The sequence below is a fragment of the Rutidosis leptorrhynchoides genome, chromosome 8 (assembly GCF_046630445.1).
Source record: "Rutidosis leptorrhynchoides isolate AG116_Rl617_1_P2 chromosome 8, CSIRO_AGI_Rlap_v1, whole genome shotgun sequence".
In the NCBI taxonomy this organism is placed as follows: domain Eukaryota; kingdom Viridiplantae; phylum Streptophyta; class Magnoliopsida; order Asterales; family Asteraceae; genus Rutidosis; species Rutidosis leptorrhynchoides.
Window position 1 is genome coordinate 51,602,948 of NC_092340.1, and position 72,089 is coordinate 51,675,036.

General features: G+C 31.2%; 2 protein-coding genes across 2 annotated transcripts; one reads left to right on the plus strand and one right to left on the minus strand.

Moving 5' to 3' along the window:
• Nucleotides 1-33,014: 33,014 nt before the first annotated feature.
• Nucleotides 33,015-34,681, minus strand: LOC139863400 (GDSL esterase/lipase At5g33370-like). Its single transcript, XM_071852035.1, has 5 exons — nucleotides 34,447-34,681; nucleotides 34,237-34,364; nucleotides 33,901-34,143; nucleotides 33,437-33,689; nucleotides 33,015-33,358 (listed from the first exon to the last, which is right to left on the minus strand). Exons 1-5 carry the CDS (start codon nucleotides 34,679-34,681, stop codon nucleotides 33,126-33,128), a joined length of 1,092 nt encoding a protein of 363 aa, XP_071708136.1. The 3' UTR covers nucleotides 33,015-33,125.
• Nucleotides 34,682-37,105: 2,424 nt separating this feature from the next.
• On the plus strand, nucleotides 37,106-39,038 carry LOC139863402 (uncharacterized). Its single transcript, XM_071852036.1, has 4 exons — nucleotides 37,106-37,472; nucleotides 37,545-37,764; nucleotides 37,954-38,062; nucleotides 38,960-39,038. The coding sequence occupies exons 1-4, from the start codon at nucleotides 37,152-37,154 to the stop codon at nucleotides 39,036-39,038; spliced, it is 729 nt and encodes a 242-aa protein (XP_071708137.1). The 5' UTR covers nucleotides 37,106-37,151.
• The last annotated feature ends 33,051 nt before the right edge of the window (nucleotides 39,039-72,089 follow it).

Sequence of the window (72,089 nt, forward strand, 5' to 3'; positions counted from 1 at the left end):
ACACAACAGGGTAAAACAGCGAACTTTCAAAGACTGGAATTAAGTTCAGCAAAAGCTACTAATTTTGACGACAAAACGAAAAACAAATATGATATAACAACAAGACGGAATGAACAAATGATGTGCACCATTTATCATTCAACAAACAAACGCCAATATGTTTGAAAAATTTGGTAAAATTTAATCATTTTTCTACGCTAATCACCTTCAATAATTTAAATTGTACTGATTTCTTGCAAATAACGGCATTGCAAGATCTTAAGTGTAGGAAGGGGTAAAATTCTTTCAGATTTTTAAAAATTTTAAATTTAAACACTTGGTTACCATTAAAAATACTAGTAACGCGGTAGTTGTATTAGAATCTAGTGCTATCTGATAATAAAGAACAACCCTAGTCTTATAAACTGACTACCCAATTCTAGTAAAATTTTTAAAAATTTTCAAATAAATGAATTCAAAATCATGCTTATACATATTTTTGAACGATAAAACTAGGTGTTAACACCGAAATTATTGTTACCTCGGAAAGGACATAAATTGAGAAACAACTCAAAACGCTTGAATTCATTTAAAATGGAATAGAGGAAAATAAAAAGGCAAAAAAAGGAAAATAAAAGCCAAGTGTGAGAAAATTTTAGCAAGTTATTTTGAACATATATCACATATTTTTGTACAAATAATTGAAGATACTTTTGTTTTGGACAATTTTATCAGTTTTACCCAATTTCTTATAATATATCTAAAAGAAATGTGCCACTTGATTTAAAAGGAAGTAAAGTCTTCCGAGAGGAAAAGAAATGCGCTTCTTAATTTAGGTCAGGAAGTTATCGTCCAGACCAGTTGTAGAGTCTACGAAAAACCTTGAAAAGTTTTCTCAAAAATCAGCTGGAAATTCACGGACCTCAGCATCAAACAAGGTCGTCAAGTGGTCAGACTTATCCTAACCATGAGAGGATCTGTCTCGTACAATGGGGGGACACCATACAAATTAGCTTATAAGACTAATGAATCAGATCCCCAGAAAGGATAATCTCCTTAAAGATCAGAAATCAGCTTTTAAGACTGATATTACTCAATCCTTGAGATTGACCTTAAAGATTGAGAATTCAAACTCATGGAATTCAATGATATCTAAACTCGAGCTTGAACGAGAAAATATTTTGATCAAATTACAAACCGATTTGTTTTCTGAAAACCCATTTTCAATGCGTTCATTACCATTGAACGTAAAATCCTAGGAATTCACCTGGAATTCATTAGGTCACCTGAACCAAATCGGGTGTCAACTGTAAGAACGGTGGTTGCATAGCATGGTCGAAGACAGGGCCTTGTGCCAGACCGAAAAACTATAGGGTGATCTTTACTATTGCTCCTATAAAGGATAGTAATTGCATACGACACGATATAGACCATAATCAAAAGCATGTCACGGGACATTGCCTCAACAGTTGCTTGTTCAACGCTTTCCTTTACAATTGGACGGTAGTTTATCGAAAGGTAATATACGGAGCAAGTATACTGGACGTGTTGCTTTCCTAATACAAGGTTAGCAAGTGGGTGACACAAAACCGCAAGTTTTGAGCTAAAATTTTCAAATCTGAAACCCACGAAACCCACAAAAACATTTTGCAAACACCGGTAAAGGGTTATTCCGGAAAACTTGTCTAGGTTAAAATCTAGATTGAATTTTCAAAAAGATCAAATGTTTTCATAAAGATCCAATTTCCTTAAGGATCTAAATTTTCATAGTCATGTGAGACTGTAAACCACAATGTTACTATCATTGTTCATACCGCCGTATTAAAATCACTGATGTACAAAGTGTGAAGAATAAAGAAGTGATTCAAGTATGTTTATATTCAAGTTCTATATTGCTTGAGGACAAGCAACACTCAAGTGTGGGAGTATTTGATAATGCTAAAAACGAACATATATTTCATAGCATTATCCCTCAAGAAAGACAAGCTTTTAGTTGCAATTGTTCTATTTACAAGTGATATTCGTTTAAATAATAAAAGGTGAAGACAAAAGATAGATTCGACGAATTGAAGATGCAAACGACCAAAAAGCTAAAAAGTACAAAGTACAATCAAAGTAGTTCAAATTATTGATGAAAAACGTCTAAAAGTTACAAGAGTACGAGCCGTGAAACACAAAGTACAAGATATTAAATTGTACGCAAGGACGTTCAAAAATCCGGAACCGGGACCAGAGTCAAATCTCAACGTGCGACGCAACGGAGCTAAAATTACAAGTCAACTATGCACATAAATATAATATAATATAATATATAAATAATTCTTAAAATTATATATATATATATTATATATATTTATTAAAACCGTTGGCAAACTAGCAAACAAAAGCATTTGGGCTGGATCCAGCTGTCCATGCGATCGCATGGCCTGGAAGAACAAAGCTCATGCGATCGCATGGCTCCCAAACTCTGGCCACATCTATAAATTTCGCGTGTTTTGGCCGAATTTATATACTCCTTTTTCAATCTCTCTCTCACGATATATATATATATATATATATATATATATATATATATATATATATATATATATATATATATATTAATTTTAATTTAATTTAAGATTAATAATAATAAGGTTATGTTAGCGAATGTTGTAAGTGTGTAAGTCGAAATTCTGTCTGTGTAACGCTACGCTATTATTAATCATTGTAAGTTATGTTTAACCTTTTTAAATTAATGTCTCGTAGCTAAGTTATTATTATGCTTATTTAAATTGAAGTAATCATGATGTTGGACTAAAAATTAAAGACGGGGTAATTGGGCTTCGGACCATAATTGGGGTTTGGACAAAAGAACGACACTTGTAGAAATTGGACTATGGACTATTAATGGGCTTTATATTTGTTTAACTGAATGATAGTTCGTTAATTTAATATAAAGATTTACAATTGGACGTAATTATAAATAACCACATACACTCGATCGGACACGATGGGCGGGATATTTATAAGTACTAATAATCGTTCATTTTACCGGACACGGGAATGGATAAATATTCAATGGACTCATTAAAACAGGAGTGGATTACATGCAAGGACACTTGGTGTAATTGATAATAAAGTATTAAAATCTTATTACAGTTTAAGTCCCCAATTAGTTGAAATATTTGACTTCGGATATAAGAATAATTTGACGAGGACACTCGCACTTTATATTTATGACTGATGAACTGTTATGGACAAAAACTAGATGGACATATCAAATAATCTAGGACAAAGGACAATTAACCCATGGTAATAAATTAAAATCAACACGTCAAACATCATGATTACGAAAGTTTAAATAAGCATAATTCCTTTATTTTATATCTCATCGCATTTTTATTTACTGTCATTTTATTATTCACACTTTTAATTATCACAATTTTATTATCGTCATTTACTTTACGCTTTAAATTAAGTTATATTTATTTTTAATATTTTACATTAGGTTTTAATTGCAATTTAAAACATAAAATCGACAAACGGGTCATTAAACGGTAAAAACCCCCTTTATAATAATATTAATAATAATAATACTATATATATATATATATATATATATATATATATATATATATACAAATATAGTTTAAAAATATAGCGTTAAACTTGGCTAGCTCCCTGTAGAATGAACCGGACTTACTAAAAACTACACTACTGTACGATTAGGTACACTGCCTATAAAGTGTTGTAGCAAGGTTTAGGTATATCCACTCTATAAATAAATAAATAACTTGTGTAAAATTATATCGTATTTAATAGTATTTCACAACAAAAATATAACTATTTTGTACCCCTCTACTTTAACATTACTCGGTAACATTTAGTCATTGGTTTTTGAACCGGTGAATGCGAATCTTAGATATGGATCCATAGGGTTTGACATCCCCACTCGGGCTAGTCGCGCTAGCATTTAACGGGTGTTTAATACTTCGTAAACATACGCACTCGCCAAGTGTACTTTTAGGGGGTTATAAACGTTAAGTTAGTTACCAAGTGCCCATGGTTAAACATATACTTTTCATACTATTTTGAAACACTAAAATCTCGTGGCCTACCTTACATTACTGTTACAACTTAAACTATAGCTCACCAACATTATTGTTGACGTTTTAAGCATGTTTTCTCAGGTGTTTAGAGGTTTGTTGTTTCCGCTGTTTAGACTTGTTGTCTTGGTGTTTAAACTTGCTGTTAAGGACCTGCTGTGCTAGAATTCCGCTGCATTACTTAGAGATGTCTCAATCATGGAACTTTTCTTTTGCATTCGTAAATTATGTTATTTTCAAATAATGACTTTGTAACGACCTTTGTGTCATGTTATCTTTTGTAAACGCTATCTTTTTATGAATGTAAAAACTGGTTTTCAAACAGCATATAGTGTTTGACCTTGTAATGATCCTGTTGTTGATGATCCGTACACGATGGTTTTATATGGGACGTCACAAAACAACACAACACAACCAAACAATCAAATAAATCAAACACCAAACTTGTCGTAACCCGTCCTAATCCATAAGAACGAATACAATAACATATGATTAAATCGCGAGTGTGACAACCCGGAAATTTCCGACCAAATTTAAACTTTAATCTTTATATGTTTTCGACACGATAAGCAAAGTTTGTTAAGTTGAATCTCAAGAATTTTAAACTGTGTCCATACATTCATTTAAACCTCGACCAAGTTCCAATGATTCACGAACCATTATATGATCGAATATGATTATATATGTATATGTGTATATATTATAACTTGAAAACATTAACAAAGTATTAGACGTATAATACTTTACATAAACGTAATTGTTTCTTAATATATTCAAATAGTTATCGATGGAATTAAAAGATATATCAAATGATTGATTCATCAATTATGATTACGAGTCTCTGTTAAGAGGTCCACTTTGATTTAGAAAACCTTTCCTTTTTAACGGCATTCGAAATATTTGGTAAAAGTGATTTACAAAAATGTCATTTACGAGAGTTAGTCAAAAGTTAGTAATCATTTCTGTATAAATTTCAAAAGTGTACTTACTTTGATTAACTTGTGTCCCTCGATAAACTGACTATTTAGTTTTCATATTAAAAACGTTATTGGTAAAATAACTACTTTTATATAAAACAAGTGAAATTATATAAAACGAACTTTGAAATATATTTGGTTTTGAAAGACTAAATATTATATCATTAGTTAAAATAATTCAAATATATTTATGTACAAATTTACGATTCTAAATAAAAATATATATATTTTAACTTAGTCATAAAACGTCCCAAATTAAAATAATATATTTTGGTAAACAACGAGTCATTGATTTATAGAAGCAAATGACCACGATGCTCAAATTTCATAAGATACATTTTCATAAAGTAAATTTTTGATAAATAAGTCAAATTATTATTAAAGGTACACGTCGCGTAACGTAAAAGGCTAGTTTTCTAAACGTACGAAAGTGCGCTCGAAAAATCGAAAGTGGTACATGAATCGAGTGACAACGTACGAGTCATTTGAACAAAAATTACATTTTTACTACGCACGTAAATATAATATAATATTTAATTAATTCTAAAGATTAAATATATTATATATTAAATAATATATAAATTTATATTTACGTATGAATTTAGTGTCGGCAGATTATGAGAAACGAATATGGCACTTTTCTTTTAGCCATGTGATCGCATGGCTATACCACTCAAATTCCATGCAATCGCATGGTGTGGTTAGGTGGGATACATCTCTTTAAATATCGAATTCTGGTTCGATGTAGTTCATAATTCACTCACCTCTCTATCTATCTACTCCGTAAATATTTATTATTTATATTATTATTATTATTAAACTTTTATTATTAAGATTAATATTATTATTAGTAGTATTAATATTATTATTAGTTTATACATAAAATACTACGACGGAGTCATGAGCGGGTTATTTCAAAAACGGATTTTATGAGCGGGATAGAGCTAAGAAAATTATGGGTTATAGCTATGGAGATTATGGGTATGGTTCAGGGGTATGCTCGCGAGGCCAAACTATTGTTTATCATCTCTGTTGCGTCTACGTACCTTTTCTGCAATATTGAATCTCAATATTGATACGTGAGCACTCATAACTTAACTTTTATATATTATTAGTGTATCCCTGACTAGTGCTCGAGTATTTAGGATTATGCATACTTGTACTTTTGATATTGTCGTTAGATAGGTTAGGTTGAATCCTGAATTAAATACATATGCGATTGAGATAAGGTATAAGATATGCATGTCGTTGGAAAGCTAGCGAAAAATTAAGAACTTTTCATTTAGATATCGAATGGTTTCGATGAACAGATTAGAAGTTATAGTCAATTGAATCTTTGTATTATTATTAAAAAATGATTATTATTATCGTCGTTATTATCGTCGTTATAATTTTTTATCTAATTATTATTATTATTATTATTATTATTGTTATTATTATTGTTATTATTATTATTATTATTATTATTATTATTATTATTATATTATTATTATTATCATTATCAATAAAAAGTATTATCATTAAAAATTGTTATTTTTATTATTATTACTATCGTTATTATCGTTGATGTTATAATTAAGTATTATCATTAATATTATCATAATATTTATTATCATTAGTATTATTATAATTAAAGACTAATATTAGTAACACCTAATTATTATGATTACTATTATTATCATTAACATGAACGCGATATAAAAGACGATTAAAAGATATTAAACGAATTGATTAGGAAATAATGAGTATGAGTATCATGATGAAATTAAAATAATGTAAGATATCGATTTAGATAAAATTATAGTTCTTATTTTTATTATTACTATTATTATTAAAAGTATCGTTAGTATTAAACTATCATTTTAACAAAAATTATCATTTTAATAGAAATGTCATTGTTAATATAAAATATCATTATTATTATCATTTTAAATAGAGTTATTATTTTAAAGTTAATATTAAAAAGTATCGTAAATATTAAAGTTATCATAATCAGAATTATCGTTTTATCTTAATATCACTTTTAGTAAATATAAATATTGATATTTTTATTAATAGAATAATAATAATTATTATTACAAAATAATTCAACTTTTACTTATTATTTTTATCAATGTTATTTTATCAAATAAATATGTAATACAAAGATATTTTACTACGTGTAATATAATTAGGTTAATACTACCTATCATATTATTTTTATGATATTAAATGAACTTTATAAATTTTATTACTTAAGATATATAAAAGTATATTATTATTTTTTTATAAAGTTTTATTTATTAATAAATGAATTATATTATTTACTTTATTAAATCTTTTAAAAAAATTTTAAAAATATAAAACGACGATATTTAAACTATATAATAATCATGTATAAATTTTGGAAAATTTTTTTGAGTCAAATTGACTTTTGTTGACTTTTGCGTATTAGTCTCGAGCATTAGGATTGTGGTACACTATGACTTGAACAAGTTTATTAAACAAATATTGACCAACACCTAAATATATATATAATTAATATAGGTTCGTGAATCCGAGGCCAAACTTGCACTTGTTCAATGACGTTATATGTATTTTTACTACGAAATACAGTATGGTGAGTTTCATTTGCTCCCTTTTTAAATGCTTTTGCAATATATATTTTTGGGACTGAGAATACATGCGCTATTTTTATAAATGTTTTACGAAATAGACACAAGTAATCGAAACTACATTATATGGTTGAATGATCGAAGCCGAATATGCCCCTTTTTGCTTGGTAACCTAAGAATTAGTAAACCGATCTACTAATTGACGCGAATCCTAAAGATAGATCTATTGGGCCTAACAAACCCCATCCAAAGTACCGGATGCTTTAGTACTTCGAATTTGTTTTTATCATGTCCGATGGATGTCCCGGAATGATAGGGGATATTCTTATATGCATCTTGTTAATGTCGGTTACCAGGTGTCCAATCCATATGAATGATTTTTGTCTCTATGCATGCGACGTATATTTATGAGAACTGAAAATGAAATTCTTGTGGTCTATTAAAATGATGGAAATGAATGATTATGATAAACTAATGAACTCACCAACCTTTTAGTTGACACTTTAAAGCATGTTTATTCTCAGGTATGAAAGAAATCTTCCGCTGTGCATTTGCTCATTTTATAGATATTACTTGGAGTCATTCATGACATATTTCGAAAGACGTTGCATTCGAGTCGTTGAGTTCATCAAGATTATTATTAAGTCAATTATAGTTGGATGTATTATGAAATGGTATGCATGCCGTCAACTTTCGTTGTAAAGAAAGTTTGTCTTTTAAAAACGAATGCAATGTTTGTAAAATGTATCATATAGAGGTCAAATACCTAGCGATGTAATCAACTATTGTGAATCGTTTATAATGTATATGAACTGGTCCTTTCAGTTGGTATCAGAGCGGTGGTCTTAGCGAACCAGGTCTGCATTAGTGTGTCTAACTGATAAGTCGTTAAGAGGCATTAGTGAGTCTGGACTTCGACCGTGTCTGCATGTCAAAAGTTTTGCTTATCATTTCTAGTCGGAAATCATCTGCTTATCATCCTTAGGAAATTATTTGTTTATCATTATTAGTCTAAACATGTCTTGCTACATTAATTGAATGAGTAGTATATAGACAAAATTCATATCTTAGCGTGTCTGCTAAATCATATTTTATCGTATCTGTTACTTTAAACTTTGCCTGACATATTCCGTAAATTCCTCCGTAATCTACGAAATCTTTTGCTCTATATATATATAGATATTCTATGTAATTAGAATACCATTCGATAGCCGGAAAATCATTTCATATCAAAAAATCCTTTATTCAGTCGTACGAAATGGAATTCGTCATTAGTTCAAGTTCCTCAGATTATGAAATGGAATCCCACTCAAGCTCCGAAAGCAGTGTGACCGGAATGGATCAACCAATCAGTCATCACCTATTCTGGATGAATTGGGGATGGGTTCGTAGCCTCCTCAATCATTGGAGACAAGAAGAAGGTGATCCCTTCCATCCACCACATTGTCCTCTTGACGAAGAACCTGAAGCACTTACCGGCGAACCTGTTCGAAACACCATTTTCTCTCTCATTTCCAGAGTATCTCGTCACGATTATATACTACATGAAATTCTAGATTTTATTTATCCAATTGTCCGAACCGACAATCGTCCCGGTGTAATAGAAGAAGTCAACGAGCTTCGCGCTAGGGTAGTGGCTTTGGAGAATATGGTGCAAAGGTTACAAACACCAGCAGCAGCACCAGCAGCATAATCAGTACCACCAACATCAACGTCAACAGTACCATTACCACCCCCAACCACAACCTCGTCGTAAACCTCAACTTCACAATCTGTCTCACGAGCATCAACGTCATACGTCCTATAGATAACAAGGAAGACCAACAACAACAAACGATGAAATATTAATTCATAACTTCATCGGAGAAATATTTTACGGTGATTATGCAATCTCTAAAATTTTAGAGATTACTTATTCTAGATCTAACCATGAATCAGATGAGTGGACCGAAATGATAAAAGAAACCCTGACCAGAATGGTGCACGATTTACAAGCTAGACTTGTTTTACCAACAGCATCAACAGTACCGCCATCATCACCAACATCGTCAGTGTAGTCAGCAGCAGCATTAGCAGCACCTATAACATCACAAGCTCCGTCAGTTCAAGAATCACCGCGGACATCATTATGAATCAACAACGAGTATATTGTATCAACGAGTTATGAAGAATTAACTCATTTCCACTGAAGGATTTATATGTATATCTTATATATATAAATCTTTAAACCATAATAAATCTTTCCGTACTAAGCTATTATGTGTGAATCTTAACTACTCGATTAATTCATATTACTAATATGCAATAATGCACGTCCTTCGTCCGCAACTTAACTATCGTTAACTACAACCTCTGTCTCAATTCAATAAATTCCAATTCATAATAAATCAAGTGTATTATTCAAATATGTGTTGATTTTACACTTTGGTCATCACTGTACTCGAAACTTTTCAAATAACATCATTCGTACTTTGCGAAGTTCACAAGAATTTAATGAAAACCAACATCATGCCCCAACAAATAACGAAGTATTGATTCATAATTTCAATATTATTGAAGAAATACTTATGTAATCTCTAAAGCCTTTAAAGGATTATTCAATTCTAGTTTCAACCGTAAATTAAATGAGTTTAATTTAATATTAACTCATTAAATCGATGTTACCTCTGAAGAAAATAAACATATATATATATATATATATATATATATATATATATATATATATATATATATATATATATATATATATATATATATATATATATATATATATATATATATATATATATATTCAAAAAGACTGTAATAAAAATTCTTTTGTACAAAATATTAATTGTGAAATATTTTTTTTTACGGGTAGGTAATACCCGAGAGATATATAAATTCACAATTAATATGTTACATTCTTCGAATCTGATTCAGCAATCATCAACTATACTCACTATTTTCTCAAACAATATATATTCTTTTATAGAAATCAAAACAACCATCCTCATTCAAATTTCATTACGTATTCTGATTTTGACAAATCAAAATCTAAGTCGAGATATAACCGGTACCATCACTTTTAGATTCCTACATCTTTCAAAGCTATACTTTGACTTCAAAACTATGCTAGAACATCATATGTATATCAACGATTACAACTTGTATTCAAACCCTCTGAAATTCCTGAAGACACTTCAAACAATGAAAAATCGAGCTGATGATCCAACCACATGTTAATCACAGTTATACACCTGAAAAACTTTCGAAACCAAAGTCATAGTTTAACACGTATCCGTGTCAGACCCATTGGCATTTATTAGCTAAAATGACTTTTCAATTTCTTTTCAAAGTAGCCAGTTTTGTCACAGCTCCAGCAAGTCAACTTCGACTTTTCAGTCGGACTAGTCTTATTATAACCTCGATAGATACGTTGCCCTTTCGCTATTGATACTGGGGAACCTTTCATATCTCGCCACATTAGCAGTAAACTTATCAGCAACCGTAATGATCTAGGATTTTTTGAAAAATCATTATATTTATCAAAACCCCATCACTTACTCATCTGCTTCTTGTAACGAGAATTGCCATACGAATCATTGGGAATTAGCAATCAGTATTTTGAAATCTCGTAGCATGTCGACATCAACAGTTATACATATAACGTCTATCTCCAAGGCTTACATACTTGGAATGTGAAGTTTCTGAAAAACACTCTGAACCGCGAACTAGTTCTCGAAATGCTGATGAAGCAACAAAAACTGTAAACGACCTTAACAGTAAAAAGTTTGATGATAAAAATTAGTGTATTGGCAAAGCTCAGAAAAAGAGAAGTTTTGGAACTGGAAAATGGATTGAGTAAAGTATGAAGGAGGCTGTGGACAAATCACAAAGACTGAACCTGCCTTCGAAGAATCCAAATGATTCAATGTCTGCTGAAGTCATTAACGAATACCTTGCTCCTAACACTAAACCTCTATAGACAATATTCTTCATCATCCTCTGATATTAGAAATCCTAAGATACCATCATATCTTTCATTATAAATATCCTCCATATTTCTGAAGATATTTTCATAATTATTCTTATCTGAAATCATTTATCTCTTCGCGCTATCTGTATTACATCGTAAAAGAAACTATTTTAGTTTCTAAATTCTGAAACATTCGAGTTTAAAATAGGAACATTTTTGAAGTAGTGTTGGGAGCTGAAGCATGAGTTAGTATAATATAATGACACTTGATCAACGTGATTATATTACAGTAAGTCATGCTGAGTTTCTAAATGGAACGTGATGATTCACAGATCATAATATCATCATGTGCCACGTTATACGACTCTTGTATTCTATTTAAGCTCTAAAATATCAAGAAAATATTTCTTGATGATTCGGCTTTTTCGAGGTATTCTGGTAATTTGACAAGTCAAGATCGTGCCATTACAATTTCCTTCCTAGAACATTAACAATGTTCATTCCGAAATTTATATCTTCGAATTTTGTACCATTACAAGCGGTGCTTAATCACAAGAAGAAGAAACGAAAGGACAATGTTCCGAAACAGAAATTGGGGTATAAATCGCAGCAAATAAAAGAAAGCATTAACTGGAGATGACAATAATTATGGAAGACAGAAGAAGGGACATCGAAATATAAGGGAAGATATAAAACCCAACAACCACTCAGAAATTATAAACCGTATATGTCGATGCATATAGCAATATAAAGACATGGGAGAACTAGAAACATTATAAACCCAAGAGTATAGTAGAAGTAAATAGATTCTTCCGGAGGTAGATGAAAAAGAAGAATGACCGATATGAAAGTTAGAAGTATATCGAGAATCAGAACTGGATGGAGCATATTGATGAATACTTTAAAATATGAGTTGAGGGGGAAAGAATAGAAGGTGTGAGTTGTAAGGAAACAAAGGAGGTGGATTTATAGGAAAATCTCCGACGGAGCAAATCAAAATGGACGATCGCATTTAAAGCGGATCCAAATTCCCTTGGTTACCGGAGAATCAAATCTTATTACGAAGATTTTCTCCAAATCTCTTGAACTTGAAAATCAATCCTATCTACGTCAAACGATATAACGAATCTATACCTACTCAATTCACTCTTTTGGTGATAGCTTCACTCGTACTCTTCACAAAAATCAAATTGTTTTATCCATATTACTCAATAAAGATAAAACTCTATTTATCGACCCATATTCATCATGAAAACATTTTTATGGTTAGTCATGACGACCACGATCAAATTTCGGGACGAAATTTCTTTAACGGGTAGGTACTGTGACAACCCGAAAATTTCCGACCAAATTTAAACTTTAATCTTTATATGTTTCCGACACGATAAGCAAAGTTTGTTAAGTTGAATCTCAAGAATTTTAAACTGTGTCCATACATTCATTTAAACCTCGACCAAGTTCCAATGATTCACGAACCATTATATGAACAAATATGATTATATATGTATATGTGTATATATTATAACTTGAAAACATTAACAAAGTATTAGACATATAATACTTTACATAAACGTAATTGTTTCTTAATATATTCAAATATTTATCGATGGAATTAAAAGATATATCAAATGATTGATTCATCAATTATGATTACGAGTCTCTGTTAAGAGGTCCACTTTGATTTAGAAAACCTTTCCTTTTTAACGGCATTCGGAATATTTGGTAAAAATGATTTACAAAAATGTCATTTACGAGAGTTAGTCAAAAGTTAGTTATCATTTCTGTATAAATTTCAAAAGTGTACTTACTTTGATTAACTTGTGTCCCTCGATAAACCGACTATTTAGTTTTCATATTAAAAACGTTATTGGTAAAATAACTACTTTTATATAAAACAAGTGAAATTATATAAAACGAACTTTGAAATATATTTGGTTTTGAAAGACTAAATATTATATCATTAGTTAAAATAATTCAAATATATTTATGTACAAATTTATGATTCTAAATAAAAATATATATATTTTAACTAAGTCATAAAACGTCCCAAATTAAAATAATATATTTTGGTAAACAACGAGTCATTGATTTATAGAAACAAATGACCACGACGCTCAAATTTCATAAGATACATTTTCATAAAGTAAATTTTTGATAAATAAGTCAAATTATTATTAAAGGTACACGTCGCGTAACGTAAAAGGCTAGTTTTCTAAACGTACGAAAGTGCGCTCGAAAAACCGAAAGTGGTACATGAGTCGAGTGACAACGTACGAGTCATTTGAACAAAAATTACATTTTTTACTACGCACGTAAATATAATATAATATTTAATTAATTCTAAAGATTAAATATATTATATATTAAATAATATATAAATTTATGTTTACGTATGAATTTAGTGTCGGTAGGTTATGAGAAACGAATATGGCACTTTTCTTTTAGCCATGCGATCGCATGGCTATACCACTCAAATTCCATGCGATCACATGGTGTGGTTAGGTGGGATACATCTCTTTAAATATCGAATTCTGGTTCGATGTAGTTCATAATTCACTCACCTCTCTATCTATCTACTCCGTAAATATTTATTATTTATATTATTATTATTATTATTAAACTTTTATTATTAAGATTAATATTATTATTAGTAGTATTAATATTATTATTAGTTTATACATAAAATACTACGACGGAGTCATGAGCGAGTTATTTCAAAAACGGATTTTATGAGCGGGATAGAGCTAAGGAAATTATGGGTTATAGCTATGGAGGTTATGGGTATGGTTCAGGGGTATGCTCGCGAGGCCAAACTAGTGTTTATCATCTCTGTTGTGTCTTCGTACCTTTTCCTGCAATATTGAATCTCAATATTGATACGTGAGCACTCATAGCTTAACTTTTATATATTATTAGTGTATCCCTGACTAGTGCTCGAGTATTTAGGATTATGCATACTTGTACTTTTGATCTTGTCGTTAGATAGGTTAGGTTGAATCCTGAATTAAATACATATGCGATTGAGATAAGGTATAAGATATGCATGTCGTTGGAAAGCTAGCGAAAAATTAAGAACTTTTCATTTAGATATCGAATGGTTTCGATGAACAGATTAGAAGTTATAGTCAATTGAATCTTTGTATTATTATTAAAAAATGATTATTATTATCATCGTTATTATCGTCGTTATAATTTTTTATCTAATTATTATTATTATTATTATTATTATTATTATTATTATTATTATTATTATTATTATTATTATTATTATTATTATTATTATTATTATCATTATCATTATCAATAAAAAGTATTATCATTAAAAATTGTTATTTTTATTATTATTACTATCGTTATTATCGTTAATGTTATAATTAAGTATTATCATTAATATTATCATAATATTTATTATCATTAGTATTATTATAATTAAAGACTAATATTAGTAACACCTAATTATTATGATTACTATTATTATCATTAACATGAACGCGATATAAAAGACGATTAAAAGATATTAAACGAATTGATTAGGAAATAATGAGTATGAGTATCATGATGAAATTAAAATAATGTAAGATATCGATTTAGATAAAATTATCGTTCTTATTTTTATTATTACTATTATTATTAAAAGTATCGTTAGTATTAAACTATCATTTTAACAAAAATTATCATTTTAATAGAAATGTCATTGTTAATATAAAATATCATTATTATTATCATTTTAAATAGAGTTATTATTTTAAAGTTAATATTAAAAAGTATCGTAAATATTAAAGTTATCATAATCAGAATTATCGTTTTATCTTAATATCACTTTTAGTAAATATAAATATTGATATTTTTATTAATAGAATAATAATAATTATTATTACAAAATAATACAACTTTTACTTATTATTATTATCAATGTTATTTTATCAAATAAATATGTAATACAAAGATATTTTACTACGTGTAATATAATTACGTTAATACTACCTATCATATTATTTTTATGATATTAAATGAACTTTATAAATTTTATTACTTAAGATATATAAAAGTATATTATTATTTTTTTATAAAGTTTTATTTATTAATAAATGAATTATATTATTTACTTTATTAAATCTTTTAAAAAAATTTTAAAAATATAAAACGACGATATTTAAACTATATAATAATCATGTATAAATTTTGGAAATTTTTTTTGAGTCAAATTGACTTTTGTGGAATTTTGCGTATTAGTCTCGAGCATTAGGATTGTGGTACACTATGACTTGAACAAGTTTATTAAACAAATATTGACCAACACATAAATATATATATAATTAATATAGGTTCGTGAATCTGAGGCCAAACTTGCACTTGTTCAATGACGTTATATGTATTTTTACTACGAAATACAGTATGGTGAGTTTCATTTGCTCCCTTTTTAAATGCTTTTGCAATATATATTTTTGGGACTGAGAATACATGCGCTATTTTTATAAATGTTTTACGAAATAGACACAAGTAATCGAAACTACATTATATGGTTGAATGATCGAAGCCGAATATGCCCCTTTTTGCTTGGTAACCTAAGAATTAGTAAATCGATCTACTAATTGACGCGAATCCTAAAGATAGATCTATTGGGCCTAACAAACCCCATTCAAAGTATTTTATACCCCTTAGCTTTGACATCAACCGACATTAACAAGATGCATATAAGAATATCCCCTATCATTTCGGGACATCCATCGGACATGATAATTCTTTAGGATTCGCGTCAATTAGTAGATCGGTTTACTAATTCTTAGGTTACCAAGCAAAAGGGGCATATTCGGCTTCGATCATTCACCCATATAATGTAGTTTCAATTACTTGTGTCTATTTCGTAAAACATTTATAAAAATTGCGCATGTATTATCAGCCCAAAAATATAAAGGGTAAAAAGGCAAATGAAACTCACCTATTGTATTTCGTAGTAAAAATACATATAACATCATTGAACAAGTGCAAAGTTGGCCTCGAATTCACGAACCTATATTAATTATATATTTATATATATGTTGGTCAAAATTTGTCTAACAATTTAGTTTAGGTCATAGTGTATCACAATCCTAATGCTCGAGACTAATATGCAAAGGTCAACAAAAGTCAATTTGACTCATAATGATTTCCAAAATTTATACATGATTATCATATAACCTGAATATCGATGTTTTATATTTTTAAATATTTTTTAAAGATTTATTATAGTAAATAATATAATTCATTTATTATTAAATAATACTTTAAAAAATATACTTATATATATATATATATATATATATTAAGTAATAAAATTTATAAAGTTCATTTAATATCATAAAAATATTATGATAGGTTTTAATAAGGTAAATATATTATTTGTATTACATATTTATTTTATAAAATTAACATTGATAATAATAATAATAAGTACAAGTTGTATTATATTGTAATAATAATAATTATTATTCTATTAATAAAAATATCAATATTTATATTTACTAGAAATGATATTATGATAAAATGATAATTCTAATTATAATATCATTAATATTTACGATACTTTTTAATATTACTTTAAAATAATAATTTTATTTAAAATGATAATAATAATGATCTTTTATAATAACAATGACATTTTTATTAAAATGATAATTTTTGTTAAAATGATAGTTTTAATATTATCAATACTTTTAATAATAACAGTAATGATAAAATAATAAGTACCATAATTTTATCTAAATTCATATCTTACAATATTTTAATTTCATCATGATACTCATACCCATTATTTCCTAATTGATTCATTTGATAGTTTTTAATTATCTTTTATATCGCGTTCATTTTAATAATAACAATAGTAATCATAATAATTAAGTGTTACTAATATTAGTTTTAATTATAGTAATACTAATAATAATAAATATTATGATAATATTAATACTAATAACTATTTTAATGATAATAATAATAATAATATTAATTATAACTTTAACGATAATAACGGTAGTAATAATAATAAAATAACAATTTTTAATGATAATATTTTCTATGGATAATGATAATAGTAATGATCATAATAATAATGATATTAGTAATAATGATAATAATAATAATAATAATAATAATAATAATAACAATAATTAGATAAAAACTAGAACGACGATAATAACGACGATAATAATAATCATTTTTACAAAAAATTCAATTGACTATAACTTCTAATCCGTTCGTCGAAACCATTCGATATCTAAATGAAAAGTTCTTAATTTTTCGCTAACTTTCCAACGACATGCATATCTTATACCTTATCTCAATCGCATAAGTAACTAATTCAAGATTCAATATAACCTATCTAAGGGCGATATCAAAAGTACAAACATGCATAATCCTATATACTCGAGCACTAGTCAGGGATACACTATTAGTATGTAAAAGTTAAATTATGAGTACTCACGTATCAATATTGAGATTCAATATTGCAGGAAAGGTACGTAGATACAACGGAGACGATAAACACTAGATTGACCTTACGAGCATACCCATGAACCATACCCAATCACCTCCATAGCTATAACAATAATTTCCTTAATCCTATCCCACTCATAAAACCAGTTTTGAAAACTCATTTTGGATCACTCGAGCAGCACTCCGTCGTAGTATTTTATGTATAATACTAATAATAATACTACTAATAATAACACTAATACTCATAATAATATTTTTGGATTTATAATAATAATTTATAATAAAATAAATAAATTACATATGGAGTAATATGAAAAATCAGAGAAAGAGTGTGCACACTGAAACAATTCATCGAACTTTAAACACTTGCGCCACCAAACCTAGCCATGCGATCGTATGGATTTGGTGTGGCTACACCATGCGATCGCATGGAGCCATCTTACAGCTCATATCCACTAGTTAAGGGCTGCCGACACATTTAAGTATTATAATTAATTAATTAATTAATCTATATAATTATTTATATATTATATTATATTTACGAGCATGGTAAAAATGTAATTTTTATTCCAATGTCTCGTTCGTTGTCACTCGACTCATGTTCCACTTTCGGTTTATCGAACGCATTTTCGTACGTTTAGAAAACTAGCTTTTTACGTTATGCGACGTGTACCCTTATCAAAATATAGTCTTAAATCATTAACAAACAATATTACACAAAGTGTAACTTATGCATTTGAGTGTTGTGGTTATTTGCTTCTATAAATCAAAGTCTCGTTTGTTTATTAAAATACGTTTAATAATATTGAAACGTTTAAAATTATACATTAACGCGTTTGTAAAATATATATATATTTTCACTTAAGAATATAATTTTTTATACCTTATTTATAATTGAAATATCTATCTAATTATAATTCAAAGTTCAAAACATTTAAGTAATAGAAAATATTATATCGTATCACGTTTTACGTTTTTGAAACAATATATATATATATATATATATATATATATATATATATATATATATATATATATATATATATATATATATATATATATATATATATATGTATGTATGTATGTATGTATGTAATTTATGATACAAAGCTTTAATTAAGTTTCTTAAAACTTATGAACAATTTATCTTATAAAACGTTTCACTAATAAAGTTCTTTAAAAATTGTTTTTGTACGTTTGAAACAATATTAAATAAATATGAAAACTTTGTTTTCCAAACTAAGTATATTTAAGAATCATTTTACTAAAAAAAAAGGTTATATTAGTAGAAGTTGTTATATCGTAAAACATTTTAGAGAAGTAAGATTAAATATACATTTCATAGGTTTCAACTTTTTAACATTTGTTGGTGCAACGTGATACAAAGTCTAAAGGTTAGGTATGTGACGACCCGGAAATTTCCGATCAAATTTAAACTTAATCTTTATATGGTTTCGACATGATAAGCAAAGTCTGTAATGTTGAGTCTCGAAAACTTTGAACTATGTTCATATATTCATTTGACCTTGACCAATTCCGACGATTCACGAACAACTGATTGTAAATAGATATGTAATTATATATATATATATATCATAATCTGAAATATATTAATAAAATATCATGCGATTTAGTTGTTGAAATTATAAATGTAAATAGTTTATGATTTAAAAAAAAAACTTGTTACGTAATAAATATATACATAAAAATTTAAATTTATATTAAAACCTTTGAACATAGTATTTAGAAATACTAGCTTTATTTTCTCAACAAATTTAATAACGAATAAATATATTAACAATGGTGGATTGATATATGTAATATATATACATGGTTTTTATACATAACTATTATTATGTGTATATTGTAATATATATAAAATGTATAAATATTAAATATTCAGTATATATAATATATAGTCATTACATAATGTATGATATTAAATACAAGTTACAATATAGTGACTATAGTAATATTATTATTACTTTCATTATTAATATTAACATTAATATCGAATTTGATACATGTAATATGTTATTATTAGTATTATTATTTTTATCATTATTGTTATTAATAATACTAACATATTATCATTATTATTAATATTATTTCTAACAATAGTATTATGATCATTGAAATTAACATTTATTATTAATCTTATAATAATAAAATTTATAATAACTTTATTTAAATTCTGATTTAAATAAATTATTCGTTATTATTATAGTTTTCAAAATTATCATTTTATTTTTTTTAAATCATTAATATTCATATCATTCTTATTCTTAGTATTATTTGGATTATTAATATTATTGTTATTTCAATTATTATTATTATTATTATTATTATTATTATTATTATTATTATTATTATTATTATTATTATTATTATTATTATTATTATTATCAAAATCATTCGTACAAAAATTGGAATCAAATTCAGATTACTATCCTAATCAAACTGTAACTGATTGGTACTTTTTATATTTGATTATTGAAGTTAATCAACAATTGGTACGCATCTGGTAACAATCCCTTTCTCCTTTTAATTTTTTTTCTTTATTTTTTTGGTTCCTGCTTGATCTTCTATCGACACCCATCTGCACTACAATACAACGTTCGATCAATTTCTGTTTTTATATCAATCATTCATTGTACATTAAAATTATACACTGCCATTCGAAAAATCAAAGAGAAAAAAGTAAGAAAACAAACTTGTTCCTCTGCTCGTCATATTTTTTTTTCAAAACTCAAATTCGAATACAATTCCAAAAAAGTAATATTGCAGTTTCGTTAGGATTATGTTACTCAAATTTTATGCAAAAATCTCAAATTTTAATTCAACATATTCATCACGAATTTTTGAGTCAAAGTTTTTGAAATAAAAAGTCAACTTATGTTCTTTGATCAAATTAGCGTTATCTGTTATGATTCAAGATAAATTGAAGATTGAGAATGATTTTAGGAACGATTTAAATTTAGATTTGTGTTATAACAATTGTCTAAAACACACTCAAAATCAAAATCGAAAATCAATATTTTTTTTTTAGAACCGTAACCCAGCAGCGGTTTTTTTGTTTTTGTTTTTTTTCGTTTTTTTTAAAACACAACTATGTATATATATTAGTGGTTGTTTATATGTATTTAAGGGAAACTGAAATTGTTAGTTTGATTTCCAAAACCCTCTGATCGATGCTTTAGAGTTGGATAATGAAGAAGATGGTGAAAACTAGAAAACGATGTCGGGTTAAATATGTTTTGGTTCTACAATATTTCGGAAAAAGGCGCAACAGCCCAATGGTTAAGAGTGTTGGCGGTGAGCGGGAGGTCGTGGGTTTGATCCCGAGGGGAGGCAAATTTTTTTTTTTAAAGCTTCTTGAGGTAGTATTCTCTATTATAAGTATTATTATTATTATCGTAACTATTATTATTAAGATTAATGTTATTATTATTACGATTACTACATTATTATTATCATTAATATCATTAGAACTACTATTATCATAGTTATTATTTATAACATCATTGTTAGTATTGTTATCGATATTATCATTATGGTTATAATTATAATTATATTAATACTTGTACGATTATGCTAATGTTATAAATTAAAGATTATGGATGATATTATGATAATGATTATTATTATTAGTATTTTTTTTAAGTATTACTTATAGTATTATTAACTCTATCATTTAAGTATTATTATTATTATTATTATTATTATTAAGATTATTGTTCTCATTAATATATTATCATTAATATTGTTATTCTTATCAATATCAATAAAAGTAATATTATTAAAATTTTAGAATTATCAGTGTTATAAATATAAGGTATTATTATTATCACTATGATTATGATTATTAATATTATTATTATCATTATTATTATTGTCATTATTATTATTATTATTATTATTACTATTATTATTATTATTATTAATATCATTTTTATCATTATTATTATTATTATTATCATTAACATCATTATTATTATTACTAAAATTACTATAAAGTATTGTCACTATTAATATAATTATTAACATTATCATATTCGTTATAAAACATGACTCTTTTATTATTATTAACTTTATTAATTATATATATATATATATATATATATATATATATATATATATATATATATATATATGAAATGTATTATAAATATAAATATTTTATAAAAAGAAGTATATATATATATATATATATATATATATATATATATATATATATATATATATATATATATATATGAAAAATATTATATATATTATAAATATTAATCTTAGTATGCTACAATATATATACATATATATATATATATATATATATATATATATATATATATATATATATATATATATATAATTGTTGTTTTTATTATACGTGTTAATATTATTTGATATAATAATTGACTTAGGTTCGTGAATCGGAGGCCAACCCTGCATTGTTCAGTGTCATCATATGTATTTTTACTACAAAATACAGTATTGTGAGTTTCATTTGCTCCCTTTTTAAATGCTTTTGCAATATATATTTTTGGGACTGAGAATACATGCGCTGCTTTTATAACTGTTTTACGAAATAGACACAAGTAATCGAAACTACATTATATGGTTGAATGATCGAAGCCGAATATGCCCCTTTTAGCTTGGTAGCCTAAGAATTAGGGAACAGATCCCCTAATTGACGCGAATCCTAAAGATAGATCTATTGGGCCCAACAAGCCCCATTCTGGAATTTGGAATGCTTTAGTACTTCGATTTTATCATGTTCGATGGGTGTCCCGGAATGATGGGGATATTCTATATGCATCTTGTTAATGTCGGTTACCAGGTGTTCAATCCATATGAATGATTATTTTTGTCTCTATGCATGGGACGTATATTTATGAGAAATAAAAATCTTGTGGTCTATTAAAATGATTGAAATGAATATTTATGATAAACTAATGAACTCATCAACCTTTTGGTTAACACTTGAAAGCATGTTTATTCCCAGGTATTAAAGGGAATCTTCCGCTGTGCATTTGCTCATTTTAGAGATATTACTTGGAGTCATTCATGGCACATTTCAAAAGACGTTGCATTCGAGTCGTTGAGTTCATTAAAATTATTATTAAGTCAATTATAGTTGGATATATTCTGAAATGGTATGCATGCCTGTCAACTTTCGATGTGATGAAAGTTTGTCTTTTAAAAACGAATGCAATGTTTGTAAAATGTATCATATAGAGGTCAGAACCTCGCGATGTAACCAAATGTAATGTATTCGTCCAGATGGATTAGGACGGGTCATGAAAGTTGGTATCAGAGCTGGTATAACCGCGTCCATGTGTGGCGGGTTAGTCGTAAAGGAGGTTCACACAGTGTGACCTGTGGCGAAGCATTGGCTCTTACTCCTTGCGATCCCTTACGAGGGTTGGCAGTAGCCGAGAGGCAGGCCCTAAAATCAGTATCTGAGGTACACTCAGTGGTCACCAGGCGGTTAGCTGGTAAGGCACTGGGTGGGACGGTGGTTGTCCCCACATGAATGAAAGTTGGTATCAGAGCAGTGGTCTTAGCGAACCAGGTCTTGCATTAGTGTGTCTAACTGATAGTTGTTTAGATGCATTAGTGAGTCTGGACTTCGACCGTGTCTGCATGTCAAAAGTTTTGCTTATCATTTCTAGTCGAAAATCATCTGCTTATCATCCTTAGGAAATTACCTGCTTATCATTCTTAGTCTAGACATGTCTTACTGCCTCTATTGCATAGACAGTGTATAGATAAATTCATATCTTAACGTATCTGTTATTGTTACCTTTGCCTGACAGCTTCCGTAGATTCCTCCGTAACTTATGGGATTTTAGTATTATATATGCATATGTAAATTATGTATTTCAGGGTACTAATCTACATCCTATAATCTATTTCTTATCGAAAATCCTTCATCTGATCGTACGAGATGAATCCCTCAACCAGTTCGAGTCCCTCAGATTTCGATAGCTATTCCGATAGTTATTCCGACAGCTATTCTGACATGGATGTTCACCTAAGCTCCAAAAGCAGTGTCACCAGAATGAATCAACCAATTCATCTAATGGGTTCGTAGTCGACTTAATCAATGGAGACGCGAAGAAGGCGATCCCTTCCACCAACCGAATTCACCTATTGGCGAAGAACCTGAAGCACTTACCGGCGAACCAGTCCGAAACACCATTTTCACCATCATTTCCCGAATATCTCGCTATGATTATATAATATCTCAAAATTCGAAACCTTATTCATCTGATCGTTCCGACCGACAATCATCCCGGAGTAATACAAGAAGTCAACGAACTTCACGCTCGAGTAATCAATTTGGAGAATATGGTGTAAAACGTACCAGCTTCAGCAACATCACTGGCATCAACAGTACCACCAACAACACAAGTTTCAACATCACATGCCCCAATATCTCATTCTGTACCTTGAGCATAATCATCGTTCTACGAATCATTCTACATTATTTATCTTCGTTCGACATGGTGATTATATAATCTTTAATGTTTTAGAGATTATATATTCTTATTCTAACGGTAAATTAAATGAGTCTAATATCATATTGACTCATTAAATCCATGATTACATCTGAGGAAAATATATATGTAAATATATTTTCATAAAGATTGTAATTAAAAATTATTTTGTACAAATTGTTAATGGTGAAAATATTTTAACGGGTAGGTAATACCCGAGGAATATTTAAATTTCACATTAATAAGTTACATTGTACAATCTTCGAATCTGATTCAACAGTCATATACTATCCTACTTACATCCACAGATATACGTATCCGTTCACCGCAGAATAACCATTTTTATTCAATTTCATATTTGGATTTTGACTTATCAGAATCCAACAAGTTGCATAAAGAAGAAAACATTAGACAAAATAAAATTTGTTAGAAATCAACAAATTAACTATGAGAAATTTTGTTAAGAATTCACGCTAACAAAATCCTAGCTAACTGTTCCTAGCTAACTGTTAATTCCTTATTACATTTTATTTATCGCAATTTATTTATCGCAATTTAATTATCCCAATTTTAATTCTCGCAATTTTATTTATCGTCATTTAATTTCTGTTATTTATTTTACGCACTTTATTTATCATCATTTAAATACTGTTATTTACGCATTTGAATTATCGGGACACGTATACAAGGTTTTGACATATCATATCGACGCATCTATATATATTATTTGGAATCACCATAGACACTCTATATGCAGTAATGATCGAGTTCTCTATACAGGGTTGAGGTTAATTCTACAATAATATATATACTTTGAGTTGTGATCGAGTCTGAGACATGTACACGGGTCACGATACGTATTAATTAATTCAAATATTATATATTAAACTATATATGAACTATTGGACTGTTAACTGTGGACTATCGACTGTGGACTAATAACATTGGACAATTAAAATGAATTAAAATATTGATTATAACATATGAAACTAAACATTTCTTGAAGTTTGCCACTTGATTTCATCTTAAACCTCATTTGTATCTTGACGATTACAATTCAAACCTTTCATAATTCTTGAAAACACTTCAATCGATAGGATGAACCAACTGCACTCCATCTACGTAAGAAGAGATTGATGCATATAGTTATGTACCTGAAAATACTCGGAACCTGAGTAAACATCTAACACATATCTGTGCTAACTCCTTTGGCATTATTATTACCGAAAATAACTTTACAATTCCTTTTCAAATTAGCTAAATTTGTCACAGCTCCAACAAGTCAACTTCTACTTTTCAGTCGGACTAGCCTTACTATAACCTTGATATATATGCGTGCTCTTTTATTATTACCGGGGAACCTTTTATATTCCACCATATTACCAGCAGGTGTACCAGTAACCTCATTGCTCCTTGGTTTAAATCTCTCCGACAAATCACTATATTTATATATTGAAGTCTCATCATGTACTCATCTGCATCTTGTAACAAGAATTGCCATACCAATTACCGAAAATCAGCAAATCTGTATTGTGAGTCTCACAACGTTTCCACAACAATAGTTATATGTATCCATATAACATTTATCTCTTAGAACTATGATCTTTCATTCTGAAATTCTGAAAAGCACCCAGTCTGCGAATTAATACTCGGAATGTTGAAAAAGCTGAATGAAGCAGTAAAAACTGTAAACGATCTTAACAGCCAGAAGTTTGATAATAAAGAATAGTATGTTGGAAAAGCTCAGAAAAGTTGGAACTGAAAAACGGATTGAGCTAACCACGAAGGAGGCTAAAGACAAGTACAAGGACCAAACCCTATATTCAAAGAATCCAGATAATTCTGTATCCCATGAAATCTTTAGAGAAAACCTTACTCTATACTCATATTAAATCTTGTGGAAAATCTTTCTTCATCAACCTTAGATCTTAGAAATTCTGAAAATATCATCACAAATATCTTCGATATTTCTGAGGATATTTCCATAACTCTTCTTATCCAAAATTAGTTATCTCTTCGTACTATCTGTGTTACATCATAAAAGAAACTATTTTAGTTTCTAAATTCTAAAACCTTAGAGTTTAAAATATGAATGATTTTGAAGTAGTGTTGGGAACTGAAGCATGAGTTAGTATAATATAATGACACTTGATCAACTGATTATATTATAGTAAGTCATGCTGAGTTTCTAATGGAACGTGATGATTCACAGATCATACCGTCATCATGCGCCATGTTACACGACTCTTGTATTTTATTTAACCTCAAAAATATCAAGAAAATATTTTCTTGATGATTCGGTCTTTTTCGGATATTCTGGTAATTTGACAAATCAAATCGAGCTACTACCTTTTCTTTCTACTTTGCATATTATGATAATTCAAAACTTCATACCTACGAATTCTAAACCGTTACTCGCTTTACTAAAGATCGAGAAGATAATAAAAAGGTAAAGAGCTCCAAGATATAAGAGAAAATATAAATCCCAATAACAACACGGAGGTTACAAACCGTGGATATTAATAAGAATAGCAATATAAAGACACAGCATAATTAAGAATAGTATCACCCCAAGGTTATATTAAAAGTAAACAGATTTTTCGGGTAGAAGATTGAAAAGAAGGATGACAGAAATGATAATTAGGAAAATATTAGGGATTAGAACTGGACTAAGCATTTTCACAATCTTTTGGATGTATGAACTAAGAAAGAAAGTATATGAATGGTGAGAATAATGGAACGGAGGAGTTTAATTTATAATGGAAATATCAGGCAGAGTAATCGAGGCAGATCACCGTATTTAATTATAGAGATCTTAATCTCCTTCTTCGCCGAAGAATCAAATCTCTTAGATTTCGAAGATTTTCTTTAAATCCCTTGAATTTCGGAATTCAATCGTGACTACGTCATAAGATATGGAAAATCTCCATTTCTTTATCTAGATCTTTTGTGATAGCTTCATTCATACGTTTCGATTAATCAAATCATTTTATCCATATTACTCAATGATGATAAAACTCCATTTATCAACTCTTATTCGTCATGAAAACATACCTATTGTCAGCCATGATGATCCCACTCAAATTTCGGGACGAAATTTCTTTAACGGGTAGGTACTGTTACGATCAGGAAATTTCCTATCAAATTTAAACTTAATCTTTATATGGTTTCGACGCGATAAGCAAAGTCTGTAATGTTGAGTCTCGAAAACTTTGAACTGTGTTCATATATTCATTTGACCTTGATCAATTCCGACGATTCACGAACAACTGATTGTAAATAGATATGTAATTATATATATATATATATATATATATATATATATATATATATATATATATATATATATATATATATATATATATATATATATATATATATATATATATATATATATCATAATCTGAAATATATTAATAAAATATCATGCGGTTTAGTTGTTGAAATTATAAATGTAAATAGTTTATGATTTAAAAATAAAAACTTGTTACGTAATAAATATATACATAAAAATTTAAATTTATATTAAAACCTTTGAACATAGTATTTAGAAATACTAGCTTTATTTTCTCAACAAATTTAATAACGAATAAATATATTAACAATGGTGGATTGATATATGTAATATATATATATACATGGTTTTTATACATAACTATTATTATGTGTATATTGTAATATATATAAAATGTATAAATATTAAATATTCAGTATATATAATATATAGTCGTTACATAATGTATGATATTAAATACAAGTTACAATATAGTAACTATAGTAATATTATTATTACTTTCATTATTAATATTAACATTAATATCGGATTTGATACATGTAATATGTTATTATTAGTATTATTATTTTTATCATTATTGTTATTAATAATACTAACATATTATCATTATTATTAATATTGTCTCTAAAAATAGTATTATGATCATTGAAATCAACATTTATTATTAATCTTATAAAAATAAAATTTATAATAACTTTATTTAAATTCTGATTTAAATAAATTATTGGTTATTATTATAGTTTTCAAAATTATCATTTTTTTTAAATCATTAATATTCATATCATTCTTATTATTAGTATTATTTTGATAATTAATATTATTGTTATTTCAATTATTATTATTATTATTATTATTATTATTATTATTATTATTATTATTATTATTATTATTATTATTATTATTATTAATATTATCAAAATCATTCGTACAAAAATTGGAATCAAATTCAGATTACTATCCTAATCAAATTGTAACTGATTGGTACTTTTTATATTTGATTATTGAAGTTAATCAACAATTGGTACGCATCTGGTAACAATCCCTTTCTCCTTTTAATTTTTTTTCTTTATTTTTTTGGTACCTGCTTGATCTTCTGTCGACACCCATCTGCACTACAACGTTCGATCAATTTCTATTTTTATATCAATCATTCATTGTACATTAAAATTATACACTGCCATTCGAAAAATCAAAGAGAAAAAAGTAAGAAAACAAACTTGTTCCTCCGCTCGTCATACTTTTTTTTCTTTCAAAACTCAAATTCGAATACAATTCCAAAAAGTAGTATTGCAGTTTCGTTAGGATTGTGTTACTCAAACTTTATGCAAAAATCTCAGATTTCAATTCAACATATTCATCACGAATTTTTGAGTCAAAGTTTTTGAAATAAAAAGTCAACTTATGTTCTTCGATCAAATTCGCGTTATCTGTTATGATTCAAGATAAATTGAAGATTGAGAATGATTTTAGGAACGATTTAAAGTTAGATTTGTGTTATAACAATTGTCTAAAACACACTCAAAATCGAAAATCAATATATATATATATATATATATATATATATATATATATATATATATATATATATATATATTAGAACCGTAACCCAGCAGCGGTTTTCTTTTTTTTTTCGTTTTTTTAAAACACAACTATGTATATATATTAGTGGTTGTTTATATGTATTTAAGGGAAATTGAAATTGTTAGTTTGATTTCCAAAACCCTCTGATCGATGCTTTAAGTTGGATAATGAAGAAGATGGTGAAAACTAGAAAACGATGTCGGGTTAAATATGTTTTGGTTCTACAATATTTCGGAAAAAGGGGCAACAGCCCAATGGTTAAGAGTGTTGGCGGTGAGCGGGAGGTCGTGGGTTCGATCCCGGGGGGAGGCAGTTTATTTTTTTTAAAGCTTATTGAGGTAGTATTCTCTATTATAAGTATTATTATTATCGTAACTATTATTATTAAGATTAATGTTATTATTATTACGATTACTACATTATTATTATCATTAATATCATTAGAACTACTATTATCATAGTTATTATTTATAACATCATTGTTAGTATTGTTATCGATATTATCATTATGGTTATAATTATAATTATATTAATACTTGTACGATTATGCTAATGTTATAAATTAAAGATTATGGATGATATTATGATAATGATTATTATTATTAGTATTTTTTTTAAGTATTACTTATAGTATTATTAACTCTATCATTTAAGTATTATTATTATTATTATTATTAAGATTATTGTTCTCATTAATATATTATCATTAATATTGTTATTATTGTTATTCTTATCAATATCAATAAAAGTATTATTATCAAAATTTTAGAATTATCAGTGTTATAAATATAAGGTATTATTATCATTATCACTATGATTATGATTATTAATATTATTATTATCATTATTATTATCCTTATTATTATTGTCATTATTATTATTATTATTATTATTATTATTATTATTATTATTATTATTATTATTATTATTATTATTATTATTATTATTATATCATTTTTATCATTATTATTATTATTAGTATTATTATCATCATTAACATCATTATTATTATTACTAAAATTATTATAAAGTATTGTCACTATTAATATAATTATTAACATTATCATATTTGTTATAAAATATGAGTCTTTTATTATTATTAACTTTATTAATTATACGTACTAACTTATATATATATATATATATATATATATATATATATATATATATATATATGAAATGTATTATAAATATAAATATTTTATAAAAAGAAGTGTATATATATATATATATATATATATATATATATATATATATATATATATATATATATATATATATATATATATATATATATATGAAAAATATTATATATATTATAAATATTAATCTTAGTACGCTACAATATATATATATATATAATTGTTGTTTTTATTATACGTGTTAATATTATTTGATATAATAATTGACTTAGGTTCGTGAATCGGAGGCCAACCTTGCATTGTTCAGTGTCGTCATATGTATTTTTACTACAAAATACAGTATTGTGAGTTTCATTTGCTCCCTTTTTAAATACTTTTGCAATATATATTTTTGGGACTGAGAATACATGCGCTGCTTTTATAACTGTTTTACGAAATAGACACAAGTAATCGAAACTACATTATATGGTTGAATGATCGAAGCCGAATATGCCCCTTTCAAATTTACCCCAACATCACGACTCACAGGATAATAGGACTCACCAACACCTTTATTCTTTTTTCAAGTGAACGAAAGCAATGTATTTTAACCAGTGAGTTAGCCATTACGTTAATGGGTTCCCCTTTATTCCACTGAACCGAATTGAATGCTAGTTAACCTCTGGTTCGTATCAATCGTCGTGGGTAACCCAACAATCACCTCCGGGTTCTTTTCTTTTACTAACATAGCGTCACAAATAAAATCCGGATAGTTATTATCAAACAAAAGCAAGTCACCACAAACCATTCAAGGACACGAGTAACATTAACATTACCCGGTGACGAATCGATGGAGGCACTGTCTACAGAATCAGACAAGATCGAAACATCATTATTATTCTTAACCGCCACACATTTTTTTATTTTTTTTATTATTTATTTATTTATTTATTTTTTGCAAGCATTAGAAGGGCCAACAACACCAAAAAAAACTTGAAATGCCTAAATCCTCACAGCCATTAGATGCCAGATCGTTTTTACTCCACTAATATTGCCATCCTTAATACCTCATGTATTAGGTGAAACAGGACCAACATTTGCAAATTTCGGATACATGGCCGAACCACCATTATCACAAACGTTTAAACTAGGGTAAATAACTATTTTGCAATGAGTAAATTTTTGATTCAAGAATTGATTAATTTTTTAATGTCGGTTGAAGGATAATAAGAGTATATTAAAGGTATAAGTCGATATTTGATGGATCAGGTCATTGTTTAGTCTTTAAAGGTTCATGAAATAAGTATGGTCACAACCAACACATATCTCAAAGTTAGTGACAGACCAATCTTACAAACAGAAAACGATGTGGTACAAAAATGGCACAGCCCTTCACATTGGTGTAGAAAAACAATACCTACACTAACTTTCATGACATTTTACCTTCACCATATCCCTTTCATAATTTTGCTTGAACACAAGAATATTATGATAACGACTACCCTTTCACCATATCACTTTCATGACATTTTACCTTCACCATATCCCTTTCATAATTATTAACTATATTGGAAATGGAAATGATAACGACTACCCTTACAATTTTGCATAAATATAGCAATCTTAATAAGGTAATTATTATGATAAATGGTTAATGTCATTAATTAATTTCCTAATTAAAGTCCTTAAGGCTCACCTTCATAAAGAAGGTTTCAAATTTGATAATTAAATACCAAATAATTTTCAAAATCTTAATAAATTATAAACGTCTGTGTGATTAAAAATAATGAGATTAATGGTCCATGTGATATAATCGAATGATTAATCATTGTATGAGCACTTTAAATCCGAATAGTTTGAAGGTTCTGATTTGATCTGAATGACAATAACATCTTGATAAACATTCTAGATGAACACTTCAAAACGTAAAAATTTTGTATTAACCTTTTACATGAATAATTTAAAAAACGTATAATTTTTAATAAGTGTTCTATGTATAATTCAAGAAGAATACCAAAAGAAACTGGTGGTGTTCAATGGTTAAAAAATAAATACAAACTTTTATTTTATTCATGATACTCGTCATTCCGAAGTTACAGTCAAACACAATGAATCCCGAACGAAATCATCCCATTAGGAGACAAGCAAACTGATTTGCACTCATCGTTTTAAATGATGTACAAATCACTTATGTTGTAAGTTTGTAACAATAATGTACAAATTATGTCATTGAAGTACAAATCAGTTTCTGATTTATTATGTTTGTTTGCTTTTACAGTGGTCCACAAATTATTTATGTTATTATCTGTCAACTTTACTCACCAAAAAAAGCAGGTAGAAAATGACAAATATTGATATTGATTTAACATCATATAAAGCCATTAAAAATCTTGCTTGTTATTACACCTTAAATATCAATAAAAATATCAATAAAAAACAAGCGTCTCCCAACTCTGATTAGACACATCCGAAAACAACATAACTCCAAAAAGTAACACACTAAACTGGACTTATGAAGCATCTCAATTAAATACACACAAACAAATAGCTAAAACTCATTACTAATTATTAGTATCCAAGGCCAAAATGGTACTTAGATTCATTGGGTTCATGTACTCAGTTGCTCCAATCATAATCTGATCTACAATAAGTCTGTTTGCCCTCTCTGATGGATGAAACGCGTCCCAAAACGCGTAAATGTCTCTGTTTGGGCATAAATTCGACATCGGTGTACAAAGCCCTAGTCCATTGTATGGCCCTTGTCCACAACATGCTACTTTTGAAGTAACAAATCCTACAAATAAAACAAAATACTAATGTTACTATACAACATAAACAAGTTTAATAAACTTTTGTTTGTTAAATAACTAACCGAAAGCTGCAGGATCTCTCATGAAGTCATTGTGCATTTTCCTTGTGTTTACACCAACAAATACATGTTGTCCTAGTTCTTCGTTAAGACTCCTAAGCATATCGTCTAATTGTGGGTTGTACATATCTGCAGCCTTTTGAAGCTCACTTGCACATTCGCCGTTTCGACTATGTTGTGCCAGTTCTGCTGGTACACACCCTAATGGGCCCGTCCCTGTCACTAGCACCCGTCGGGCTCCCAACCCATGTAGTCTCTGCATTTAATCAAAATTTATTAGGGGGTTTTTTTTTTTAAGTAGTGTGACGCTCAGTCCTTATCAGCGCTTACAGTAGTGGCTAACTAATATTTTCAGCCATGTTTTTTTTGGTAAAGCAGTAATGTTTTTTAGTTGAAACATAAAGATATCTAGTTAGTTCACTGCTTTAGCTTTATGAGGTGTTACAACTGGAAATGTGAAAACATACCAGTAAAATCTTCCTGTATTCGGATATTATGAAGGGAACGTAGTCTTGGAGACTATATTGACGTGATCGTGCAGAAAAAGGGACAAGGTAATAATTGTTTACAAAATCGTTCCCACCGAGTGTGACAAGAACAAGTGCATCGTTTATAAGTTTTTCTGTTTGTTCCGGTCCTATAAGCGCGCTAACTCTTTGTTGGTATTGTTCAAAGTACTGAAGTTGCTGTGTTGCCCGAATTATGTTCACCTATAAAAAGAATTATACGAAGTATATTAGCAAACAATGAAACAAACATGTGATTAAAATAATACTAGTAAAAGAACTTTTTATAAAGTTTACAAATTGGACTCCAGTGTCATTTAAAATTCCAATTCCAGCAGATGCAAAGTTGGCACCAATAAGAAGTTTTTGCCCGTTAAGCTGTGGGTTCAAGTATGGCAATGTGGGTTCCGAACCAATACGCAGACCTGCAAACAAACTCACGTCAAATAACTATTTAAAAAACAGTTTAATGTGATGCTTATAAATTAGTTGCAACCGAAACTCAACTGATAAGGTCGGGTATGTTATAGCCATTTGAAAACCGTCCGGTAGCTTGATGACTCGGGTGATCAATACCATAAGGATACGCATCGGCTCGAGCAGTTGTAGCCAAAAAGTTGTTGTTGCCACTATCAACTAATGAGTCACCAAACACGAAAAACGCGCGAGGTGCAGCTTGGGTTAGAGAACCAAACTGTCCCAATACTAGGAATATTGCACAAAGAAACAAAGAGACATCCATGAGTATGTTAAAATTACACAACAGTGAATACAAAAAAAATGTTCGTGTTATGTCACTATGTGTGGTATGGATGGAACAAATGATGTGGTTTTATAGAGTGGGAAGTAATGGAAAATAATAAAAGTATAGTAAATTTATAAATTTTTGTAGGGATAAATGAGGACCAATAATTTTAACGGTACTGAAAAGGTGGTAAATGAAGGTGGTTGAATTTTATTTAATTGGGAGGTTGATTTATTGGCAGGACCTAAAATTTGATTTATGGATTATTTCTTAATTATTAGTTAGGACTATGAAGCTTAATTAGAAGAAAACAATAAAACCTAAATGTTTTTTTACGACGGTCTTCAGAGTTGTCTTTAATAAATCCGAACATCTGTTTGTACATTGAAAATAACTACTTATTTTTTTATAAATATGACAACCCATTATTTTAAAAAATAACTACCATTAACTAACTTAATTACTACTAGTGCGGCATATACTTGCTCTTTAGGCTGTTATTAGAGAAATTAAACCTCAATAAGTCAATTTTGCTTGACGAGGATCTGGATCGCGTGTTGAAATCTGTTGTCACGTTGTGAAATTCAGGTAGACCATATTTGGTACTTTTTCCAAAAGTTATGTACTTATGTTATAAGCATACCCTATGTATAAGTAACTCTTGGTTAGAAAATAATGAATAAAACTCTCTAGTTTGGCCGTGCGGACTAAACCGATCTTCAAATTTGAAATCAGACATAATTATGTTATATTTGTTAGTATTATTTATCACTGTAATACTCTTTATATTGATGTTACATTTTACTCCTAATTCACTCTATTTATATTAATGTTACATTATACTCCTAATTCACAAAGGCAATGATAGTTTAATTATGGGCTGCAAATGCAGTTTTTACAGTAGCCATAAATAAAGTTACTGACAGTTGAAGTTGAAATAACATCTGCCAGGTACTCAGATGTTTGAACTTTGGCTGAAATGAAACTATGAATATAATAGTTATACAATGTGTAAAGCAACAAATGAAACTTTGGATAGACTTAAGGGGATTATCACCAAAATACCTTTTTTTTAAGCTTGTTGACTGACAGCCATAAAAAAAAAGTTTGACAATTTGCCCTCGCAAGGCGCAAGACACCTTGCGTCTTTGCGACCTTGCGTCTTTGCGATCTTGCGACCATGCGACCTTGCGTTACTGACAAACGCAACAAAGAGACTTGCGTCCTTGCGTATTGCGTCTTGCGTCTTGCGACTTGCGACTTGCGCCTTTGCGTCTTGCGTCTTGCGTCTTATCCTGATAAGATTTTCATGATTTCGTGGATAAGATTTTGTACGATTTTTGTACTATTACGGATAACTTTTTCAATTCATATAAGGTATTACCAGCTCTATTTTCACTTCATTTCCACCATTTCAACATAAATCATATAATTTCAAGCGTCATTAAGGTAACTTTCTTTGTTTTAAATAATGAGTTTTAGTGATAATGAAACCTTTGTTATTCATATATGTTGTGGTGGTTCTTTTCAATTTATTAATAACTTACCTATGTATTTGCCTCTAGATTGTTTTAGAACACGATTAAAACTCCCAGTTGCTCCCCAAAAACTAATTACTCGAAGAATATTGTTAAAAAATGTTCTTAGAAAAATTAATTTGCCACCTAATGCTCCTGTTTCAATGAGATATGTTGTCGATAATCTTGTTTTTGATATTACTGATGATTATGAAGACTTTCGTGATTTTCTACAACATGCAATATCAAATGCTCCTATTAATATTTACATTGTCGACAAAGTTACAATGCATCAACTCCCAGAAAACTTACAGTCAGTGCAAATCCTACCAATACACAATGTCCATCAAAACCTACCAACACATGATGTCCAACAAAACCTACCAACAAACGAGGAGAGCACAAACCTTCAGACACCCAATTTGGAAGAAGCACGACCTGAAGTACCACCTCCAAACACAGAAGAGTTTGATTTCTTCAACTATGGAGTTGAGAACGTATGTAAAATTAAAAAAACAGATCACCCTTTTGAATCAGTTGTCGCGTCTAGTGCTTCGGAGGAAGAAAATGACAGAGAAGATCAAGATGAAGATGAAAATGAAGAAGAGGAAGAAAAAAAGGATGTATTCTGGAATATGCCACTTTTATTGAGTGAGCATGACCAAGAGACTGAATCTACGAGCCAAATAACAACCAGTTATAGAGTATCCGATTTGATTAAAGTTCGACAAACTTTTTTAAACAAGGATGATTTTGTAAACCATCTATACACAAAATGTCTTGAAGAAAACTTCCAAATTAAGCCTGTAAAGTCTGACAAATCTCGATTCACTGCTAAATGCATGTTGTCAAATTATGAGTGGAAATGTAGTGCATACAAAATACGCCACACTGACAACTTCATCGTAAAGAAATTGCATGACGTACACACATGCTCACGTACCCAAATTATGGGAAATAATAAACATGCTTCCAAAAAGGTGTTAGGAAGTATTCTGATGGAATCGTTCAAAGCTGCAAATCGAGACTATAATCCAAAAGATATACGTGATGATGTTGGCAACCGTTTTCGGGTGAGCATTTCTTACAATCAAGCATGGAGAGCCAAGTGTCATGCAATAGAGATGCTTCGTGGCAGTATGGATGACTCGTTCCGAATGCTTCCCATTTATCTTCATAACATTAAGATTCATAACCCAGGAAGCATGACAAATGTGGTGACTGACAATGAAAATAGATTCGTGATGTGTTACATGTCCTTTGGCGCAGTTGTAAGTATCACTCATCCTACAATTGTTTTATCTTAAACTAATAGCAATCTCATTTGATTTGTTTGCGTGCAGATTCGATCATTTGTCCAAAATGTTCGCCCTATTATCATCGTTGATGGTGCACATTTGAAAGCTGGATACTTGGGTACAAATTTAGTCGCTGTTGCAATGGATGCCAATAACGGAATTTTGCCATTGGCTTATGGAATTGGTGAAGGCGAGACAAACGAGGTTTGGTCATGGTTTTTTGGCAATCTAAGAGATCATTTAGAGAGTTGTGGTATGAGTAATCGTATGTCAGAGATTACCTTTATTTCTGATCGTGCTCCTTCAATAGCACATGGTATTTCAAATGTGTTTCCTGAAGCCTTTCACTCTTTTTGCGCACGTCATCTATTCATGAACATAAAAACGATGTCCAACAAATTCAAATATTTTGAATGGCACTATCGGAAAATGGTTAAGACTTATCGTTTGTCAGATTTTCAAGATCATGTTAGTGTATTTCAACGAAGATTAAAAGCGTCTCACAAGTATCTAAATGACGTTGGTTTCAACAAATGGTCCAGAAGTCATGCTGGTCATGTTAGGTATGCATACCTTACTAGCAACAGTGTAGAGTCTATTAACGCTCTATCCAAACATGCTCGCAAACTACCAGTTTGCATGTTATTGGAATTTTTTCGCGCTTCTATACAGGATTGGTTTTTCAAACATCACAACAAAGCAGTTAGTCTCACTTCAACGGTTACTCCATATGTTAAACGTAAATTAGGTAAGAGGACGAACAAATCAAGAAGATGGCAAGCATTTCCATCGACAAACAATCTAATAGAGGTGCGTGATGGAAGGAAAAACGGCCTCGTTAATCTAGAAGATATAACATGTACATGTGGGCAATGGCAATTATCAGGCATACCTTGCAGACATGTATTGGCAGCAGCACGACTCTTCGGAGTGGAAGATGTTACATGTTATGTATCACATTGGTTCTTGTCTCAAACTTATATAAATACATATTCCGAACACATCCTTCCTTTGCCCCATCGATCCGAATGGTCCGATCCAGGGCCCAAGATCTTGAAAATCGTAAAGCCCTCAATTCAAAAGAAAAGAGCACCTGGACGCCCAAAAAGTACCGATCGGATTCCATCTCAAGGTGAAGAAACTGAAAAGAAAGTAAGAACATGTACTCGTTGCAAGCAAGCAGGTCATAACCGAACAACATGTAGCGCTTCTTATGACCTAACCGGTGAATCTACTTCTCAGAGGGTTAAAAAAACAGCCTCAAAATCAAAGTCAAAGTCGAAAGAGAAAGTCGAACCTTCGCAAGCTTATCAGTCTCAATTTTATCAAACGTACGATTTAGACCAGAATTAGGGGACCAGAATTAGTTGCTTGTTTATCAGTCTCAGTTTGTTGTTTATCAGTCTCAGTTTGTTTTTATGTTTATCAGTCTCAGTTAGTTGTTTAAATATGTGTCATAGATTGACCTACATACAGGCGCAAGAACGCAAGAAAAATCTTGCGTATGTCATCAAACACACGCAAATACGCAAACAATAACTTGCGTCTGTCTTTAAAAAAGACGCAACTTTTCAAACAATACCTTGCGTATGTCATGAAACATACGCAAGCACGCAAACATCAACTTGCGTATATCTTTTAAAGAGACGCAAGGACGCAAACATAACCTTGCGTAAGTCTTCAAACATACGCAAGAAAGCAAACAAAACCTTGCGTAAGCCATTTAAAGAGACGCAAGGACGCAAACAACCCCTTGCGTCTGTCAAAAAACCAGAAGCAAGGACGCAAAAAAGGCCTTGCGTCTGTCCCAGATTATTTACATACAAAAATTACATGTTTTACCTAAAAACTGTATAATAATTACATCTACAAGTTAACTAATTAACAACCTTTGGGTCCTCTGGGTCCTCTGGTGGTGGTGGTTCCTGTGTATCAAAGCGTGCAAGGAAAAATGTTCTTGCCATTCGAATTCTATAGTCCTTAGCAGCCTTTTTAGGGTCTCCAATGTTGTCAATCTGATCCCAACCAAAAACTATCCTCTCCATATGAAGGCAGACCCAAACACCACAATCACCATGGCTACCACTCTGCATTGGCACATACGGTGCATCCTCGATCATCAACTCTACATCTTCTCTGTTCTCATAATAGTCAACAATTTGTGAGTCCTGCTTCTTGTTAAAGTAATCAATAGCCTTCAAATATAACGGCAAGTTGTCTGATAAGTTTTTGAAGACAGCCTCGAGTTGACCTTTTTTCAAACAACCCTTTAAACTATCATAGACTAATACTCTCTGTTCATCTAAGTTCAAAGTGAGTAGTATAAAATGTTCAGGATCTGAAAAATGTACTGGAATCAAAATCTGCAACAAAAGAAACATAAAAAGTCAATAAGGAAGGACGCAAGTTTGACCTTGCGAGACACGCAAGGACGCAAGGTAGACCTTGCATTAGGCGCAAGGACGCAAGGTCTACCTTGCGGGTGGACGCATGAACGCAAATTTTACTTTGCGTCCATAATGAAGACGCAAGGTTAATCTTGCGAGGGTCGCAAGGACGCAAGAGAGTGTTTGCGAACTGACGCAAGGGCGCAAGATTTGTCTTGCGCCTATTACAGTTTACTCAAAATGTATAGTTTATATAAAAAAAAAGGACTAACCTTATCACATTCAGCCCAGGATGGATAAAGGTCATCACTACCATCCCCAAGACCAATCAAATACATATAATCTAGGGGATTGAATTTAATGATCCCCTCTGCTTCAGGATTAGATGTATCCCCCTTCTCCTCCTCATTTTGAGTGTCATCATCATAAAAGGACTTGAATTTCTCCAGTTGATTGAGGAAACCCAATGGCATAATCGTCCATCGAGAACTACATGTATAATATGCAATCGGAAACTGAGGACTCGAGGACATCTGGCTAGCTCGGGGCAGAAACCTCTGCCGAAATCTCAACAGGAAGGTAGCCCATCCATCAATATGCTATAATCAGATCAAGTTGATTATGAATGTTATAAAGCTAAAAACAAAACAAAACAAAACATGCATAAGTTTATAATTATTAACAAACTTACTATGTTTTCCAAATAACCAGAAAATGCAATTCCCAATAAACGTTTCCAAAACTCAGTATCAAGGAAGAGGAAGGTTTCATTTTGGAAAATGAACATGCAACGCGTATCTTGCTTATTGAGGATTAGTGATTTCAAATCTTTTGCTGGCCCCACATGCTTCCTTTGATCTCTCCATGCATTTGGTGGTGGTGGTTGCAAAGTTCCTTGATCGTTTATAAATTTATCAACCATTGACCAAATTTCCTCCTCACCAACCCAATCCTTTTCCTTCCTTTTTCTCTTCCTTTCCTTTTTCTGAAAAAAAAAAAAATTAGTAATAAAGACGCAAAGACGCAAGAATTGTCTTGCGTCGGTGTAATGTAAACGCAAATACGCAATATAGGTCTTGCATCCATCAGTGAAGTATACGCAAAGACGCAAGGTAATCCTTGCGTCTAACAATGAAGAAGACGCAAAGACGCAAGGTTATCCTTGCGTCATTCACTAACCTCATGCTGGTCTGCTTGTTTTTCTGCTTCATTAACCAATGGAAAATCAACTCCTTGCTCAATCTCCTCAGACACCAGAGCCACGTTCTCATCTTGTTTATCAACAGCTTTTTCAGCCCCTTTTTCAGTAGGCTTTTCAGTTTCCATTGGCAACACATTCTCAGCTTCTTTAGTCCCTTGATGAGAAACTTTCAGCCTTTTTACTCTAGAAGCTACTTCGTCAGACAACTGTATATAATCTATGAGTCAGCAAACATACGCAAGGACGCAAGATATATCTTGCGTATACCAAGACGCAAAACGCAAGGTCTTATAAATATCAGGCGTAAGGACGCAAGGAAAACCTTGCGTCTGGTGAATGTTACAGACATACCTTCTCCAATGGTTTTCTGTAGCCCGGTGTTGTGAAAGGGGAATTTAAAAAATGAGTGGGCCTTCTTTCTCTTTTCCCACGTCTAACAACCCTCGGAGATGTATCATTGTCAGAGAAAGATCGAGGATCCACATATGCATCCTCGTTATCAACATACTATAATGAACAAAACGCAAAAAATAAGAAAAGCAGCCATACGCAAGGTCGCAAGTAAGTCCTTGCATCTGAGTTAGGGACGCAAGTACAACCTGCGCCTAAATTACAATAAAGACGCAAGGACGCAAGATGGTACTTGCGTCTGATATAACATCAGGCACAAGGACGCAAGTAAAACCTTGCGCCAACAAAACAGGCAAGACGCAAGGTCGCAAAAAAAACTTGCGCCTAGTTTACCTGGTGTTCCTGGTGTTCCTGTTCTTTCAAACGTTTTTCATGATCATCAAGCTTCTTTTTACAATCAGCCAACTCCTTTTCTTGATCATCCACCCTCTTAGTCAACATATTAACCATACGCAACAATTCCTGCAAATTGTTGCCTTTTTGTGTTGGATGAGGGTCCGAGGTCTGCTCTGACTCCTCCTGCAATAATTCCTTCAAACTGCCACCCAACTCCTCTTCAACTTGATTATCATCTTGTGTATTTTTCTCGTCTTCAACAACATCTCCTTGAAAGTAAGAGGAACTCTGGATCCACCATTGACAACCTCTCTCTGTCTCAGATGGATGCAGGGAACGAAAAGGTCTTTTTCTCTTCGGACAATCATCCTGAAATGAAGTTATATTAGTAAAAACAAAAGGACGCAAGGACGCAAAAGTCATTTTACGTCTAGACGCAAGAACGCAAAGATCATCTTGCGAGTAAACGCAAGGACGCAAGAGTAAACTTGCGACACACGCAAGGACGCAAGCATGATTCTTGCGCCTGTAACAAGTATAACCCAGGGTTCACACGCAAGGACGCAAGGATATCCTTGCGACACACGCAAGGACGCAAGGTGTATCTTGCGTCCTCATGCGACACACAAAACTGCTCTGTTAAAACAGAAACTGCTGTATATACACTATATAAAAAGCTCTTGGAGATATTAACTAACCATTATATGTAGAAGTTTTAGGTAGTCAGACACTGTAAAGGTTTCAGCAGATGAACGCTTCCAAAATAATGCTCTTGGTACTCCATCCTTATCAGTTTTGGTTGCAAAACTCTTAATGGTACGACGGTATGCCTCGAGGATCCAAATCTTAAATGCCCACATAAAACCAGCCAAAGTGTAAGCCTTTCCACCCCCACTCTCTAATTGGCTTTCTCGAACCTCAAAACCTTCGCTCACCGCTGAGTAAGTAGCATCCCAAATACGAGACCCCCATGGGTACGCGTTCACCTTATTGAAATTTTCAACCAACCATAGAAACTGTTTACTAACCACATGTTACCCCTGCTTCCCCATAAACGCTCTCTCTACGATCAAAATTATAGCTAGTCAAACAATATCATCGTCACTAACCTTGGGAACCTTTACATCACCTTGTTTTTTTGATAAGGATGTTTTGTATATCACTAACCAAAATGTTGCTGGCATCGGGACGTTCTGGAAAACAACGTCGTCTAATGGGTGCGGTCTTAGATTCATAATTTCGAGGGATGTAATGTGCCATGTCCGTCCGGCTACCAAACATAAAGCCGGTGACTAAACAAAATTCACGGCGACCAAATCTAATCATAAAATTAGGAGAAAAATGAAACCATATATCTTGTTGCTCTTCAGGGTACTTACTAGCATCTAATTTTGCTGAACGCTCACATTTCCGTTGGAGCATGGCATGTACTAGGCCAGGATCATTACCCGTGTATGAAAGATCTAACCAGGGACCAAAGCATGTACTTCTAAATAATTTTTCTTGTCTCTCAGTCAACATTTTCTTGACCTGAGGAATCATGGTCAACATATTCTTCATGGTCAATTTACCTTCCACATAGCCCTGTAAAAGTCAGAAGAACAACAGAAGAAAATCACATAGACGCAAGCAAGCAAGACAGAGATTGCGTACAAGGCCGCAAGGACGCAAGGTTAACCTTGCGTAACAGATGTGCAAGACGCAAGGACGCAAGGTTAACCTTGCGTAACTTATGATCAAGACGCAAGGACGTAAGGGTTACCTTGCGTGCACATGCAAAGGTAAAATTATAGCAAACGTAAGGTCGCAAATATCACCTTGCGTACATTTTGAGGCATACGCAAGGACGCAAGGATTGTCTTGCGTCCACATAGCAACAGAGTTACACAACTTGAATCTAGCAAAAATTCTTGGGTATCGTACGCAATCTCAATAATATACAATCAAAAACACAAAATACAAACAAATTTCGTTGACACATTTTTTTCGAACAGTTGGCGTGCAAAGAGTGCAAAAACTTTGTTTTAGCACATAAATCTAAGCACTATGAAGTAGATCGAATAATATAACATAGATCTAAGAAATCTAACCTGTTCTTGAGACATAGTGAACGATGATGGTGATTCGATGATGTTGGTGGCGTAGAAGCTCGCTTGTACTCGGGAAGATCGAATATGGAAGGATGAAGAAGATCTAGTAACGATGAAGATGTGAGGAGGATGACGTGAGGATGATGATGAAGATTTTGCGAGTGATTTGCGAGTGTTTGGATCTTGCGAATGACGAGCGAAAGGGCACCAGAGAGGAGTTTGCGTATGTGTGTGGGAATAGTGAACGCAAACTGATCATTTAACTAGTTCTTTTACTGCTACACGCAAGGTCGCAACGTCACAAAGACGCAAAGACGCAAGGACGCAAGCTGTCTTGCGCCTTGCGAGGGCAAATTGTCAAACTTTTTTTTTTAGGGCTGTCAGTCAACAAGCTTAAAAAAGGGCATTTTGGTGATAATCCCTAGACTTAAGTACAAGTTTTTGCCTTTTGGGCTTTTAAAGTTTTCCATCTTAGTGATGAAATTAAGTCTGGCACTTTTGGGCTTTGAAATTTCAACATGTGGCTTTAATTCATTTTAATGATGCAAATTTAAATTTTACCTCCTTGATATAGCTGGCAATATATAATAGCATAAGAATTTTTCAACTGTATTATATTCAATGATTACTGAACTAATTAACTATGTGAAAAAATAAGAAAAATTATATAAACCAGAATTTGTCATAATAAAGCATTTATAAATACTAGAAGCATTATGGATCAGTACTTTTAACAAAAAGGGCAGTTTAACAACATAACAATATAGTTCCGTAAGTATATATATAAACGCCTAAACGGATGAGGTTTTGTCAGGCTATTAGGGAAGGTGAGAAATTTTGACTCACATATACGCGGCCTATTCGGGTTATCCCGTGACCGTTTCCGACCATTTCCCTCATCGCCATAAGATATGCTACTGGTGAGGTTTGAACTGAGAGGATATAATGACCCTATGGTTTCAGGAAGTAAAAAAAAGGGGGGAAGACAGGAAAACAACGTAATATCATTCATCACCTGCGTAATATCATTATTCACGCATATGATAAATAATAGTAATTAACATTCATCACACATATGATGAATGATACTTATCATTCGTCATGTTGCTTCCCCCTCTTCCCTTTTTTGTTTCTCTCTGGATCGCGCCCCTATATATATATATATATATATATATATATATATATATATATATATATATATATATATATATATATATGAAAAGTAATACGAATCAAACACCAAAAACAATCAAATTTCAATAACAGAGATTTGTACTTCCTTTGAATCACCAAAACAGTACATAAATTGCAATCTTCTTAATAAAGAAGAAGATTGTTAAGGTTCAATCAAACTAGAAACCAAAATTACAAGATCATAACAGATGATCACTCGGCTAGTCAAGAGAGAAAGCAAAAACACATAAATTGGTTGAATGAATGAATCAATCACACAATAACCCTAAAATCTATGCTATATATATAAATTAAGAATGACAAGTTTAGCCCCTCTTGAATGGACAGCTATAATCCTTGAGCACCAAGTAATTCCATAAGTTCCATTCCAGTCCTCATGTTTCTTTAGTTTTATCATCAGCCATCCAAGATCATCCATCTTGACATTTAACTACAAACACATAAAATAAACAAAGTAAAAAAGAATAAAAATAACAAGAATAAGATTGTAAACATAATATAATTCATCACCCCCTTCAATCTTATTCTGAAATAAATCAACTAATCCCAATAGATAACAGAAATATTTATGTTTTTTGACACTCAAACTTTTTGTAAAAATATCAGCTAGTTGATTTTCAGAATCAATTTTAAAAGTTTTAATAATACCAAAACTTATTTTTTCTCTGATAAAATGAACATCAACTTCTAGATGCTTGGTCCTCTCATGAAACACATGATTATTAGCCATTTGAATAGCATAATTATTATCACAGAATAAAGGAATATGAGTAGAAAACTTAACTTTGAGATCTTTTAGAATTTTCATAATCCACATAACCTAAGTTGTAGCATTACTCATAGACCTATATTCAGATTCAGCAGAAGATCTTGCTACAACATTTTGTTTTTTTACTTTTCCAAGCAACTAAGGAATCACCCATAAAAACACAGTAACCAATGACAGATTTTGACAGAAACATAGATTTTGCCCAGTCAGCATCAACAAACACTTTTAAATCAAAACTTTTTGATTTGATAAAAGTAATACCCTTTCCTGGAGACTGTTTTAAATATCTCAAAACATGAAGAGCTAGTTTGAAATGAGATTGTAAAGGTTTATGCATAAACTGACTTAAGAAATGCACAACAAAAGAAATATCAGGTCTTGTCATGGTTAAGTAAATCAGTTTACCAACAAGTTTTTGATACTGAGTAATATTTTCAATAGCTTTATCATTAATTTTAGCTTCAGTATTACAGGAATAATTTTGTTCAATTGGAACAGAAACAGGTTTACTTCTTAAAAGACCAAATTCATTTAACAATTCAACACAATATTTTCTTTGACTTAAACACAAACCATTGTCAACATCTAAAACTTCAATTCCTAAAAAATATTTTAACTTACCTAAATGTTTAACCATAAAGTTAGTATTTAGATAAGTTTTAAATTTTTTTATTTCATTTATATCATTACCAGTAACAAGGATATCATCAACATAAACAAGCAATGCAAGAAAAGTATCACCGTCAGTTTTAGTATAAAGAGAGTAGTCATTAACACTTTGCACAAACCATTATCTAATAAAACTTTAGTTAACTTTTCATTCTATTTTCTAGGAGCTTGTTTAAGACCATATAAAGAATTAACAAGTTTGCAAACTTTATTACCACAATTAGTAAAATATTGTAAATGTTCAAGAATAGAATAGAAATCTACACTTGAAAGATTAAGGTAGCAAGACTTTGTTGTTAAAGATTAAAATAGCAAGACTTTGTTGCTAAGTAACTTAGAATACATAATGAAAGTGTAGAATAGATATAATTTGAAGGTTGGTTATATTATTTGAAGATTTGTTATCTTATACACTTTTGATTACAACATCTATTTATAGGCTAAAAAACTAACTTTCTTAAACTCTAAGAAATCTTAGGAGCTAAGGATTACGAATACCGATAATTAATTAACAATTAAGGATACTAAAATATCTAAGTATCCTTAATCGATAAGAATGCTTAATGGCTAAGTATTCCTAATAGTTAAGAATACTTAATAGCTAAGAATACTTAATAGTTAAGTTTTCTTAGTAACTAAGTTTTCTTAATAACTAAGTTTACATAACATAAGATTAATGTCTAATAACAAGCTTAGATACGCTAACACTCCTCCTTAAGATTGTTGTTAGACATCATAAGCCGAATTTTCAATTGATCTAGCTTCATCCCCGTAAGAGACTTTGTAAGCATATCTGCCAATTGATCATCAGAGGTGCAATATTTCAGCTAGACTTTTCCATTCTTCTCGGCTTCTCGAATAGCATGATATTTGATATTGATGTGTTTTATTCTTCCGTGTTGCATTGGATTCTCTGCTATAGCAATAGCAGACTTGTTATCACAATAGATTACTGTTGGACATTCTTGAGTTAGATCCAAGTCGGACAACACATCTCTCATCCAAACAGCATGATTAAGAGCATATGCGATTGCTATATATTCTGCCTCTGTAGTAGATTGTTCGACAATTCTTTGCTTCTTTGAGTTCCAGCAAAATGCACTTGAACTCCTCCTAAAATTATGATTCATCAAATGAGCGTCGATCTCAGAATACCACGCCTTTGGTGCTTTCTTTAGACCATAAAGTGCCTTATATAGTCTGTACACTTTTTCTTCTTGACCAGCTACTTCAAAGCCTTGAGGTTGCTTTACATAAATCTCCTCCTCAAGTTCAGCATTCAAAAATATCTCAAGTTCAACATTTAAAAGTGCCGATTTCACATCAAGATGATGTATTTTCCAATTGCGTTGAGCAGCTAGAGCTATCAATAACTTGATCACGTCATAAAGAGCCACTGGAGCAAAAGTTTCTCCAAAGTCCACACCCTTTGGCAGATCAACAAGCCTCCATGTGTCATTTTTCTTGATCATTTCAAGTTCTACTTTCATGGCTTCATTCCATTCATCATGTTTGGAAGTTTCAATATAGCTTTTGGGCTCCATAACAACGTGATTACAAGACTCGTAAACATCAGCAATTTTTCTGGTTCTCAAAACTTCGGTCTCAGTTGTGTCTTCGACATCAAATTTCGGATCATCAAAATGAGATTCTTTTTAGAGATTTGAAATAGAAGCTTCATGCCTTTTAACTTCCTTCATATTCCAATCCCAATAGGCTCCTTCATCAACAGTCACATCTCTACTTTTGTAATCGACATGCGATGCCATGAACAAGTGTTCAGTTGCTTCCTGATTTTCTTCAGAGACATTTGCCAACTGAATTTTTTTTTGTTTGGCCTTGATTTTTGTTTGTTCTACAATATTTCTCAATATGTCCAAACTTTTTGCATAAATTACACTTAAATTTTGGTTTATCTTTGAACCAACAATCAATATCTTGATGATTTGTATTTTGACAAACTTTACACAGAGGGAAAGTACCTTTGTAATTTCCTTTCTTGTACGTGTGTTGTCTTGAATTTCCAACCTTGTTATTTTTGAAAGACGCTTGAAAAGCACCTTCTACCTTTTCTTCAGATCTCATAGAGACCCTCTGTTCTTGTGCTTGAAGCTTACTGGTTAGTTCAGAAACCGTAAGCATGCTAATATCACAAGATTCTTCTATTGCGGAAATTTTGGCTTCAAACTTTTGAGGGACACTTATCATTATCTTCTCCACCACTTTTTGGTCTGAAATCTTGTCACCATGAAGTCTAATTTGATTAACAACATCCATTATTCGCGATGAATATTCTTTCACAAGTTCATCATCGTTCATTTTCAACAATTCAAACTCTCGTCCGAGAGTCAATAATCTAACAGCTTTTACTCTATCAGAACCTTCATAGGTATCTTGGATTTTATCCCACACAGCTTTTGATGTGTCCAAGTCCATTATTGAGGTGAAAATTTGATCAGCAAGTCCCGAATGTAAACACGTAAGTGCCTTGTCTTTCTTCAGCAACTCTTCTTCATAAATTTTTAATTGAGCAACAGTTGGGTTTGCTCTGAGTGCTGGAGGATCTTCATCAGTCTCTACAACCTTCCATAAACCTTGAGACTTCAAATATGTCTTCATCTTTACTGCCCAAATGTGATAGTGCAACCCATTAAATGTTGGAATTGCTAGAGCAGTAGAACTAGATGTCATGTCTAGTTTAAAATTTCTTTATCGTGAATAAAATAGCCCCTTAAGAAGAGAGCTCTGATACCACTGTTAATGTTCAAGAATAGAATAAAAATCTACACTTGAAAGATTAAGGTAGCAAGACTTTGTTGTTAAAGATTAAAATAGCAAGACTTTGTTACTAAGTAACTTAGAATACATAATGAAAGTGTAGAATAGATATAATTTGAAGGTTGGTTATATTATTTGAAGATTTGTTATCTTATACACTTTTGATTACAACATCTATTTATGGGCTAAAAAACTAACTTTCTTAACCTCTAAGAAATCTTAGGAGCTAAGGATTACGAATACCGATAATTACTTAACAATTAAGGATACTAAAATATCTAAGTATCCTTAATCGATAAGAATACTTAATGGCTAAGTATTCCTAATAGTTAAGAATACTTAATAGCTAAGATTACTTAATAGTTAAGTTTTCTTAGTAACTAAGTTTTCTTAATAACTAAGTTTTCTTATAACCCATTTTGACCCAATAGCCTTTCTCCCTTCAGGAAGATCAACCATAACCTATGTATTGTTTCTCATTAAAGCATCAATTTCAGAATTCATAGCATCAACCCAATTTTTATCAAGACATGCTTCAGAATAACAAGTTGGTTCAACACTTTTATTCAAATTAGAAACAAAACTCAGATTCTCACTGCTAAGATTTGCATAACACAAGACTTTATTAATATCATATTTAGCTTTAGCATTTAACACATACTCATTAAATTTAATAGGAATTCTAGTAGGTCTACTAGATCTTCTTAACTCAAAAGTCTCCACTAAATTATTTTGATTATCAACATTTTATTAGTTTGATTTTGAACATTGCCCTCAGGAGAGCTAGTGTCATCACTAGCAATATCATCAAGTGTTGCATCAAGAGTATTATCTTCTGTTTCACAAATAGTGTCACTACAAGAATCACACTTTGTGCCATCACTTATTTCAGACTCTCTCCCTTCATCATTGGGACTTTGGTTATTGGTATTTTGACTCTCAACAAACACTTGATCAAAGAAATTTAAATGATTAATATCATTTGCAGACACAACAGTATAATCTTTTTGTTTAAAAGAAAAGATAGTTTCATAAAACTTAACATCTCTAGAATAAAACACACTTTTTGACTCAAGACTCAAAAGTTTATAACCTTTTTTTCTCAAAAGAATAAGCAATAAAAACACATTTTTCTGCTCTAGAGCTAAACTTATCATGATTATTTAAAATATTAGAAAAGCAGAGACAACCAAAAACCCTTAAATGAGAGAGATTATGTTTATGTTGATATACTAACTCAAAAGGAGACCTCCCAGAAAGGACGGAAGATGGTAATTTGTTAATCAAATAACAAGCAGTAAGCACACATTCAGTCCACATATAAAGAGGTATCCCCCCTTGAAACATAAGACTTCTAGCTACATTTAGCAGATGTCTATATTTCCTTTCAGCCACACCATTCTGTTGAGGGGTATATGCAATAGTAGTTTGATGAGTTATACCTGATAGTATTTCGTATGCCCGAGAGACATATTAAATTAATGTGGCTAATATGTTTTGATCCAAGTCGGGTCATACTCAATAACAAGCTTACCGACACCTTATACATATTTAATCTTAATGATTGGATCATTAAATAAATACGTGACAGTTGGATTTTAGAAAAATCAGTTTTCTAAAATATTATCACTTGAGATAAATTATTTGGATAATTTATAAGATAAGGAATTAATTATTTATAGGTTTAAATAATTATGTTGTGTTATATTTTATAAATTGGTTTATAAAATAAAAGTAACTTAACAAATGCATGGGTTTTTATAACAAGTTTTATAAAAATTATTTTGTTTTAAAACCTTCCCATGGTGGCATTTTTGGGAAGCAAAAAAGGAGGGTTTTCCCATGCTTATTTATTGGTTGCCTTTAATAACACACTTACTCAAGGTGCATGCTTAACCCTTTTTACCAAAAACACACTCAGATATTCAAAAAGTTTTGAAAAGCTCTCCCTTTTTCCTTGCTGCTGGCCGAACCAAAAAGGGAGAAGAAAGTGGGTGTTTTGCTTGGTAATTTGGTATATCAAGTGTCTAAAATCCTAACTAAGTCATTGGTGGTGTTGGTCATAAAGAGCTTGGGGTATTTCTCCTTGAGGTTTCATCATTTTAAAGCTCCATTCTTCATCATCTTCATCATCATCTTTTCGATTTAACCCTCAACAAGCTTGAGGAGGTATAATCTCTAAACCCACTTTTAGTTTGTAAGTATATTCCATAACTTGATCCTTCTTGGGATTTAACTTTAAATGGTTAAAGAAAACAAGTTTTAACATATATATATATATATATATATATATATATATATATATATATATATATATATATATATATATATATATATATATATATATATATATATATGCTTCCACTTTGTTTGATTCTTAAAATGGTTTTAAGTATTATGAAACTTGTTAAATCCCAACAATGGTATCTAGAGCCGAAGTTGTTGGAATATGCTTCGAGATGTTCTTTTAAACCCACTATTTTGCATTCTATGAACATGCATGAATGTAGAATGCAAAAAATTTTCGGGTTTGGGTGGGTTTCCTTTTTGGCCGAAATTTTTGGGACCCAAAATGGGTTTTAGGTTCTTCCATTTTGGTCACGTTTGGTTGTATGATTAATGTTCACAATCCTAGCCTTGACCTTGAGGTTGGTTGCATGTTTGTTTGATTTAATATTTATTCATTTGGTATGTAATATTATTTATTCATTTGGCATGTAATATTATTTATTCATTTGGTTATGTAATTTATTTTATATTTGGTATGTAAAATAGATTAGGTTGTATTTTCATTTTCTAGAGAAAAAATGTATTAGGATATATTTTTTTTGTAAAAAAAATGAAGATGGACAAGATGGAGCAAAGGAAGAACACAAGAAGAATGCATTTGGATGCAAGATTTAGTGGGAGATGTAAAATCTCCTACTTTGTGTTTTGACCCATTAACCGGTGACATTTGTTTTCAGCTAAACAAATGTCCACCAAAAGGCTTGATTGTGAACATATTGTTTTGCATGTGTGGTTGTTTATTTGTTTGATTATGGATTGTATGTTTGGTTGCTACAACATATCGACAAAACAAAACTATAATTTAATTGGTTAAATTGGAAATTATTAACCACATGCAAAGAGCAAAACTTTAATTTAAATTAGTTAAATTAAAATGGCTAAAAGGATTTTAATAATTGGTTATTAAGACATAATAAAATGGTTTATTTTCAAAGTAATAAAATTGGCTTTATTACAAGACATGAAAATCTTTTCATAAGTACCACACACTAAATGCATGTTAGTGTATGGTATAAAAGTTTTCTTAAACTAGAAATTATGGAAACTTAAAATCCATTTTATTAACAAGGTAAACAAGTTTAGTGTCATCCTTTTGTGTGACACTTAGGCATATTAGGGAACTTATGATAGGATAAAGGTCACCTAACCATTATGAGCAAACTAATATGATTAAGGTGAATTTCGCATGCTTGTGGAATAAAGGTCACCTAACCACTTGTATGTTTAGTTTACATGTTTACACAAGTAGGACGACTTAATTTGAGAATCATGAACTTAGGGTCACCGAAGCATGAGGAATAAATAGGTGTTGATGGGATAAATATGCCATGCAAAAGGATTGCATGATCCCATACCTTAGGAGTTGAAAAGGGATTGCAATTGTTATATAAATGACTACCTAGCTAAATCAAATAACGAGATAAATGTCACCTAACCGGAATTTGGTTTACCGTTGGATTCTAAAATTTAATATATCAATTGGATATAAAAGGGTATTGATTGTTAAATTAAGAATGATACTTAAACGAACTTTGTAAATTTTGTAGATGGCCGCCAATAACAACAACATTCCAAACGCACCAATCAACTTTAACAACCTATCATTAAGGTCCTTACTCGAAAAAGAAAAACTCAACCATACGAATTTCATGAATTGGTATGGCAATCTAAGAATTGTCCTCAAGCTTGAGGATAGGGTGTATGTGTTGGAAGACCCCATTCCCGACCAACCCGAGGAGGATGATGCCGAAGGTATGGCATATTGGGAGAAATATTGCGCCGATTCGGTGCAAGTTTCTTTCCTTATGCTTGGGACCATGGTCCCCGAACTCCAAAAGGACTTCGAGCATCATAGTGCATATGACATGATCACACAATTGAAGGAGATGTTCCTTCAACAAGCTCGTGTCGAGTGCTTTGAAACGGTTCAAGCGCTTCATGCATGTCGAATGGACGACTCCCAATCCGTTTCATCTTATGTCCTTAAGATGAAAAGCCTAATTGATCGATTACACCATCTAAACTATAACGTATCTAATGAATTAGCCATGAACCTTATTCTCAACTCATTATCAAAAAGGTTTGACACATTCGTGATGAATTACAACATGAATGGTTGGGATAAGAGCATTGGCGAATTGCATGCCATGCTTAGAACGGCCGAATCAAGCATGGGTAAAAGGGATTCACCTGTGCTTATGATCAATCAAGGTGGGTCCAAGAATGATTCCACTTCTAAGCCAAAGGTGGCTAAGAGGAAAGGACCCGCCTACCAAGGCAAGGGCAAGGGAAAGGGGAAGATGGTTACCCCAACCAACAATAACAAGAAGCAAAAGGTTGCTGGTAAAGCAAACCCAAGGAAGATCCGTGCTTTGGTTGCGGTGAGATGGGTTACTGGAAACGCAACTGCCCGATCTATCTAAAGGAGTTGAAAGAAAAGAGGGATGCAGGGCAAACCTCAGGTAATGTATATATGGTATACGTTGAGCTTAGTATTACTTCTTCTAATACATGGGTATTAGACACAGGATGTGGAAATCATATTTGCAATTCTTTGCAGGGGTTCAAAAGAAGTAAACTAGATGCGGGAACAACAAGTCTCTTCATCGAAAATGGTGCAAAGGTGCACGTAGAAGCTCAAGGAGACTTTGTTTTGAAGCTACAAACTGGTTTGGAGCTTGTTTTGAAAAATGTTTTGTATGCTCCTGATTTAACTCGAAACATTATTTCTATTTCCCGTTTAAGACAATGTGGTTTTGATTTTAATTTTATTGATGATGATATCCATATTTCTTTAGATAATGTGTTCTATTTTAAGGCTTCACCTTTGAATGATATTTATGAATTGGTTCATGATGACACATCATACAATAGCTCAATATTTCATGCAAACACCAAGAAACTCAAAAGGGATTTGAGTGATTCCTACTTGTGGCATTGTCGCCTTGGTTACATAAACAAGAACCGAATGCATACACTTCAAAAGAATGGTCTTTTGAAATCAAGTGAGCTAGACTCATTTGATGTATGTGAATCTTGTTTACAAGGCAAAATGACTAAAACACCTTTCAAATGGACCTATAAAAGGGCTAAGGACTTATTAGGATTAATACATTCGGATGTATGTGGACCCTTTAAGCCCATGACTAGGAATGGTGAAAGATACTTCGTTACTTTCATTGATGACTTCAGTCATTTCGGATATATCTATTTATTAAGGCACAAGGACAAAACTTTTGAAGCATTCAAAGAATATCAAAACGAAGTACAAAATCAACTCAACAAGACAATCAAGGTACTTCATACCGATAGAGGAGGTGAATAACTAAGCGATGCTTTCCAAGATCATCTTAAAGGTTGTGGGATCATCTCGCAACTTACTCCTCCTGGAACACCCCAACTTAATGGAGTTTCCGAAAGGAGGAACCGAACCCTAATGGATATGGTTCGATCTATGATGGTAAGAAGCTCGTTACCTCTATCATTTTGAGGTTATTGTCTATGCTCCGCGGGTCGTAATTTAATTATGGCCCCAACCAAGAAAGTGGAACGAACTCCTCATGAGATGTGGTTTGGAAAACCTCCTTCTCTATCATACTTAAAAGTATGGGGATGTGAAGCTTATCCTAAACGCTTTGTCTCTAATAAGCTGAATGCTCGATCCACGAAGTGTATCTTCATAGGATATCCCAAGGATGATATGGGATACTATTTCTATGATCCAACCGAGCAAAATGTATTTGTTGCTCGGAAAGTAGAATTCCTTGAAACCAAGTTCCTAATGGAAGGTAATAGTGAAAGGAAGATAGATCTTGAAGAGGTTCAAGATCAAGTAGATGATACACAATTGGTTGACACTAGCACTCAACATGAAAATGTTGAGAATGATCAAATGGATGATCAAAGTATACAACACGTTCGTAGATCTGGTAGGATTAGTAATCCTCCTGAGAGATATGGGTTTCTCATGGATGGTTGCTATGTGGTTGATTTGGATGAACCAACAAACTACCAAGATACTTTATCAAGGATTGATAAAGATGAATGGCAGGAAGCCATGAACGCTGATATGCAATCCATGTATGACAACCAAGTTTGGGAACTTGTTGTACAACCTACTAGCTCCAGGCTAGTTGATTGTAAATGGATTTTCAAGAAGAAAACTGACATACATGGAAACTTGGATACATATAAAGCTAGACTTGTAGCAAAAGGTTTCACTCAAACTCAAGGGGTTGACTATGATGAAACTTTTTCGCCTGTGGCAATGCTAAAGTCTATTAGGATATTATTTGCCATTGCTGCTCATTATGATTATGAAATATGGCAAATGGATGTCAAGACTGCTTTCCTAAATGGATATCTTGAGGAAGATGTCTATATGGTTCAGCCTGAAGGTTTTGTTGATCCGAAATATCCTAACAAAGTATGCAAGTTAAAGAAGTCAAACTACGGATTGAAACAAGCATCTAGAATGTGGAATCATCGTTTTAATGAGGAAGCCAGGAAATTTGGCTTCATTAAAAATGGTGATGAAGCTTGTGCATACAAGAAAGCTAGTGGGAGCACTATCATGTTCCTTGTACTATATGTGGATGATATATTGTTATTTGAAAATGATATTTCGGCAATGCAAGGGGTTAAAACTTGGCTAAGTAGATGCTTCTCCATTAAGGATCTTGGAGAAGCACAATACATTTTGGGGATTGGGATCTACAGAGATAGATCCAAGAAATTGATAGGTTTGAATCAAAGTGCATACATTGAAAAGGTCTTGAAAAGGTTCAAGATGGAGAACTCTAAGAAAGGTTTGGTACCTATTCAAAGAGGAAGGCTCCTCAGTTCATCTTAGTACCCCACCATGAAAGATGAACATGAGAGAATGAAGAATGTCCCATATGCGTCTGCTATTGGGTCAATCATGTATGCAATGATATGCACTAGACCGGATGTGTCATGCGCTTTTAGCTTGACAAGTAGATACCAAAACAACCCTGGAAACAGTCATTGGATTACGGTTAAAAGTATATTGAAATACCTTAGGAGGACTAAGGATATGTTTCTAATATATGGGTCTGGTGAGGATTACGTGGACGCGAGTTTCCAAACTGATCATGATGATTCTCGATCACAATCCAGCTATGTCTTTACGTTAAATAGAGGTGCGGTCTCTTGGAAAAGTTCAAAACAGGATGTTGTTGCATTATCCACTACAGAATCGGAGTACATCACCGCCTCATTGGCAGCTCAGGAAGCAGCATGGATGAAGAAATTCATCAATGACTTAGGAGTTGTCCCTTCCATTCAAGACCCTCTTGAGATCTTTTGTGACAACGAGGGTGCGATTGCTCAAATCAAGGAACCTCGTGCTCACCAAAAGACCTGTCACATTGAGCGGAGATTCAACTATATAAGGGATGAAGTTGAAGGGGAAAGATATGTATTCGCAAAGTTCACACAGATCTAAATATAGCGGATCCACTCACAAAGCTCTTACATGGAACAAAACATGAAGGGCATGTTAGTGCATTAGGGCTTCGATATTCTAGTGATTGGTTGTGATCTATTTTTTGTATTGTAATGGAACGAAGAGGTTCAACCTCATTAATATAATTATGGTGTTAATTTATTTTGAGTTAAGTTCCTAGTTTGCATATTTTATCCATGAATAAGCTATTATTCTAAATTCCGTAGTCGATCACATTTGTGGGAGCAAGTGTGAGGTCTAGACTATTATAAACTTGGATCGGTATACATTCATAGGCTGAATGTGGGGCAAGGTTGCAACCAAGGTTCATAGATATTTATAGGATACAAATATTGGAAGACCCGCTCTCAAGATTTACTAAATGGAGCCTTTGTGGTTGATCACATGTAATCTTGAGTAAAGGCGAATATCATTGTATCCTCTGACCTGAGATACATATTGGGTCCGGATATTTACCAAGTATTATGCCTTGATTCTTTCTTTCGCTATTCTGAAATATGATAGTTCATAAAGAAGATCTCGGGTATAATGCGAGGTATATTTTTAGGACGTATGTAGTCAAGATGGAATTTGTCCCTCTATCGTTGATAGTTAGATGTCTAAGGCCTGATAAAGTTAAATCTAGAAGAGAGTGATCACTCTGTGTCTCTTGGATTTAACATGACATCTTGAACAAAAGGATGTGATGAAAGATTCACCTATTCATGTTCGAGATGGGAACTCAAAAGGGACGATGTTATTGAATGGCACAAAGTCATAACATATTGGGGGTGATGGATGGTTGTTAGGTGGTATCCATCACTTGCATTAATTTCTTATGTTTCTCGTGCAAGTGGGAGATTAATAGTATTTCGTATGCTCGAGAGACATATTAAATTAATGTGGCTAATATATTTTGATCCAAGTCGGGTCATACCCAATAACAAGCTTACTGACACCTTATACGTATTTAATCTTAACGATTGGATCATTAAATAAATACGTGACACTTGGATTTTAGAAAAATCAGTTTTCTAAAATATTATCACTTGAGATAAATTATTTGGATAATTTATAAGATAATGAATTAATTATTTATAGGTTTAAATAATTATGTTGTGTTATATTTTATAAATTGATTATAAAATAAAAGTAACTTAACAAATGCATGGGTTTTTATAACAAGTTTTATAAAAATTATTTTGTTTTAAAACCTCCCCTTGGTGGCGTTTTTGTGAAGCAAAAAAGGAGGGTTTTCCCATGCTTATTTATTGGTTGCCTTTAATAACACACTTACTCAAGGTGCATGCTTAACCCTTTTTACCAAAAACACACTTAAGTATTCAAAAAGTTTTGAAAAACTCTCCCTTTTTCCTTGCTGCTGACCGAACCAAAAAGGGAGAAGAAAGTGGGTGTTTTGCTTGGTAATTTGATATATCAAGTGTCTAAAATCCTAACTAATTCATTGGTAGTGTTAGTCATAAAGAGCTTAGGGTATTTATTCTTGAGGTTTCATCATTTTGAAGCTCCATTCTTCATCATCTTTTCGATTTAACCCTCAACAAGCTTGAGGAGGTATAATCTCTAAACCCACTTTTAGTTTGTAAGTATATTCCATAACTTGATCCTTCTTGGGATTTAACTTTAAATGGTTAAAGAAAACAAGTTTTAACATATATATATATATATATATATATATATATATATATATATATATATATATATATATATATATATATATATATATATATATATATATATATATATATATATATATATATATATATATATATATATATATATATATATATATATATATATATATATATGCTTCCGCTTTGTTTGATTCTTAAAATGGTTTTAAGTATTATGAAACTTGTTAAATCCCAACAATACCATTAGAGTTACAAAATACATTCATTCTAGTGTTAACAAATTCAGTTCCATTGTCACTTCTAATAACTTTAACATTAGCATTAAACTGATTCTTAAGAATAAAATGTAATGTCACAAAATTCTCAAACACTTCATCTTTAGTTTTAATTAAGAAAATCCACACTGCTCTAGTATAATCATCAACTACAGTAAGAAAATATTTGTACCCCTCTTTAATTGCAACTTTATAAGGTCCCCACAAGTCAAGATGTAACAGATCTCCAAGTTTTAAACTTCTATGTTCACTTAAAGGAAAAGGTTCTCTTGTTTGTTTGGCTTGATGACAAACATCACAAGGTTCAGTATTATTATGATTAGTAAACTTTAAACTATCACTTAAAATGTTTAAAACTTGACTTACAGGATGGCCTAATCTAGAATGCCAAAGTTTCATAGTGCATGCAGAAGAATTATTACTAATACCTAACATAGATTTCTTAAATATGTATAAACCATCTTGTTCATCACCAATCCCCACAACTTTGTTTATCAATAAATCCTGAATAAAGCAAATTGTCCCATTAAAACAAGCAAAAAATTTATTACTCTTAGTTAACTTATTGACAGATAAAAGATTTACACAATATTCAAGAATGTATAAAACATTAAAAAGAGTTATAAAATCATTGATTTTAATATTTCCAACCTTAACAATTTTAGCATGAGTACCATTAGGATGACTAACACTAATATTCATATTGGACACATCAACACTTACAAAAAGTTCATCATCACCAGCCATATTAATAAACACAGAAAAAACAGTACAAACAAGTAATCAAGAAATCAAATAACAAGTAAAACACAAAAGAAATCATAGGAAAATAACAAATAGCACACAAAATCGCAACAAATCCACGGTTCAGACACCTGTAAGGAAAGGAAACAAACCCCCAATCGACTGGCTACTAGTCAGGTGATGTTATGCGAGGTGTATACGAAATAGTTATATTTTTATTACGAAATACTATTAAATACGATACAATTTTACACAAGTTATTTATTTATTTATAGAGTGGATATACCTAAACCTTGCTACAACACTTATAGGCAGTGTACCTAATCGTACAGTAGTGTAGTTTTTAGTAAGTCCGGTTCGTTCCACAGGGAGCTAGCCAAGTTTAACGCTATATTTTATTTTAAACTAATATTTGTATATATATATATATATATATATATATATATATATATATATATATATATATATATATATATATATAAGTAGTATTATTATTATAAAAAGGTAGTTTTACCGTTTAATGACTGGTTTGTCGATTTTATGTCTTAAGTCACAATTAAAACCTAATGTAAAAAAATAAAAATAACTTAATTTAAAGCGTAAAGTAAATGACGATAATAAAAGTGCGATAATTAAAAGTGCGATAAATAAAATTGCGATAATTAAAAAGTACGATAATTAAAAGTGCGATAAGATATAAAATAAAGAAATTATGCTTATTTAAACTTCTGTAATCATGATGTTTGACGTGTTGATTTTAATTTATTACCATGGGTTAATTGTCCTTTGTCCTGGATTATTCAATATGTCCATACGGTTTTTGTCCATAACAGTCCATCAGTCATAAATATAAAGTGCGAGTGTCCTCGTCAAATTATCCTTCTATCCGAAGTCAAATATTCCAACTAATTGGGGACTTAAACTGTAATAAGGTTTTAATATATTGTTAATGATTACACCAGGTTATCGATTGTGTGCAATCCAAGGTTTTAATACTTTATTATCAATTACACCAAGTGTCCTTGTATGTAATCCACCCATGTTTTAATGAGTCCATTGACTATTAATCCATTCCCGTGTCCAGTTAAATGAACGATTATTAGTACTTATAGAAATCCCGCCTGAAATGTCCCATTCATATTGATTATAAACGTTCCATATTAATTGATTTCGTCGCGAGGTTTTGACCTCTATATGAGACATTTTTCAAAGACTGCATTCATTTTTTAAAACAAACATAACCTTTATTTTATCGATAAAGGTTTAAAAAGCATTACGTAGATTATCAAATAATGATAATCTAAAATATATTGTTTACACACGACCATTACATAATGGTTTACAATAAGAATATATTACATCAAAAATAAGTTTCTTGAATGCAGTTTTTACACAATATCATACAAGCATGGACTCCAAATCTTGTCCTTATTTTAGTATGCAACAGCAGAAGCTCTTAATAATCACCTGAGAATAAACATGCTTAAAACGTCAACAAAAATGTTGGTGAGTTATAGGTTTAACTTATATATTATCAAATCATAATAATAGACCACAAGATTTCATATTTCAATACATCCCATACATGGAGATAAAAATCATTCATATGGTGAACACCTGGTAACCGACATTAACAAGATGCATATAGAATATCCCCATCATTCAGGGACACCCATCGAACATGATAATTTTGAAGTACTAAAGCATTCCAAATTCCAGAATGGGGCTTGTTGGGCCCGATAGATCTATCTTTAGGATTCGCGTCAATTTGGGGGTCTGTTCCCAAATTCTTAGGCTACCAAGCTAAAAGGGGCATATTCGGCTTCGATCATTCACCCATATAATGTAGTTTCATTTACTTGTGTCTATTTCGTAAAACATTTATAAAATTGCATGTATTCTCATCCCAAAATATTATATTTTAAAAGTAGGACTATAAGTCACTTTCATAGATTTTTTACTTCGTCGGGAAGTAAGACTTGGCTACTGGTCGATTCACGAACCTATAACAAATATGTACATATATATCAAAGTATGTTCAAAATATATTTACAACATTTTTAATACGTTTTAATGTTTTAAGCTTATTAAGTCAGCTGTCCTCGTTAATAACCTACAACTAGTTGTCCATAGTTAGATGTACAGAAATAAATCGATATATATTATCTTGGATCAATCCACGACCCAGTGTATACACGTCTCAGGCTAGATCACAACTCAAAGCATATATATTTTTGGAATCAACCTCAACCCTGTATAGCTAACTCCAACATTACTGCATATAGAGTGTCTATGGTTGTTCCAAATAATATATATACATGGGTCGATATGATATGTCAAAACATTTGCATACGTGTCTATGGTATCCCAAGATTACATAATATATTAGAATACATGCATAATACAATATAAGTTAGCTAGGATATGATTTGTATAGAATTGTTACAATATTTCCCGTAGCTACAACAATCAAAAAAATATCCAATCTTGTTTTACCCATAACTTCTTCGTTTTAAATCCGTTTTGAGTGAATCAAATTGCTATGGTTTCATACTGAACTCTATTTTATGAATCTAAACAGAAAAATTATAGGTTTATGGTCAGAAATATAAGTTACAAGTTGTTTTTATAAGAGGTAGTCATTTCAGTCGAAAGAACGACGTCTTGATGACCATTTTGAAAAACATACTTTCACTTTGAGTTTAACCATGATTTTTGGATATAGTTTCATGTTCATAAGAAAAATCATTTTTCCAGAAGAACAACTTTTAAATCAAAGTTTATCATAGTTTTTAATTATCAAACCCAAAACAGCCCGCGGTGTTACTACGACGGTTTATGTCCGGTTTTACGGTGTTTTTCGATTTTAAATCATTAAGTTAGAATATCATATAGATATAAAACATGTGTTTAGTTGATTTTAAAAGTCAAGTTAGAAGGATTAACTTTGTTTGCGAACAAGTTTAGAATTAACTAAACTATGTTCTAGTGATTACGTTTTCAAATCTTTGAATAAGATAGTTATTTATATATGAATCGAATGATGTTACGAACATTATTACTACCTCAAGTATAGTAGGTAAACCTACTGGAAATGACAAAAATAATCTTGAGCTTGAATGGATCTTTGATGGCTTGGAAGTTCTTGAAGCAGAATCATGACACGAAAACAATTTCAAGTAAGATTATTACTCGAATCAAGATAGTTTATAGTTATAGAAATCGAATCAAAGTTTAGATATGAGTATTACCTTGAATAAGAAAGATAACCTACTTTAATTAACAAAGGTTTCTTGATCTTATATGATTACTTGGAATAGATTTGCAAGATTAAAAGTAAACTAGCAAACTTGAAAAGATTTTCGAAGTGTTCTTGAAGTGTTCTTCCTATGATAATTATAGCTTGATTCTTGAAGTAATTTTTGATGAAGATGATGATTAGTTTACTGGAAATTTCATTCCTAAGTGTGTGTGTGTGTGTTTAGAGAGAATTAGAAAGAGAATTGTAAGTGAAATGGATTGATTGGTGAGTGGTGAATGATGAGTGGTGAGTGGAGTTAAAAGGAGCTCTAGTTAGTTGACTAGTTCATGGTAGAAGTTAAATTTGATTAGTCATGCATGACATAATCAAGAGTGGAATCCCATGCTAGTTCCTATTGGTATATACTCATAGTAAGTACGTCTAGCAGCTGTGTATAATACGGGTACGAATACTGAATGACTACGAGTAGAATTGTTGATGAAAAATGAATGGAAATGTAATTGTAAGCATTTTTGCTAAGTAGAAGTACTCATAGTAAGTACCCCTTGGACCCCGCTATCGGGGGTGCTGCCCCCGAACCCCCGTCATAATCAAGATAAGTTCAAACAATTGTGCACTCCACACTTTCCCCAAACTTGTTCGATATTTAACAAGGTTATTTTGGTTAACAAATTAATCCCATTACAATTAAGTCATATTGGTGACACAAATCACCAATAATGAATATATCTTGATTTAAAATATATATACTTTAAAATGTCTTTACAACGATAATCGTTACATATATGTCCATATATATATCAACATATAGTTTTTACAAGTTTTAACGTTCGTGAATCGCCGGTCAACTTGGGTGGTCAATTGTCTACATGAAACTCATTTCAAATAATCAAGTCTTAACAAGTTTGATTGCTTAACATGTTGGAAACATTTAATCATGCAAATATAGTTTTTATTTAATATATAATCATGGAATAATCATGGAAAAGTTCGGGTTACTACACCGCCCATCGTGTCCGATCGAGTGTATGTAGTTATTTATAGGTACGTCCAATTATAAATCTCTATATTAAATTAACGAAATATCATTCAGTTAAACAAATATAAAGCCCATTAATAGTCCATAGTCCAATTTCCACAAGTGTCGGTCTTTTGTCCAAACCCCAATTATGGTACAAAGCCCAATTACCCCGTCTTTAATATTTAGCCCAACATCACAATTACTTCGATTTAAATAAGAATAATAATAACTTAGCTACGAGACATTAATTTAAAAAGGTTGAACATAACTTACAATGAGTATTAATCGCGTAGGGTTACACGGACAGAATTTCGACTTACAAACTTAAAACATTCGCCACTATAACCTTATTATTATTAACTTAATTTTAAAATTAAAATTAAAATATAAATATAAATATAAATATATATTGAGAGTGAGAGAGATTGAATATTGTGTAATTCATTCGGCCGAATTCGTTGCTTTTTATAGTGCTTGGGCAGCTACAGGACTCCATGCGATCACATGGAGTTTATGCCTCCAGGTCATGCGATCGCATGGCACCATTTTATAGCTCAGGATCCTTTGTTTGCAAGCTTGCCGACACTTATTAAATATATATATATATATATATATATATATATATATATATATATATATATATATATATATATATATATATATATATATATATATATATATATGTATATATATATATATGTATATATATATATGTATATATATATGTATATGTATATATATATAATATATATAATTTTATATATATATTATATTACATTTATATGCATAGTTGACTTGTCATTTTAGCTCCATTGCGTCGGGCGTTGAGAGTTGACTCTGGTCCCGGTTCCGGATTTTCAAACGTCCTTTCGTACTATTTAATATCTTGTACTTTGCGTTCCGTGGCTCGTACTCTTGTAACTTTTAGACGTTTCTCATCAATAATTTGAACCACTTTGATTGTACTTTGTACTTTTTAGCGTTTTGGTTGTTTGCGTCTTCAAATCGTCGAATCTGTCATTTGTCTTCACCTTTTATTATTTAAACGAATATCACTTGTAAATAGAACAATAGCAACTAAAAGCTTATCTTTCTTGAGGGATAATGCTATGAAATATATGTTCGTTTTTAGCATTATCAAATATTCCCACACTTGAGCGTTGCTTGTCCTCAAGCAATATAGAACTTGAATATAACTTTACTAGAATCACTTCTTTATTCTTCACACTTTGTACATCATTGATTTTAATACGGCGGTATGAACAATGATAGTAACGTTGTGGTTTACAGTCCCATATGACTATAAAAATTTAGATCCTTTAAGAAATTGAATCTTTATGAAAACATTTGATTTTTGGAAATTTCAATCTAGCTTTTACTCTAGATTAGTTTTTCGGAATAACCCTTCACCAATGTTTGCAAAAAGTTTTTTGTGGGTTTTGTGGGTTTCAGATTTGAAAATTTTAGCTCAAAACTTATGGTTTTGTGTCACCCACTTGCTAATCTTGTATTGGGAAAGCAACACGTCCAGTATACTTGCTCCATATATTACCTTTCGGTAAACTACCATCCGGTTGTAAAGGAAAGCGTTGAACAAGCAACTGTTAAGGCAATGTCCTGTGACATGCTTTTAATTATGGTCTATATCGTGTCGGATGCAATTACTATCCTTTGTAGGAGCAATAGTAAAGATCACCCTATAGTTTTTCGGTCTGGCACAAGGTCCTGTCTTTGACCATGCTATGCAACCACCATTCTTACGGTTGACACCCGATTTGGTTCAGATGACCTAATGAATTCCGGTGAATTCTTAGGATTTTACGTTCAATGGTAATGAACGCATTGAAAATGGATTTTCAGAAAACAAATCGGTTTGTAATCTTGATCAAAATATTTTCTCGTTCAAGCTCGAGTTTAGATATCATCGAATTCCATGAGTTTGTAATTCTCAATCTTTAAGGTCAATCCCAAGGATTGAGTAATATCAGGCTTAAAAGCTGATTTTTGATCTTTAAGGAGATTATCCTTTCTGGGGATCTGATTCATTAGTCTTATAAGCTAATTTGCACGGTGCCCCCCATTGTACGAGACAGATCCTCTTATGGTTAGGATAAGTCTGACCACTTGGGGACCCTGTTTGATGCTGAGGTCCGTAGATTTCCAGCTAATTTTTTAGAAAACTTTTCAAGATTTTTCGTAGACTCTACAACTGGTCTGGACGACAACTTCCTGACCTAAATCAAGAAGCGCGTGTTTTTTTTCTCGGAAGACTTTACTTCCTTTTAAATACTATTTATATTACAATAAACTAGGTAAAACTGATTAATATAGTCCAAAATAAAAGTATCTTCAATTATTTGTACAAAAATATGTGATATATGTTCTAAATAACTTGGTAAATTTTTCTCACACTTGGCTTTTATTTTTCTTTCTTTTCCTTTTTATTCTCCTCTATTCCATTTTAAATGAATTCTAAGATTTTGGGTTGTTTCTCAATTTATGTCCTTTCCGAGGTAACAATAATTTCGGTGTTAACACCTAGTTTTATCGTTCATAAATATGTATAAACATGATTTTGAGTTCATTTAGTTGAAAATTTTGAAAAATTTTACTACAATTGGGTAGTCAGTATATAAGACTAGGGCTGTTCTTTATTATCAGAGAGCACTAGATTCTAATACAACTACTGCGTTACTAGTATTTTTAATGGTAACCAAGTGTTTAAATTAAAAAAAAATTAAAAATTCGAAAGAATTTAATCCCTTCCCACACTTAAGATCTTGCAATACCCTCATTTGCAAGAAATCAGTAACAATTTAAATTATTGAGGGTGATTAGCGTAGAAAAATGATTAAATTTTACCAAAGTTTCCAAACATATTGTTGTTTGTGTTGAATGATAAATGGTGCACATCATTTGTTCATTCCGTCTGTTGTTACATCACACTTGTTTTTCGTTTTGTCGTCAAAATTAATAGCTTTTGCTGAACTTAATGCCAGTCTTTGAAAGTGCACTATTTTACCCTGTTGTGTACATGAGATAAAATACATACAATACAAATATAAAATGCATGGTAATTTGAAATGGAACTTAATATCCCACTTTCAAATTACAAAAATGAAATATTAGTACAAAATAATAAAAATATTAAATATTACATTAAAGTATCAAAATATTAGATGTTTAGCATAAATAGATAAAAGTAATAAAAGAGAAGACATCACCAATGGAACACTATTGATTAGGATAGGGGTTTCAGTTCATATCATCGTTTGGGTTCCATGGTTGGTGATAGGTGTTCTGGTATGCTTGATTGGGGTCGTACAGGTCAAAGGGTGGTCGCATGCCGGGCTGATGTGGTGGATAGTAAGTAGGCTGAGTCGGAATGTAGTTATTTGGTACCTGATATGATAGCTGGCTTATGATTTGGTGCTGATGAACTTGCCAGCTATCGTGTTGGCGTCGCCTGGAAGTCTCATACTCATTCGCGGCTTGCCACTGCTCATACCAACGATGCCTATCCTCATTAGTCATTTCTACCTCATCTATACGCTGGAAAACGTCAGTAAAACTATCCCTAATGACATCCCTAATGTCATCCGCCTCCTCCATCTCATCATCCGAACCCCTCTCTACCTGTGGATGGCGGCCCTGATATTGTACTGCCTGATTGCGTCTCCTAGTCAATACCTTTGCCCCTTGATAGACTTACAAACCTAAAGTCTCGTCATGTTCCCTACATACCATCATCAGACCCCCTTGATCCCTATCTACACCCAAATACTTTCCAATGAGAGTAACAAAAATACCTCCTCCTATTATTCCCCCTTCCTGTATTCCTTTCACCATTTTGGACAGATAAAAACCAACACAGTAGGGGATATTAACAAAGCTTCTAGTGTTTCGAATGCACTTAAGGTAAAATAAATCGTGTAAGGTCATTTTCTCCTTATTGTTACCTCTTTGTGTAATCAAGTTTGCTAAGAATCTATGTATTATACGAAGCTCGGCTTTATTAATATCTAAATAGGAGTGTCTTCTTCCCCGCGTAAACACATTAAAATGTAACATACGCCTCCAGACAGCGTTGGATTCAAAATTTCTATCTACCCGCTCACCATGATAAATCAAATTTGTACAATCAGGTAATAGTAATTCAGCGGGAGTATAAATCCGTAAAGCCCTGGTCATGTCCAGCATGGACATCCTGTACATCCTACGGCCAAGTAAAAATCTAAGAAAACTCTTATCGTCTAACCTATCTACATCCTTATTAAAAGCTATAGAACTCATAAGCTAAACACACCACTCTTTATATACATGCCTACGAGTGGTAAATAAACGTTCCCAATCGGGAAAAGAAGAGCTGCCATACCTTTGGATTAGATGCTGCCTAACTGGGTTAGCTAGGGGGACCCTTTCCAAAGGCTCCCAATCTATTACCCTTGGAACTTCTACATTTTTGGTCCAAAGCTTAAATTTGTTACTTTGGTACGTCGGGTAATCTCTCCAACTTCTATCAATCCTTAAATTGGGATGCAACTGTTCTTCATGAATTGTTGGGTGTTCTATTATATGGTGAGCGGGAAATACTACGTAGGCAATAAAAAATTGGGGGTCTGGTTCATAGTATGGCACATATTGATTAGGTTGTTGTTGTTGTTCCTGTTCTTGCTCCGGTTTGTGATATTGCATTTCTGGCTATGGTTCCGGAGCAGGTTGCCTAGATGATGATGATGCACCATCAGTATCGGTATTTCTCTGCAAAACACATTACACACAAAATTTGTGCATCCAAATATGCATTAGTGTTAGCAAAATAACAAATTAAAACAATTACAATAACATATTTAATCCATATTAAACTTATACTCATTTTCATATTTTTATCAAATCTACACTTTTTCAAATAAGCATATATGAAAATGTTTACAAAGTTCATAAACATTCAACTCAAATAACATGTTAAAATAACCATTACTAGCAATTAAACAAGTTTCAAATGGCATTTACATCAATTTAATCAAGTTCATGAATTTTAGACTTAAAAAGACCACTTTAATTTTCAAAAATCATGTTTAGGATCAAAGTTTGGATCATTTAGCTACCTAAACATGTTATACTACTTAATTTAGCAATAATTCATGACAAAAATCGGCCATAACCTGTTTATATCAAAAAGCCTCAAATTGCTCAAGAACACAAACCCTAGATTTCTAATAATTTTGAAGTTTTTGGCTTCAAATCATGTTAAATAGCATCAATCTAGGTTATACATGCATAATATACTAACAATTTAACTCTAATTACACTAGAAATTAACAAAATCAAATTAGGTAAAATTTAGCTCAAGAACACTAAAATTCAAATTTAAAGAGTTTTAGGGGTGAAATCTTTACCTTCCTGCCTCCCCATCTGAATATAGGCATGATTATAGCGGATTATTGTAAGAAATTTGGTGTATTTTGGTGAAAAATGGCGAATTTTGGGTGATTTTTGGGAGAGTTTTCGGATATGTGTGTGTGTAGAAGTGAGGATACAGAGACCAGTTCGTGGCCTTTATGTTTCTGTCCAGGTTTATGGTGTCATGCGACCGCATGATATTAATGAGGAAACCCCATGCAATCGCATGGGTCTGATCCCTATATTTTATTTTATTTTATAAAACCTTTAACTTCTTAAAACAAATAAGTGAAAAATTTTGTTTCCCTTTTTATTTAGGAAGAGGTCGTTTCGGTATGTTTACCTAGTCCGTCCCTCGACAAAATTTAAAATTTGTCATTTTTAAGCGATTGTTTTAAAAGCAAAGATTTTGGGGTTTTTTTAAATATTTTTGGCATACTTTAATTTAATAAGATTAAAAATAATGATAATAAAATTTCTCGTCCCGCCCTCGGGTAAAGCAATTTCGGTTCAACGACCTAGTCTTCAACTCACGACGAATTTTAAATATCAAATTTTTATCTTAATGAAATAAAGTAAATTTTGTTTTTAAATTCACACCAAACTTAAATTTAAAATGCATAAAATTAAAAATTCATATTAATATTATTAATATTTTTATACATTCATTTTACAAACTTATATTGAAAATATTAATTTTTAAAATATTTAAAAACTTAAATATATTGATTTTAAAAAATTTACAATAATAATTTAATATTTATATATTAATATTAAAAACAAGGTAAAAATTAAAATGAAAACTCTTTTTGGTCTTTTATCCCACTTTAATCGATCAAATATTATCAAAAATATACGCCCCTCTTTTGGGTAAAGTAATTTCGGCTATTTTACCTAGTTTTACTCCTGACGAATTTTTAAAATATTTTGGATTGATTGATTAAAGATATTTATACCTTAAGAATAAACGGTAAATTTTGTAGTGATGTAATAAATTTTTGTATGATATCAATAATTTCGGTTTCGCATACCTAATTTTATTGGATATCAATTTAATACTTTATAGCGAATGATTCAGCGTTTATTATCAAAAGGTTAAAAGCAATAAATAAAAACAAATAAAAACTGTACATACTTACCTGTGAGAAAGAATTCTCAGAGACCTGCTTTAGCTGACTCATAGGAGAGTCGTGTGATTTGATTTTCCATAGCTACATAAGCATAACCACGATTTTTCAATAACTTTTCTTCTAAACATATGAACGGTCCTTCTCTGCATAGTGTAACAAATTCGGTATTTGAATATGTTTGATTGTTCGAACATTTACCTTCATGTGACCATTTTCCGCATTTATGACATCTTTCAAGGTGTCGTGCTCTTCTTTTTGTTGTGGATTTTGATTTTTCTTTACCAAAATGTGTCTTATGATGATTCTTCCTGAGTTCTTTCCTCGCTTCGTCCATTTTTCCTCTTATAAATGATACCAGTTCACTCGGGAAGATGTTATTATTACGTTTAGTAATCAAAGCGTGTAGTAGTAGACCATGGTTTAGATCAAAGGAATTCTTCATCTCGCAAAACCTAAAAGAAATAAAAATTCAGAATGGAGGGAGAAGACTAGTTCTTTAGGGTCTGCTAGGGAAAGACCATTCGGATTCCATTTTCGAAAACTACACGAAAACAGAATATCTAACTCTAACAGAAATACATATTACCCTTTAAAAAATTCGAATCTTCCCACACTTAGTTAGCTGTGGTGTCAAAATTGTGATTAACTTCATCTTCAACTTCCATTGGATTATCTATGTAATGTTTAACTCTGTGACCATTAACCTTAAATTCAATCTCATTTGAATTTATTAACTCTACTGTTCCGTATGGGAAAACTCTTTTGACTATGAATGGTCCAGACCATCTTGATTTCAATTTCCCAGAAAATAGCTTGAATCGTGAATTGAAAAGAAGAACTCTGTCTCCTTCTTTAAATTCTTTTGAACTTTTGATTCTTTTATCATGCCATTTATTCGTTCTTTCTTTATAGATTAACGAATTTTCATATGCATCATGTCTTAATTCTTCTAATTCGTTTAATTGACTTAACCGTAGACGTCCGGCTTCATGCAAATCAAGATTACATGTCTTCAAAGCCCAAAATGCTTTGTGCTCAATTTCTACTGGAAGGTGACATGCTTTTCCGTAAACGAATCTAAAAGGTGTGGTGCCAATTCGAGTTTTGTAGGCTGTTCTAAAAGCCCAGAGTGAATCCTCCAATTTCATGGACCATTCATTCGGATTTGATCCTACGGTTTTCTCTAGAATAAGTTTTAAAGCTCGGTTGGTATTTTCAACTTGTCCACTTGTTTGTGGATGATAAGCAGTTGAGATTTTATGAGTTACTCCATATCTTTTGAGAACTTTCTCAAGTTTATTGTTACAAAAATGAGTACCCCGATCACTTATTAAAGCTTTCGGTGTTCCGAACCTTGCAAAAAGACGTTTTAAGAAGTTGACTACAACTCGTGCATCGTTAGTTGGGAGAGCTTGTGCTTTCGCCCATTTAGATACATAATCAATGGCAACGAGAATGTAGAGATTATTATGAGATTTTGGAAATGGACCCATAAAGTCAATACCCCAA

Bases quoted from the DNA above. Each gene is read 5' to 3' on its own strand.
- LOC139863400 (XM_071852035.1), bottom strand. From the start codon at position 34,681: ATGGATGTCTCTTTGTTTCTTTGTGCAATATTCCTAGTATTGGGACAG. The intron at 34,144-34,236 runs GTAAACTTTATA...TTCTTTTTATAG, and splicing joins ATGACACTGGAGTCCAATTT to GTGAACATAATTCGGGCAAC. The intron at 33,690-33,900 runs GTATGTTTTCAC...GATTAAATGCAG, and splicing joins AATACAGGAAGATTTTACTG to AGACTACATGGGTTGGGAGC.
- LOC139863402 (XM_071852036.1), top strand. From the start codon at position 37,152: ATGGGAAATAATAAACATGCTTCCAAAAAGGTGTTAGGAAGTATTCTG. The intron at 37,765-37,953 runs GTATGTCAGAGA...ATCGTTTGTCAG, and splicing joins GAGTTGTGGTATGAGTAATC to ATTTTCAAGATCATGTTAGT. The intron at 38,063-38,959 runs GTATGCATACCT...TATGTGTCATAG, and splicing joins AGTCATGCTGGTCATGTTAG to ATTGACCTACATACAGGCGC.